We start from the raw sequence: 60,948 nt of genomic DNA, 5'->3' as shown, positions 1-60,948 counted from the left end.
AGTCTAGCTGCGTGGTATGAACAGATTCAGAATGAAGGCTAATTACCTCGGTAATCCAGTCGTGTATTTAAAGTGCAGAGGGCTGTACTCGACAAGTGTACTTGTCGAAGGTGAAAATCACGGTGTTTTCTCTCACGGAGTTTGCCATGGTGTTCTGCAGCGAAGAAATCTCGGACAACGCCGAAATCCCAACAGTACTACGTAGAAAGATGACACGACGAAGACAAAATGCTCAATTGATAACGCTTAATTCACGTGCAAAACGTCAATAAACGAGCACGAAACTCGAAAACACTGGCGTGAACACTGAACGTTCACGGAGCAAACTTCAGGAGCGTGAGACCGCTGCGACAGCTAAAGCCAGACTGCCATTAGGCCACAGAGGCTGACTGGCGTTAAGCTGGCGGTGTGCTCGCTCAAATCATCACTTGCCAAGTGTACGCTTCCTGATGCGCTACTCTACGTCTGCAGAGAGTCTGGACGTCGCATTAGCCTTTCCTGTGTGCCCGTTCATACTCAGACGTATCGAAGTCGAGGCACCTATTTTCGGCTGGCAATTCTTGTACCTGCCGTCATAGGCTATTCCCTTTCTGAACTGTAAGTCCTGCACACAAGACAGTTAAGTGACTATTCATACGGGTCATACTGTTTACCAACAAGTAATTTTAAAATAGCGTTTCCTTTCAGAGCGCCATCACGCTTTGAAACACTTCCGCAGCTAACAGGTCGATTGATAATGGCCGTCGTTTCGTTTCCGGTTGTCAGTAAGTGCTTATTTTCATATCGTCGTCGTACCTGTGATACCTGTAAGCACTCGGAAACGCCAACTTTCTCAACTATTACACCTGTATGTGGTGAGAGTGATTTTGCTCCAGTGAGTAAAACGTGTACCTATGGTGGGACTCTAACCCACAATCCCCGGTTTAGGAGACCGATGCCTTATCCATTTTTTTTATTTTTTCTTGTGTTGATTGAACCGGGGACCTCTCGATCTGCAGTCGAATGCTCTACGACCTTTTTTTTCTCGTTTAATAAAGACGTATATTTTCCACTCATAAAACTACTTTTACATTTACCTTAGAATAGTGGTTACAAGGTACAAAAATTTTTTGCTCTGCTACTTTTTTTTAATATTATTTTCCCAAAACGAGGCGTCAGGGGCAAGGCGGTCAGGCCTCGGGATTCAACCAACTAACGTGCTTCTTGTTATTTATTTATTTAATGCGTTGCAGTGCGCTGCCACTGAAGTTAGTGATGTAAAAAAAAAGGTTGCTCCTAGAAAATATAACATTTCTTCTTGAAACATTTTGTGTCCTTGACTGGCGTGGGTGCATGTCCTTTGATGTGTTGGCGCGTCGCAATTATGTAAAAGTGGTGTTCCTGGAGAGGAAGTAAGCCAATGTAGAACGTCCCTCACGTTGGAGGTACAGTGCAGATAAAGTTTTGGAACAACTGTTTATACTTAGGACGTTGTTTCAAATGATAATGTTGGTCCTGAAGATACAAAATGAAGGCGCTGAGATCTGCATGATTGGTAACAATGTAGTATGCACAATGTCAAAGGAGCCAGACGTAACTATTATTCTTCGCGGCGGGGAACAATCGCCAATCCGGATGTATCACATCTTCCACAGTGATCGTATGTTCCGACGTCCTGTTAATAATCGACAGCTTTTTCCTCGTCCAGTTCCAGATGACGACATTCTCTCTGCAAACGAAGGTGCGAGCCAGGGTATCTATAAGCTGACAACGAGTACAGTATGGTGTAGGACGCAGTTCTATTTTATGCAGCTTTTCGCCTGTGATGATCTTTTCATTGACAATATCATACCATACTGACGCTACGTCCTACGGCAGAATTGGGTTGCTGATGTTCGCCCATATACGTTGCCACGTTTTTTCCGGATGTTTTGTTTCGATCGGATGTCGGTGCTGCCGCTTCGTCAGTTGAGTGTAAAGGGTATAGGTAGTAAAATGTTGGGGCGACTGAGGCAGGTAACTGATTTCCGTGTAATAGACGCGGACGTATCCCAACTGTTCATTAATGCGCCCAACATGGATTGGCGGCCTCACATCCTGAGGTAGTAAGGAGGTGAAGATGCTCTTCGATAGTCCAGTGTGATTACTGCGAAGTAGTTTGGACGTTCTATTAATGAAGACTGCAAGACACTGTGAGCGTACATCGTTGATGCCTAAACAGCCTGCTTGGCGAGCCAGTGTTAACGTTTGAAGTGGAGTTTTGAAGATATTGCCTCTCCAGACAAACCAATAGATAGCAACAAGCAGCTTGTGAGCGATGTCATCGGGTATTGGCAACACGGCGGCGATGTGATAGATTTTACTAAGAACATACACATTGATAAACTGGGCTCGTTGGAGACGGTTCAGAGATCTAGTCTATGTTCCTGGCCCCCCTGCGGGTTCGTGGGTTAGAATAGGCCCGCGGTATTCCTGCCTGTCGTAAGAGGCGACTAAAAGGAGTCTTCAACGTTTAGGCCTTAATGTGATGGCCCCCATTAGGGTTTGACCTGCATTTTTCCAAATTCCACAGAAGTACGAGCCTTTTGGGGAAGGACACCTTACTTGGTGCACCATCAGTCCTCTGTGCCCTAAGGCCTTGGCACTCTTGATCGTCTTGGCGTCGTCACTGCACCCTCCATCCGTCATTTTGGGCATACACACCTGATGGATTGTGTATGTAACGCCCTTAGTGCGTCACCATCTGCACCCACGATCACTATGGGCTACCCATGGCACCCAAAATCCAGCACAGTAGCCAGCCCGTTGTGGTGGGGTCGTCATGTACCCTCTAGGTTGTAGCCCCCTGACAACACAGGGATCGTACTGCCAATGCCTGAGCTGACACCTCCCCACGTAAGCCGAGGAGTCGATGCTCGTCTCTCAGGGGCATCAGGACCCCCGGCAACGGCCATCCTGCCAGGTGGCCTTTGCTGTGGTTGGGTGGCGCCCGTGGGGAGAGCCCCTGGACGGAGTGGGTGGCTATGTGGCGGATGCCCCGCAATGAAGTGGGTGAAGTCTCAATCCGGTGGTCGCACGACCGCCAACGTCTCTAAGCGCGGTAAGACAGAATTTAATGCTGTGACATATAACCCCACATCGTTCCCTTCCCTAGCCACGCCATGGGAGGAACGTAGGGCTGTGTACAGACAGGAGCCACTTTCACCGTGATACCTTGTGTGCAGCAGAACCGATGGGGATTCGTTTTTGGGGACTAAGCCTCTATTCTTTGTTCACCATCTTGAAGATAAGTTTGGGGAAGTGGCATCTGTTTCCAAAACGAGGAGCGGGGCTATTTTGATACAAGCAGTTACATCTGCACAGTCACGAGCGTTACTCGCCTGTGAGAAGCTCGGTGACATCCCCGTTCATGTCACTCCCCATAAGTCCTTAAATTTGGTCCAGGGGATTATTTTTCATAAAGATCTTCTGCTACAGTGTGATGACGAGCTACGGGAGAACCTGGCACGACGAAGTGTGTACTTTGTCCGTCGTGTTTTTAGGGGGCCCAAGGATAATAGGGTCGCTACCGGTGCCTTCATCCTGGCGTTTGAGGGTGACTGCCTGCCTGAGAAGGTCAAGGTCATGATCTACCAGTGCGATGTCAAGCCCTATGTCCCACCCCGTATGCGATGCTTCCAGTGCTGGAAGTTAGGACATATGTCCTCCAGATGCACTGGCAGCCCCACGTGTCGTGATTGTGGACGATCTTCACAACCTAATGCACCATGTGCACCGCCTCCCACCTGCGTTAACTGTGAGGAGCATCATTCTCCCTGCTCGCCAGACTGTGGAGTCTACCAAAGAGAGCGGAAGATACAAGAAATTAAGACCCTGGACAGTTTAACTTACCAAGAGGCAAGGAAGAAGCTAGACCAGCTGTACCCCACTTCTATGTTGAGGAGTTATGCTGCTGCAACTCTGCCGCCACCAGTTCCTGCAAAGACTCCCTTCTCATTTGGCCCATAGAACAGTAAAGTTACGCCTGCCCCACCGCTGGTAGGGGTCACACTCTCTTCCACTGCTCCCATAACACCCGGTTTGGGGGCAGTGGACCCCGAACAAATGGGGACATCGATCCCCACCACTCAGCCGGAGAGGCGCCAGCCTCCTCTGTCTGCTCAGCCGGAGAGGCGCCAGCCTCCTCTGTCTGCTCAGCCGGAGAGGCGCCAGCCTCCTCTGTCTGCTCAGCCGGAGAGGCGCCAGCCTCCTCTGTCTGCTCAGCCGGAGAGGCGCCAGCCTCCTCTGTCTGCTCAGCCGGAGAGGCGCCAGCCTCCTCTGTCTGCTCAGCCGGAGAGGCGCCAGCCTCCTCTGTCTGCTCAGCCGGAGAGGCGCCAGCCTCCTCTGTCTGCTCAGCCGGAGAGGCGCCAGCCTCCTCTGTCTGCTCAGCCGGAGAGGCGCCAGCCTCCTCTGTCTGCTCAGCCGGAGAGGCGCCAGCCTCCTCTGTCTGCTCAGCCGGAGAGGCGCCAGCCTCCTCTGTCTGCTCAGCCGGAGAGGCGCCAGCCTCCTCTGTCTGCTCAGCCGGAGAGGCGCCAGCCTCCTCTGTCTGCTCAGCCGGAGAGGCGCCAGCCTCCTCTGTCTGCTCAGCCGGAGAGGCGCCAGCCTCCTCTGTCTGCTCAGCCGGAGAGGCGCCAGCCTCCTCTGTCTGCTCAGCCGGAGAGGCGCCAGCCTCCTCTGTCTGCTCAGCCGGAGAGGCGCCAGCCTCCTCTGTCTGCTCAGCCGGAGAGGCGCCAGCCTCCTCTGTCTGCTCAGCCGGAGAGGCGCCAGCCTCCTCTGTCTGCTCAGCCGGAGAGGCGCCAGCCTCCTCGGTCTGCTCAGCCGGAGAGGCGCCAGCCTCCTCGGTCTGCTCAGCCGGAGAGGCGCCAGCCTCCTCGGTCTGCTCAGCCGGAGAGGCGCCAGCCTCCTCGGTCTGCTCAGCCGGAGAGGCGCCAGCCTCCTCGGTCTGCTCAGCCGGAGAGGCGCCAGCCTCCTCGGTCTGCTCAGCCGGAGAGGCGCCAGCCTCCTCCGTCTGCTCAGCCGGAGAGGCGCCAGCCTCCTCCGTCTGCTCAGCCGGAGAGGCGCCAGCCTCCTCCGTCTGCTCAGCCGGAGAGGCGCCAGCCTCCTCCGTCTGCTCAGCCGGAGAGGCGCCAGCCTCCTCCGTCTGCTCAGCCGGAGAGGCGCCAGCCTCCTCCGTCTGCTCAGCCGGAGAGGCGCCAGCCTCCTCCGTCTGCTCAGCCGGAGGAGGCGCCAGCCTCCTCCGTCTGCTCAGCCGGAGGAGGCGCCAGCCTCCTCCGTCTGCTCAGCCGGAGGAGGCGCCAGCCTCCTCCGTCTGCTCAGCCGGAGGAGGCGCCAGCCTCCTCCGTCTGCTCAGCCGGAGGAGGCGCCAGCCTCCTCCGGCCCCTCAGCCGGAGGAGGCGCCAGCCTCCTCCGGCCCCTCAGCCGGAGGAGGCGCCAGCCTCCTCCGGCCCCTCAGCCGGAGGAGGCGCCAGCCTCCTCCGGCCCCTCAGCCGGAGGAGGCGCCAGCCTCCTCCGGCCCCTCAGCCGGAGGAGGCGCCAGCCTCCTCCGGCCCCTCAGCCGGAGGAGGCGCCAGCCTCCTCCGGCCCCTCAGCCGGAGGAGGCGCCAGCCTCCTCCGGCCCCTCAGCCGGAGGAGGCGCCAGCCTCCTCCGGCCCCTCAGCCGGAGGAGGCGCCAGCCTCCTCCGGCCCCTCAGCCGGAGGAGGCGCCAGCCTCCTCCGGCCCCTCAGCCGGAGGAGGCGCCAGCCTCCTCCGGCCCCTCAGCCGGAGGAGGCGCCAGCCTCCTCCGGCCCCTCAGCCGGAGGAGGCGCCAGCCTCCTCCGGCCCCTCAGCCGGAGGAGGCGCCAGCCTCCTCCGGCCCCTCAGCCGGAGGAGGCGCCAGCCTCCTCAGGCCCCTCAGCCGGAGGAGGCGCCAGCCTCCTCAGGCCCCTCAGCCGGAGGAGGCGCCAGCCTCCTCCGGCCCCAATCATTCGGTGGAGGCGCCAGCCTCCTCCGGCCCCAATCATTCGGAAAGGGTCCCCTGGGGGAGTCCCTTCCAAGGATTTTACCAGTGTCTCGCTAGACGCTAGCCAGTGGCTGAGGAAGCCACCAGCTGCTGGTCGAAGGGCTTCACACTCTTCCTCTGTTCATGATAATGCATCTGGAAAGCCCTCGCAGCATGCGAACCCTCCTCCCAAAGACAGGAGAGAGAAAAAGAAGCTGTCTAAGAAGCCTAAGGACCCAGTGGTTCCCGCGCCAACGCTTCCTGTCAGCTCAGCCTCTGAGGATGAGGTCGAGCTCTTTGCGTCCCCAGATGACCTCGATCTCGCCGTCTCGGAAACGATGGTAGTTGCGACGTCAGTCACTCCGTCGGGGGCAGCATGTGACTCTGTGAAGTAATTTGCTTTTTCAGTACCTTCATGCCCTTACAGGACACGCTTTGTACGATCCTCCAGTGGAATTGTGGCGGTTATTTTAGCTATCTCCCTGAGCTGCGACAGCTTCTAAGCATGACACCTGCTTTCTGCATCGCCCTCCAGGAAACCTGGTTCCTGGCAATGCGGACCCCTGTCCTTCGTGGAATACAGGGGTTACTGCTGCAACCGTAGCACTTACAATTGTGTGTCAGGTGGAGCCTGCGTGTATGTCCTTAACTCTGTATATAGTGCTCCTGTGCCCCTTCAAACATCTTTGGAAGCTGTGGCTGTACGCGTAAGGACTACCCAGGACATAATCGTCTGCGATGTCTATCTCCCTCCAGGTGGTACAGTCTCCCAGACCGAATTGGCTGCACTTGTCGCCCAACTCCCCACGCCTTTTCTTCTCCTGGGGGGATTTTAACGCCCACAATCCCTTGTGGGGTGGAACGAAGGTTACTGGCCGAGGAAGAGAGGTCGAGAATCTCATCTCCCAACTCGACCTCTGCCTCTTAAACACTGGCGCCGCCACACATTTCAGTGTGGGGCATGGCACGTTCTCGGCCATAGATCTGTCGTTGTGCAGCCCAGGGCTTGTACCATTGGTCCACTGGAGAGTACATGACGACTTGTGTGGTAGTGACCATTTTCCCAACTTCCTTTCACTACCCTAGCGTTGATCCCATGAACGCCTGCCTCGATGGGCATTTAGCAAGGCAAACTGGGAAACGTTCTCCTCTGCTGCCACTGTTGACTGCCTCCCCCACGGTACCATCGATGTGGCGGTTGAGACACTGACTGCAGCGGTTGTTTCCGCTGCGGAACGTACCATTCTTCGTTCGTTAGGGTGCCCCCGGCGAAAGTCAGTGCCTTGGTGGTCTCTGGCGGTCGCTGAAGCCATTAAAGAACGTCGGCGGGCTCTTCAGCGACATAAGCGGCACCCGTCTTTGGAGAACCAAATTTTTTTCAAACGTCTCCGTGCTCAGGCACGGCGGCTCCTCAAAAGGCGGAAGCAGGAGTGCTGGGAGACTTACGTTTCCACCATTGGGTCCTGTACTTCACCCTCCCAGGTGTGGATGAAGATTCGACGTATCTTTGGATTGCAGCACTCTATGGGTGTCGCAGGGCTTGTCATCAACGGGGTGGTATCCACCGATGCCGATGCAATCGCCGACCATTTCGCTTAGCACTATGTTCGGGCCTCTGCGTCGGGGAATTACCCGCCTGCGCTCCGCGCGCACAAACACCGGGAGGAAGGCAAACGGATTTCCTTTGCTTCTCGCCACTGTGAGGCGTATAACGCCCCATTTAGTTTGTGGGAACACCAGAGCGCCCTGGCACAGTGCCCCGATACAGCCTCTGGGCCAGATGGCATCCACAATCAGATGCTCAAACACCTTTCCCCGGACTGTCAGCGGTGTGTTCTTGCCATCTTCAACCGCATATGGGGCGATGGTGTCTTTCCGTCGCAGTGGCGGTAGAGTACCGTCATTCCGGTGCTGAAGCCTGGTAAGGACCCGCTTAATGTGGATAGCTATCGGCCCATCAGCTTGACAAATACTCTGTGCAAGCTATCGGAACGCATGGTGAGTCGACGGCTGTGTTGGCTGCTCGAGTCTTAGGGTCTTCTGGCTCCGTGCCAGAGCGGCTTCCGTCAGGGCCGTTCCACTGCCGATACTTTGGTCTTTCTTGAGTCTACAATCCGCACTGCTTTTTCCAGGCGCCAACACCTCGTCTCCGTCTTTTTCGACCTCTCCAGAGCATATGACACAACGTGGCGGCACCATATTCTCGCCACGTTGCACGGGTGGGGTCTCCGGGGCTCTCCCCATTTTTATTCAGAATTTGTTATTTATTCGGACATTCCGCGTTTTAATTGGCACATCCCATAGTTCACTTCATATCCAGGAGAACGGCGTTCCACAGGGCTCTGTATTGAGCGTGCCCCTTTTCCTTGTGGCCATTAATGGCCTTGCAGCAGCAGTAGGGTCGTCTGTCTCACCCACGTTATATGCTGACGATTTCTGCATCTTTTTCAGCTCCTCCACCATTAGTGTTGCAGAATGTAGGTTGCAGGGAGCCATACGCAAGGTGCAGGCGTGGGCCCTCGCCCATGGTTTTCAATTTTCTCCTGACCTGTGTTATCCACTTTTGTCGGCGTCGTACTGTCCATCCCCACCCTGAGCTCTATCTTCAGGATGCCATGCTCAGGGTTGTTGACTCTTACCGTTTTCTGGGATTGCTGTTTGATGCCCGGCTTACTGGCTTCCACATATTCGTCAGCTCAAGCATCAGTGCTGGCAGCATCTGAATGCCCTCCGCTGCCTACGCAACACAACTTGGGGTGCAGATCGTAATACGCCGCCCCCAGGGGCTCAGCATTCGTTTGCTGGGTACGGGCTTGGCGACCCCGGGGTTCCTGAGCTGGGGACTGGTAAGCGCCGCCAGTCCCCTGTCACCGTAACCTCTAAGCATACTTCAACGACCACCGTGCGGCGCGGCGGTGGAATGTTGTGTGTCTCAGGGAATGGGGATCTTGGCTTGACCGCCCGGATCGCGAGGATGGAATAAACCTCTATAAAAAACCCCTCAATCTCAAGGTGTGCTGCGCGCTGATGAGATGCCTGGCTGTTGAGGTGGAACAGTCGGTAGCGGGCAACCTCTGGGGAACCTGCCGCACCTCAGTTGTATAAGGCTTACCTAGGCACGCGGGGCTCTGTCTAGGTGGACTTCTAGTTCCCTAGCTGCTCGTGGGACCGAGATGGATCCTTCGAAATTCTCTTTTCCTCCTCCCAGCGGAAAGGGTGGGCCGCTGGAAGGTTCTAACACCCAGTCTCTTAAGAGGGCCCGTGCAGTCAGTCCCCCTGACTCCGGCGCTTCTTTAAAAAGTCCAGTCTTAGGTAACAGAATGCATTCTGGTAATCCGAATGTGTTTCTCATTGTGAAACGGAAGGAGGGTAGTTTCGAGAAGGTTTCGCCCTTCTATATACAAAAGGGATTGGAGGGAATCTGTGGCTCCTTAAAATCAGTGAAGCGCTTACGTAATGGGACCTTGCTAGTGGAAACTTCCACTTCCCAGCAAGCAACTAACCTCCAATCTGCTAAATGCCTTGGAGAGTATGCCATAGACACCGAACTGCACAGCACCTTGAACTATAGCAAAGGTGTTGTGACATGCCGGGATCTAGCTGATATTCCCAAGGAAGAACTGCAACGTGAGTGGGCTCCGGAAGGTATCGTTGATGTCCAACACATCATGAAGAGGGTTGATGGCACTCTTGTCAAATCCGACTCCTTTATTCTGACCTTCAGTAGCACAACACTTCCTGAACATGTTCAAGCTGGCTTCCTTCGCCTTAGTGTGAGGCCTTATTTCCCGGCCCCAATGCGCTGTTTCAAATGCCAGCGTTTTGGGCATACCACCTTAGGCTGTAAAGGCGAAGCGACTTGTGGAAACTGTGGTCAGGCTGCTCATGACGGAGTTGGTTGCTCGTCTCCGGCTAAATGTATTAATTGCTCTGGGAACCACCCTGTTTGGAGTAGGGACTGCCGCATATTTTTAGAGGAACGCAAGGTCCAGGAAATCAAAACAACCAAGCGTATCCCCTATGGTGAGGCCAAGAAGATTTATAAGTCGATGCAACCTCCCACATTTGCTACATCTTTTGCATCCCTGGTACAGAAGCCTACTCCAAAGGTCGATGCCTCAACGCAGACTGAGGCGGTGAGTGTTGGCACTAACACCTGTAGCTGCCAGTGCACTTGCAACGCAGCCAGTGTTCCAGAGCCAGTAGCCCCTACTCGAACGGCAGACAAAGGTACAGTGGCGGACTTGGTCCAGCCCCTCGCGCCTCCAACAGCTGAGGTTGTCCCCAAGCCCAGTGCGCCACTTACCACTCCCACATCCGCTCCCCCAAAGTCCACCAAGCCACAGAAAGCTACTGTGCAGCAGCAACAGCGGGTCAAATCCCGTGGTAAACCATCTGACCATGCGGATGTTGTTTTACGCGAGGCTTCATCTGACTCTTCCCCAGAGTTGATGGAGTATGATGTATGTGTGGGGCAATCATCTCGTCCCACGCCTGCCCCTCCACCTGCTGCGGTCTCCCCGCCCCGTCGGAGAGACAGGATGAAGGTGCTACCCCCAACATAGATGGCTCCCATACTCCAGTGGAACTTGCAAGGGTTCAGGACGCATGTGGAGGAACTTCGTCTACTTTCTCAGGGTCGACCATTGTGTCTCTGTCTCCAGGAGACGTATTTCCATCCATCATACTCCCCTGAGATACGAGGCTATACACTCCACAAAAAGGACGACCTGCGTGGAGAGAGAGCTAGAGGAGGCGTAGGTATTTTCGTCAGGACGGACTACCATTCCTCGCCTCTCTCACTTACGTCGACTCTACAGGCCGTCGCTGTGTCCGTGCACGTGCGTCATCCATTGACTGTATGTTCACTTTACTTGCCCCCACATGATGCTCTTGATGAAGCGGCCCTCACCGACCTTCTTACACAGCTCCCCCAGCCATTCATTATTTGTGGTGATTTTAATGCCCACAATGTGCTTTGGGGCTCTGCAATTACCTGCCCCAGGGGTAGAGCAATTGAGAGGCTTCTCCTGTCATCCTGTGCCTACTTGCTCAATGGAGGACAGAGTACTCATTTCTGCACGGCGACTGGGTCGTTCTCTGCCATTGATCTCTCGCTTTGCTCTCCAGCTCTTGCCGCTAGTGCTCACTGGGAAGTGGTCGCTGACTTGCACGGCAGTGATCATTTCCCAATCTGGATTCACCTGCCAGATGGCGTGGGCCCCGACAGGAGACCACCACGATGGGTGCTCAGTGGAGCTGACTGGACACTTTATAGCCAGTTGGCCCAATTCGAACACTGTGCGAATGTTGAGGTGTGGGTGGATCATATTACCAAAACGGTCCTCCATGCCGCTGCGGTATCCATTCCACAGTCCACAGGTCACCGGAAAAGGCCACCTGTGCCTTGGTGGAGTGACGAATGCCGCTCTGCAATCAGGACCAGGCGTGCGGCTCTGCGGCGGTTCAAGTGTCGGCCGACTGCTGAGAATCTTGCTGCCTTTCGGGTGGCGAGGGCGAGATGTCGCCGCATTATTCGTGAGAGCAAGAAGAGGTCGTGGCCAAAGTTCCTGAACACCGTTAATCGTTCCACCAAGAGTTCCCTTGTGTGGGAGACCATTAGGAGAATTTCTGGCAGAGGAGGGAGATGCCCCATAGCTGCTGTACTGAATAACGGCACTCTCCACACAGATCCGCGGGACATTGCCCAGACTATGGCAGCGTATTTTGCGACAGTTACTGCCACAACCAGTCAGGATCCCGGTTTCCAGCGCCATAGAGCGGTTGCTGAGAGGTGTAGTCTGAACTTCCAGCCCACCTCTCATGAAGTTTACAACTGCCCTTTTTCTATGTGGGAGCTGGATTCTGCATTGTCTGGAGCTCGTGACACTTCCCCTGGTCACGACAGGATCCATTACAGTATGCTATGGCACCTCACAATGCGCAACAAAGAAATCCTCCTCGCACTTTTTAATGCCATTTGGGCGTCGGGTCACTTTCCTGACGCGTGGCGTGAGGCAGTTTTAATCCCTTTTTTAAAACCTGGGAAAGACCGCTCGAGCCCAAGTAGCTACCGTAGTATTGCCCTCACTAGTTGCATAGGGAAGACCTTGGAGCGGATGGTCAACCGCCGCCTTGTCTGGATGTTAGAATCCCGGCAACTACTTAGTCGCTTTCAGTGTGGGTTCAGGAGGTTTCGTTCCACTTTCGATAACCTTGCCCTCCTGGAGGCGGCTATCCAACAAGCTTTCCTACGCCGTCATCACCTTATAGGTGTATTTTTCGACATCGAGAAGGCCTACGATACCACTTGGCGGCGTCTCATCCTGGAGCAGCTTCACGAATGGGGTTTTCGTGGTTGTCTTCCTCTTTTTATTCAGTCTTTCCTCTCGCCACGATATTTTAGATACCGAGTTGGTGACGTCCTGTCTGATCGCTTTGAGCAGGAGAACGGTGTCCCTCAGGGTAGCGTTTTAAGTGTGACTCTGTTTGCCATCGCTATTAATAGCATTACGTCCCTGGTGAAAAGTCCTGTCCAGTGTTCTTTGTTTGTGGATGATTTCTCTTTGTTCTGCTCTTCTTCAAGCCTTGCAACGACAACTCGTCAGTTGCAACTTACGATTAGGCGTTTGGATGACTGGGCGCTGAAGAGTGGATTTAAGTTTTCCACCGAGAAGTCTGTATGTGTTCTTTTTAACCGTTCTCGTTCGATTTTACCCTTTCCTGAGTTGCGCTTGAGGGACACTATTCTTTCTTTTAAAGACACGGTGAGATTTCTGGGTCTCATTTTTGACTCGAGGCTCACATGGTTACCTCATCTTAAAGACCTGAAACGACGGTCGCTTCAGGCTTTAAGCATTTTAAAATGTCTTAGCCACAGTACATGGGGAGCTGACAGGACTTGTCTGCTCCAGTTTTACAGGGCGTTTGTGCGATCTCGGCTCGATTATGGGTGCACGGTGTATGGGTCTGCGAGGCCTTCGTACTTAAAGATTTTGGACGTTGTCCACCATGAAGGGCTGCGGTTGGCCACTGGGGCATTCCGAACTAGCCCCATACCAAGCCTCTGTGCAGAGGCTGGTGAACCGCCACTTCATATGCGACGACGGCTACTTACGGTACGCCAGGCGTATAAAACTTTGTCCACACCGTACACACCTGCATACCATACCGTTGCTAAGCCTCCTCTGGCACGGTTATTTCATAACCGGCAACGTGCGACGCAGCCCTATGGGATTCGCGCACAGGATTGCCTCGCTGCGATGTCTGTGGCTGGTCTTCGTGTTTTACGTCGCGGTTGGAGCAGATCTCCACCTTGGCTCCTCCGGCGTCCCAAATTTATTTTAGATTTGACTCGTTTTAAGAAAGATGGCACACCAGACTTTACGTTCCAATCTCTGTTTTTTAACATTTTAGACGTGGATCACGGTTTCACTGTCGTTTATACTGATGGCTCGAAACAGGAGACTTCCCTAGGCTGTTCTGTGGTGTTCCCTGATCGTGTCACCCGGATTCGCCTCCCTGCTGAATATACCGTTTTCGCAGCGGAGCTCCACGCGATCCTGAAGGCACTGGAGCAGATGCATCGTGTTCGGGGCGATCGATTTCTTCTCTGCTCCGATTCTCTTAGTGCCTTACAATCGCTGCAGAGCCTATACCCGACTGAGGAGATGGTCCAGTTGATACATTACCAACTGTACTTGCTCCAACAGCGGGGTAAAGAGGTATCCTTCTGCTGGGTGCCTGGTCATGTCGGCATATGGGGCAATGAACAGGCTGATCGGGCTGCCAAGGAGGCCTGCAGAGAGCAGGATGTGGTCCAGTGTCCTATCCCCTTGCAGTCAGTCATCGCTGCACTCCATAGGAAGTGCATGGAGTTGTGGGAGGCCGAATGGCTGGCGGTGTCGGCCAATAAACTGCGGTCGGTAAAGTCAACCACTCGGCCGTGGCGTTCCTCCTGTCGGTTGCTCAGGCGGGAAGAGGTGGCCCTCACACGTCTGCGGATTGGGCACTGTCCTGTGACGCATAGCTATTTATTATGGCGGGAGGATCCTCCGTTTTGTGCCACTTGTGGTGTGCACATCTCTGTCCGGCACATTTTAATCGACTGTATTTTATACCGTGATGCAAGGGCAGAAGCACAGGTTGTTGGGGATCTCCCTTGTATTTTAGCTGACGATGAGACGTCTGTGGCAAGGGTTTTTAAGTTTTGTGATGTGTCTGGACTCTGGCCTAAACTTTTAGGCTGGAGGTTTTAGTGTGTTGCAGAGTGGCTGACTCCTCCCTTTTTTCCTTGTGGTCAGCCAGCCACTTCCATCTGCTCCAATGTTTTAGCTCTCTCTACCATTTTCTTCCTGTATTGTCCACGTTTTACTGCTGACGCCCTGCATCATCCCACACTTCAGTGTGGGTGAGCCCATTTTTTCGATGATTGTTCCCCGTGTTCTCTGTTCCGTTTTATGTCCCTGTTCTGAGGTTTTCTTTTTTCTTGACACCCGTCTCACTATGATGCTGCACGGGCGCTGAAGACCTTGCTGTCGTGCGCCCACAAACACCTCTACTACTACTACTACCCTTCCCCTTAGGGTTTTACCTGCTTCATGCATTTCTGTCACGCCTGTTTTTGGAATGGGGGACTGATGACCTTAGCTGTTTAGTCCCCCCTTACACATCCCAACAACCACCACCACCACCACCACCACCACCACCACCACCACCACCACCACCAAAGCTGTACCTAATTCGCAACTGGCCACAGGATTAGTAATCACATTATAACCTGGTATGCAATCAAGTCTGATCTGTTACTCCTTGTGCAAATAAAATGTCTACATCAGCTGCATATAAAAAGTCTTTTAAATGTTGTAGTTTAAGAGCGCTACGTATCTTATTAATATTGAGAGTAGCAAGTCGATAGGCCTGTGGCGGAATTGTGGTGGACTAAACAGGAGCAATGCCTAAAATGAGTGCAATATCAAACATAAATAACGCTGGAAAAACAAGTCACGTCGTAAAAGCACTTTGGAAGCAATTCCAGATAACAAAAACATGTATTGACAGTCACTTTAAAGGCAGAGTTAAAAATATTCTCCGTTTGAAAAGGGATCAGTCGTGCGTTCTTTTTTTGCGGTAGTTTCTGTCGAGGCGTTATCTTTCTCATTAACATCGTCGTCTTTGGAGACTGAAGTTACGGCTGTCACCGTTTCGGAAGTATCCATACTGTCTACTTCGGCAGTGGATTCTGTATCGTTTGCCCAATTAGTTGGCGGTGGCTGTGTCGAGGTCGTTACCGACTGTTGAGCAGGATAGAGTTTGACCATGCGGACATCACAGTCGGCTCGGAGTTGAGCTGACTGTTCGGGGTTCAGAGGTAGAGCATCTGAGACATTGTCAAGGTCTGATGGTAAATTAGCTGAGGGATGATCATGGTTTGTGCTATCAGATGCTTTTTCACTGAGTTGTTCACCTATCTGTTTAGCCTTTTCGCGCAGAACCGGTGCAATATGTTCTGCACCCTGGCGGGCAACTCTCCGTTTTTTAGTTTTTCTGGAAGATGTAAAATTTTGTGGGCTTTGATCGTAACCTGCTGGAGATTCCCCCCGTGGAGTAGCAGCGGTCGATGGGGACGCAGCCGTTTGCATGTGTGATGCCAGTTCTTCTGTGACTACGACGGACGGCGATATTTCTACGGGTTTAGGTGGGGTCTCTTCCGGCGTTGCAACAGTCTCCTTTCGCGTCACTGTCGCAGGCACTACAGTATTTTCACTGACTTCGGTGACCGTGGGTGTAGCCGAAAGCCCACGCGCTACGGCGACGTACGTCACAGGCAGTGTTGTCATTGCAGGGGGCCTGGCAGCCTCGCCGGCAAGCAGCTGCGCCACTCGCCTCTGCATGCATTCGTCACGCACGTGACCTGTCGAGTTGCATACGGCACACGTTCGAGGCTGATCATCGTACATTACTATCGCACGATACCCGCATACGTTAACATAAGACGGGATGTGCTTCTGCAGCTCGATTTTCAATTGCCGCACCCCATTAAGAACCGGGAATTTATGTGCACTAGACCAACGTTCCGCAATATTGCTTATGATTTTACCGTACGGACAAAGCACTGCGTTGATCTGTTCACTGGTTATTTCAAATGGAAGTTCAAAAATTCGAACAGTCCGTATTCCTAGGCCGGCATGCGAAACAGCAACTTCTCCATTTCCATCGCTATGATTATACTTTAGGACTCCACCACAAGATTCAACTATTTTCTCACACGTGTCTGATTTAGCTAATTTAACAAAAACGGTGCTATTGACAATCGAAAGATGTATCCCGATTATATCCTCAAGTCCTATCTTTACGTCATCTTCTAACCATTGCTCAACTTCAAAAGATTTAGGTCGGACAAAGTTCCTGTCAAAAGTAAACTTCGGTGTATCTTTCCTACTCGGTTGAGACATCACGAAATCGAGTTCATTTTCAGATCGCACCAAAACACTGGTAGACACTGAAGCAAGCGCAGCGACTCACCACACGTAAACAGCGACGGCGCGGCGCGCAGCACAGCACGTCCGACCTCGACCGCGTCCGCCGGCTGACTGTGTCCATTAGGCCACAGAGGCTGACTGGCGTTAAGCTGGCGGTGTGCTCGCTCAAATCAACACTTGCCAAGTGTACCCTTCCTGATGCGCTACTCTTCGTCTGCAGAGAGTCAGGACGTCCCATGAGCCTTTCCTGTGTGCCTCTACATACTCAGACGTATCGAAGTCCAGGGACCTACTTTCTGCTGGCAATTCTTGTACCTGCCGTCTTAGGCTATTCCCTTTCTGAACTCCAAGTCCTGCACACAAGACAGTTAAGTGACTATTCATATGGGTCATTCACAATAAAAGGATGACAGCCAAAAACAGTTGCAGGAAAAAATTTTTTATTAAAATTCTCGACCACGGTTTCGGTACATGTAAATATACCTTCATCAGAAGTAAAACTTCTAAAATTACATCATGTAATGGAGAATAATAAAACAATTATGCCAAAGGCGTCGTCAGTAATTAAGACATCTCCATTTGTACAAACATGTGTAATGGGCACAGGGTCAAAGCGAACAGTTTAGCACCATTACTTCGCCTATGAACGATCGTTTTTACATTTAACTTAGAATAGTGGTTACAAGGTACAAAAATTTTTTGATCTGATACTTTTTTTAATATTATTTTCCCAAAAGGAGGCGTCAGGGGCAAGGCGGTCAGGGGTCGAAACCCGAGGCCTGACCACGATGTCCCGTTCTCCTCCTCTAGGATTCAACCAACTAACGTGCTTCTTGTTATTTATTTATTTAATGCGTTGCAGTGCGCTGCCACTGAAGTTATTTAGTGATGTAAAAAACAAGGTTGCTCCTAGAAAATATAACATTTCTTCTTGAAACATTTTGTGTCCTTGACTGGCGTGGGTACATGTCCTTTGATGTGTTGGCGCGTCGCAATTATGTAAAAGTGGTGTTCCTGGAGAGGAAGTAAGCCAATGTAGAACGTCCCTCACGTTGGAGGTACAGTGCAGATAAAGTTTTGGAACAACTGTTTATACTTAGGACGTTGTTTCAAATGATAATGTTGGTCCTGAAGATACAAAATGAAGGCGCTGAGATCTGCATGATTGGTAACAATGTAGTATGCACAATGTCAAAGGAGCCAGACGTAACTATTATTCTTCGCGGCGGGGAACAATCGCCAATCCGGATGTATCACATCTTCCACAGTGATCGTATGTTCCGACGTCCTGTTAATAATCGACAACTTTTTCCTCGTCCAGTTCCAGATGACGACATTCTCTCTGCAAACGAAGGTGCGAGCCAGGGTATCTATAAGCTGACAACGAGTACAGTATGGTGTAGGACGCATTTTTATTTTATGCAGCTTTCCGCCTGTGATGATCTTTTCATTGACAATATCATACCATACCGACGCTACGTCCAACGGCAGAATTGGGTTGCTGATGTTCGCCCATATACGTTGCCACGTTTTTTTCCGGATGTTTTGTTTCGATCGGATGTCGGTGCTGCCGCTTCGTCAGTTGAGTGTAAAGGGTAGAGGTAGTAAAATGTTGGGGCGACTGAGGCAGGTAACTGATTTCCGTGTAATAGACGCGGACGTATCCCAACTGTTCATTAATGCGCCCAACATGGATTGGCGGCCTCACATCCTGAGGTAGTAAGGAGGTGAAGATGCTCTTCGATAGTCCAGTGTGATTACTGCGAAGTAGTTTGGACGTTCTATTAATGAAGACTGCAAGACACTGTGAGCGTACATCGTTGATGCCTAAACCGCCTGCGTGGCGAGCCAGTGTTAACGTTTGAAGTGGAGTTTTGAAGATATTGCCTCTCCAGACAAACCAATAGATGGCAACAAGCAGCTTGTGAGCGATGTCATCGGGTATTGGCAACACGGCGGGGATGTGATAGATTTTACTAAGAACATACACATAGGTAAACTGGGCTCGTAGGAGACGGTTCAGAGTTCTAGTCTTATGTTCCTGGAGCGTTGCTCGAACTGTGTTGAGTATAAGTTGCCAATTCGTCTTGGTCATCTCACGCGGGTCCGGCACCAGAGTCATTCCAAGTTGCTTAATCTTGTCAACACGTTGCAACCAAGATGATACCATACATACATCAATTGGACCGAGAGGAAGAATTTTAGATTTATGGTTATTGATCAACGCACCGGAGGAATGCGTGTACTGTGTGGTCAGGCGGCGCACCGTTTCAATATCATCCGTCGTATTTACAATGACGCTAATGTCATCATCATAAGCATGGCAAACCGTTTTGACATTAAAGACCGTGAGGCCGGCGAGTTGTTCATGCAGATTAAATAACAGCGGCTCAACCGCTATGGCAAACAACGACATCGAGAGAGGGCAACCTTGGCGAACAGATTGTTTGATGGGCACACGAGTAGTGAGTTGACCATTAACCTTTATTCGGGACGTTGTTCCAACGATGCAGTGCTGTACAAGCTGAAGGAACAGATGATTGAACCCCATTTTGTGCATTACATGTGTTAAAAACTTGTGACTAACCCTGTCAAAGGCCTTTTCAAAATCTAAAACCATAATCCCTAGTTGACATTTACAAAGCCAAGTTAAATGTAGGACGTCCCTGTAGGCACATAAAACAGTCGTCATGGACCGACCTGTGCCGACGCTCGTCTGGTACGGACCGATAACTTTCGTGAGAATGGGTTTCAGCCTATGATTTAAAAGACGAGTCAAGATTTTAAAACCAGTGTTCAACAATGTAATGGGTCGATAATCGTGCAAAGAACGGCTGTGCACTTTCTTGGGAATCAATACGACTAGGCCTTCAGTAAAGTCTATTGGAAAGGGGTCACCGTTCAGCAATTCATTGTACATAGTTGTTAATTCATCACCAATAAGGTCCCAGAAGCGGATGTAAAATTCCATAGGGAGACCGTCTAATACTGCCGCTTTGTGACGTGGTGATCATGCTATGACAACCTTGAGGTCTTAATTCGTGACATTTTCCAGAAGGTCAACATTGTCGTCAGCAGTAACTGTCGTTGCAATGGGAGATAAAAGAATTTCTTCCATTGATGAGTCGATTTCCGGCTCTGCATAAAGATTCGTATAGTATGTGACAACATGATTTTTGATGTCATTCTACGTGTTGTACTCCCGTCCTCGGTCGTCTCGAAGATTGTGGAGTAGCTTCTGCCGTCCACGTTTAGCGTCCCTGATACCACGGAAAATTGAAGGCCTTTCCTGCATAATATCAGTCCCAGTCCGCGCTCTTACTTTAGGACCGTCCAGTGACCGCCGCACCAGAGTTGTAATTTTGGCTTCAACGCGTTTGATTTGAAGGTTCTGGCTGATGATCCGTGCGGGATCACCGTACAACTCGCGCAAGCATGAGAAATGAAATTCTAATGTGCGCTTTCACCAGTATGCTGTTTCCCGTGCGTATTGGATCATACATTTCTTTAATTGCGGCTTTACGAATTCGGTCCACCAAACTACACGTCGTGTGTATCTCGCTTGATTGCGCATACACTTGTCCCAAGTGCGGACGAGGGATTGTCGCAGTTCGACGTCATCGAGGAGAGAGAGATTTAGCTGCCATACACCGCGTCCCAAAAATGTTGTTTGCTTAGTAGAGTTGACTATTATATGGAAGGCACAATGATCAGAAAAATTTACAGGCCATATCTCACAGTCAGTTACATTGTGCAGGAATCCTTTGGTGACATATATTCTGTCTAATCGACTTGCTGAACTATGGCACACGTAGGTGTACGCCTGAGCCTGTGGACGAAGATGGGTCCAGATATCTATCAGACCTTAACTATCAGTTAAAACTTTCAACTCTTCACAAAAATTAAAATTTGGGCACTGGTCCTCGCGGCGTAACACACAATTAAAATCCCCGCCTAAAATTCTATTATGTCTGACGTTAGTGAAGAGGTGTACTACGTCCTCTCTGTAAAAGTCGCGCCTGTCGCGTCGACCGTCAGACCCAGTTGGGGCATAGATATTTATTAAAAGCAACCCGTTTAGTTTTGCCGTGATCCCGCGCCCAGTTTCTAGCAAGGTGTCTAATTCACACTGAATGCCGGCTTTATACAGGATCGCTGTACCACATTCATCGCCATTGTTCACAATGGCTTCATAACTGGGAATATCTTCGACCTTAGTGGAAACAACTTCTTGTAACATAGCCATGTCGACGTCTGCTGCGTACAAGTAATCACGTAAGCACTTCCATTTAACGTCTGAGACGATTCTATTGACATTAATTGTTGCAATCTTGTACGCTTGTGTCATCCCTGAGTCTACTAGTCTCGTTCCACGTCCTCAGACCACGAAGTGGTCGTCGCAGGTATTTCTGGGGCCGTCGTTTCCATTGGTTCACCAGTACGGGCATCGACATGCATAGAACCATCATCCTCTTGCGGCTTGGATGTACCGTTCCCCTCTGTGTTGGGCAACAACACTTCAGAGGAATTCTTCTTGAGGATTTCCTGGGTTGGCAACAGCTCACTTTCCAACTCGTCTAGTTCCTCTTGACTTTGTTTCCGAGCAGCACGTTTAGATCTGGCGGCCGGTTGTTTGAAACTGGCTTTGCCAGCAGTTGTCGGGCCACCGACGGATGCGTTATCGACGCCGATGGCGGAGCCTTTCACCTTACCGGAAGGTGAACCAGATAGCACAGTCGGTGTTTTCGTGGGAGTAGGAACAACAGACGTCAACTGCTGACGACTTTGGTGCGGAGCCGACGTTTTCTCCCCTTCAAGTCGCACCTGGCTGGCAGGTGGGAGGTCAGGTATGTTATCAGTCTGACGATCGCGATGATCGGCGGCATTTTGACTATGATCGGCAGCATTTTGACTATGATCGGCAGCGGAGGCCGCAGGCTGTACCGCGGTGGCGGTGTTGGCCGGGCCAGGTTCGGACGCGGCCGCCAGTGTGGTCGGCCGCTGCAAGACAGGCGAGTCTGCCAGCGTCTCCGCGTACGTCAACTTGTCTCCCGTCTCGGCGCCCTCCGCACCAAGGAGAGGTCGAAATTCGCGGCGAGGGGACTTACTGCGTGGACATCCTGCCTGTATATGATCAGGGGACCCACAATTAACGCAAGTGCGTGGTTGTCCATCGTAAACTACTAAGGCCTTAAAGCCACGTACAGTTACAAATGACTGTATATGGCGATGCAAATCAATCTTGATATTACGGACACCATTGTCGACATTGAAATGCCTGTTCCCCTGCCACTTCTCGCCATAGATATGAATGACTTTGCCATATGGTTCAAGTGTTCGCTTGATTTGACGAATTCCATTTCGAAAGGTAGGTTAAAGACGCGGACCGTTCTCAAACCTAAGACAGAATAACTGATCCCCACTTTCAAAACTTCGCCTTTCGAGGTACGAAAATTAGAAGAACCTTATGTTGTCGTCATAATCCTATAACACACGTCGTCATTTTTAAGACCAACGTACAGAGCGTTAGCGAGAAAATCATACTGCAAACCGTTAACATCACCGTCTCGCAAACCTAATTGGTCGAAAAGCCAGTCGTCGATATCGAGTACATTAGGTCGTTCACAACCGAACGGGAACTCAACTTTAAGATTGCACTTGCGGTATCTAGCCTCCATTATAAGGTTCTTTTATCGTTAATTATAAACACTGAGAAGCTGTAAACAGCAGCAAGCACGCGCGCGGCGAGGGCTGCAACACGTACACAACACACACGTCCGACCGCTACGGCGACTCGGCCGCGACTGTCCCATTAGGCCACAGAGGCTGACTGGCGTTAAGCTGGCGGAGCTCGCTCAAATCAACACTTGCCAAGTGTACCCTTCCTGATGCGCTCCTCTACGTCTCCAGAGTGTCAGGACGTCGCATGAGCCTTTCCTGTGTGCCTGTACATACTCAGACGTATCCAAGTCCAGGCATCTACTTACTGCTGGCAATTCTTATACCTGCCGTCTTAGGCTATTCCCTTTCTGAAATGTAAGTCCTGCACACAAGACAAGTAAGTGACTATTCATATGGGTCATAGTGTTTACCTACAAGTAACTTTAAAATAGCGTTTCCTTTCACAGCGCCAATACGCTTTGAAACACTTCCGCAGCTAACAGGTCGATTGATAATGGCCGTCGTTTCGTTTCTGGTTGTCAGTAAGTGCGTATTTTCGTATCGTCGTCATACCTGTGATGCCTGTAAGCACTCAGAAACGCCAACTTTCTCAACTATTACAGCTGTATGTGGTGAGAGTGATTTTGCCCCAGTGAGTAAAACGTGTACCTCTGGTGGGACTCGAACCCACAATCCCCGGTTTAGGAGACCGATGCCTTATCCATTTTTTTTTCAATGAACACACACACATTTATGTAATACTCAGTCTGTTACACAATTCAATCTAGAACTATAAAGTGATATCGCTGGTGGGCCTCCCCCAGCAGTCTCTAAGCGATCGAGGTCTAACCTCACCGGGAAGAAATTGGATCAGAGATCGTTTCCCTCCCTAGCTACTCCATGGGAGGAACGTCTTGCTAAAGAAGGCAGTGGCGAATATTCACCCCGGTACCTTGTTTGTACGCGGGTTGATGGAGAGTCGTTCGTGTCGACCAAGCCCCAGTTTTTTGTGGAGCATTTAGAGGACAAGTTCGGGGAGGTGGAGGGCTTGTCCAAGATGCGCTCTGGTTCTGTGCTCATCAAAACGGCATCCTCTGCCCAGTCACGGAGGTTGCTCAATTGTGACAAGTTGGGGGATGTTTCAGTTACCATCACGCCGCATAAGAGTCTCAACATGGTCCAGGGTATTATATTCCACCGAGATCTTCTTCTGCAGTCCGACGATGAATTGCGCGCCAACCTCGAACGACGAGGTGTTCACTTCGTTTGGCGCGTCCATCGGGGTCCGAGGGATAATCAGGTGGCCACCGGTGCCTTCATCTTGGCCTTTGAGGGTGATGTCTTACCCGAAAAGGTTAAGGTGATGGTTTACCGTTGTGATGTGAAACCATATATCCCTCCTCCGATGCGGTGTTTTAAATGCTGGAAGTTCGGGCACATGTCATCTCGCTGTACTTCCAGCATCACGTGTCGGGATTGTGGACGTCCTTCGCATCCTGATACTCCATGTGCCCCGCCTCCTATCTGTGTTAACTGCGGAGAACACCATTCCCCCTGCTCGCCGGACTGTAGGATCTTCCAGAAAGAAAGGAAGATAATGGAATATAAGACTCTGGACCGCCTGACCTACACCGAGGCAAGGCGGAAATTTGAGCGGCTTCATCCCGTGCCCATGACATCCACCTAAGCCGCAGCTGCACAAGCGGTCCGACCATCTCCCGTGTCGTCACGTAGTGTTGCCTCTCAGCTATGTCTCAATGAACCGGCCCCCTTGGTTGTGGGGGCACTTCGCCCACTGTTGCTCCATCTACTCCAGGAGCAACACCACCCCAACCATCGGGGACATTCGTCCCCCCTTCCCAGCCGGAGAAACGTAGGGCTTCTTCGGCTACTCTAGCCAGGAAGGGGTCCGTTGGGGCCCTCCCTTCCCAGGCTTTGCCCTGTGTCAAAGCGGACACCCGCAAAGTTATGGAACAACAACCGGTCGCTGGTCATACGGCTTCACGGTCGTCGTCCGTCCCTGAGACTGACCCAGTGGGGCCCTTCCAGCCAGACCCTCCCAAGGCACAGCGTGCGAAGCAGTTGAAGAAAAAGGCTCCCAAGCATCCTGACATTGCGGTGGCACCTGTCCCACCGCAGCCTTCAAACTCTGCGTCTGAGGACGAGGTGGAGATCCTGGCGTCTGCTGAGGACCTCGATCTCGCCAGTCCCTCCGACGCCATGGAAAGCACTGGCACAGGTGCTCACTTGGAGGCAGCAGGTGACCCAGCGGCGTAATCTGCCTTCCCCAACCCGTCACGCCTTTCCCAGCCATGGACAGCACCATCCTCCAGTGGAACTGCAGCGGTTTCTTCCACCATCTAGCTGAGCTCCGCCAACTTATCAGCCTTCACCCTTTCTTCTGCATTGCTCTCCAGGAAACTTGGTTTCCAGCAATGCGAACCCCCGCCCTCCGTGGCTATCGGGGTTATTAAAAGAACCGAGCAGCTTATGAAAGGGTGTCTGGTGGCGTCTGCATATATGTCCTTCATACTCTGCACAGCGAGTCTGTCCCTCTCCAGACGCCTTTAGAGGCTGTCGCTGTACGCGTGTGGACGCCACAGGCTGTTACCGTCTGCAGTCTTTACATTCTACCGGATGGTGATGTCTCGCAGCATGTCCTGGCTGCACTGGTCGCCCAATTGCCGCCACCTTTCTTGCTATTGGGCGACTTCAACGCTCATAAACCTCTGTGGGGTGGGTCAGTGGCAACAGGTCGAGGCGCCATCGTTGAGCATTTATTGTCGCAGCTCGATCTCTCGCTGTTAAATGATGGTGCCTTCACACACTTCAGTGTGGCGCATGGCACCTACTCCGCCATTGACCTTTCCATCTGTAGCCATAGCCTCTTACCGTCTGTCCAATGGAGTGTGCATGACGACCTGTGTGGTAGTGACCGTTTTCCGATCATTTTGTCACTACCACAGCGCCACTCTTCTGGGCGCCCTAGCAGATGGGCTATGAATAAGGCTGACTGGGACTTGTTCTCCTCCACTGCCGCTTTTGAGCCTCGTTCTCATCCACTGCCGCTTTTGAGCCTCTCTCTACTGATGACATTGATGCGGTGGTTCAATCTGTCACCACCGGCATCGTTACTGCCGCCGAATCTGCCATTCCCCGTTCTTCTGGGTCCGCTCGGCGGAAGGCTGTGCCTTGGTGGTCGCCTGAGATCGCTGAAGCGATTAAAGATCGCCGGCGGGCGCTCCAGCGTCACAAGCGACATCCCTCCTTAGCCCACCTTATCACCTTCAAACGGCTGCGTGCGCGGGCCCGCCTCCTTATCCGCCAAGGCAAGAAGGAGTGCTGGGAGCGGTATGTGTCCACCATTGTCCTCCATGTCACTCCCTCGCAGGTCTGGGCCAAGATTCGACGCGTCTACGGCTATCGGACCCCTGCCAGCGTCCCTGCGCTCTCACTGAATGGAGCCGTTTGTACTGACTCCGACGTCATTGCACATCGCTTAGCAGAGCATTTTGCTATGAGTTCCGCTTCTGCGAATTACCCCCAGGCCTTCCGCTCCATTAAAGAGCGGATGGAACTTCGGAGCCTTTAGTTTCGCAGCAACCACCCGGAATCTTACAATGCTCCAGTCAGTGAGTGGGAATTTCGCAGTGCCCTAGCTGCTTGCCCTGATACCGCTCCTGGGCCAGATGGCATCCACTGTCAGATGCTGAAACACCTTTCAGTGGACTGCCAGCGGCGCCTTCTCGATCTTTACAACCGTCTTTGGGTTGAGGGGGAGTTTCCGTCGCAATGGCGGGAAGGCATTGTCATCCCCGTTTTGAAACCTGGGAAGACCCCTCTGGAGGTGGACAGCTACCGTCCCATTAGCCTCACCAACGTTCTTTGTAAGTTGCTTGAACGGATGGTGAGCCGGCGCTTGCATTGGGTACTGGAGTCTCGGGGCCTTCTGGCTCCGTCTCAGGGTGGGTTCCGTAAAGGCCGCTCCGCCGCCGACAATCTGGTGAGCCTGGAGTCGGCCATCCGTACTGCTTTTGCCCGCCGTCAGCACCTGGTCGCTGTCTTTTTCGATATGCGGAAGGCGTACGATACGACATGGCGTCATCACATTCTTTCTACGCTTCATGGATGGGGTCTTCGGGGTCCTCTGCCGATTTTTATCCGCAGTTTTCTGTCGTGTCGTACCTTCCGCGTGCAAGTCGCGGCCTCGTATAGTTCCTCCCACGTCCAGGAGAACGGTGTGCCACAGGGTTCCGTTTTAAGTGTCTGTCTGTTTTTAATAGCCATTAACGGGCTTGCTGCGGCCGTGGGAAGTTCTGTCTCCGCTTCCCTGTATGCTGACGACTTCTGCCTTTATTACAGCTCTACTGGCATTGCAGCTGTTGAACGTCAGCTACAGGGCGCTATCCGTAAGGCGCAGTCTTGGGCTGTAGCGCATGGGTTTCAGTTTTCGGCAGCCAAGACCTGCGTTATGCATTTCTGCCGGCGCCGAACAGTCCATCCTGAGCCGCGGCTTTATCTTGCCTACGAACTCCTTGCTGTGGTGGAGACCCACAGGTTTTTGGGGGTGGTTTTCGATGCCCAGTTGACTTGGCTGCCTCATATCCGGCAGCTGAAACAGACGTGTTGGCGGCATCTAAACGCTCTGAGATGCTTGAGCAACATCCACTGGGGCGCCGACCGCTCTACACTGTTGCGGCTCTACCAGGCGTTAATCCAGTCACGTCTGGATTATGGGAGCCTGGCTTATGGCTCAGCATCCCCATCTGCGTTACGGGTGCTGGACCCGATTCTCCACAGCGGGATACGCCTTGCCACTGGTGCTTTCCGCACCAGCCCTGTGGACAGCGTACTAGTGGAGGCAGGTGTACCTCCACTGCGGTTCCGACGCCAACGTTTGCTGGCCGCTTATGCTGCCCATGTTCTAAGCTCGCCCGGGCATCCAAACTATCGCCTCCTGTTCCCGCGGTCGGTCGTCCGTATGCCAGAACGTCGGCCCCGGTCTGGTGGTACAATAGCGGTCCGCGTCAAAGAGCTTCTCTCTGGGCTCCAGGGTTTCATTGTTCCACCTCCTTTCCGGGCTACTTTGCATACACCCCCATGGTGTGTTCGTCGCCCTAGCCTTCGGCTCGACTTGGCACAGGGCCCTAAGGACTCAGTCCCTCCAGAGGCCCTCCGCCGCCGCTTTTATTCCATCCTGGCCACGTATCAGGGCTCTGGTGTTGTTTACACTGACGGTTCGATGGTTGCTGGTCGTGTCGGATATGCGCTCACTCTAGGGGACCTTTCCGAACAACGTTCCTTGCCGGATGGCTGCAGCGTTTACACTGCTGAACTGGTCGCCATCTTTCGTGCCCTAGAGTATATCCGCTCCTGCTCAGGTGAGTCCTTCGTTATCTGTAGCGATTCCCTGAGCGTTTTACGAGCTCTCGACCAGTGTTTCCTTCGTTCTCGTTTGGTGATGGCTATCCACGAGTCTCTGCATACTCTCGCCTGTTGCGGCCGCTCTGTGGTCTTTGTGTGGACCCCCGGTCATGTCGGTATCCCGGGTAACGAACATGTTGACCGCCTGGCGAAAGAGGCCACCAGCAAGCCATCTCTGGACCTTGGCCTCCCAGAGATTGATTTGCGGGCAGTCTTCCGCCGCAAAATCTTCGCGCTATGGGACGATGAATGGCGCGAACTGCCACTGCGCAATAAACTCCGTGCTGTCAAGGAGACGACGGCTGTGTGGCGGTCATCCCTGCGAGCCACTCGCAGGGACTCAGTAGTTCTTTGCCGGCTCCGCATTGGCCACTCCCGGCTGACACACAGTTATTTACTGCGCCGGGAGGACCCTCCTCTATGTCGCTGTGGAGCAGCTTTGACAGTGGCCCACATTTTGCTGGCCTGCCCCCTTTTAGCTGTGGTCCGGCAGACATTTGCGCTGCCTGCTACGCTCCCTGCCCTTTTAACAGACGACTCCACTATGGCTGACTTAGTTTTACGTTTTATTCGGGCAGGGGGATTTTATCATTTACTCTGAGTGTTTCTGTTTTCTTTTATTGTTTTGTGTTGATTCTGGCCATTGGCCTATGGTTTTACACTGATTTTTTAATGTGTTTCTAAGTGGTTGGCCTTTCCTTTTTTATGTCTATGGTCGGCCAACCACCGTCACACTCTGTGTGGTTTTAGTTTGTTTTGTCTTGTCTTTGTCTCAGTATCTCTTGTTCTGTATCGTCTGTGATCTCTTCTGTTCCTTGTTCTTATTCTCTGTGGGTGTTCTTTGTCTTTGGAAAAAGGGACCGATGACCATGGCAGTCTGGTCCCTTTAATCCCCCAAACCAACCAACCAACCAACTATAAAGTGATACATAAAACTGTTGCAGGTTCACTTTCATACTGACATGACAACTAAGCAATGCCTGAAAGTGTACATACAACATTAAATAAATTATTTTAACTGTGAAATGAACTCATTACAGATGTGAACAGTAAAAGAAAAATTGCACAAAAAGGCTCATTTAATCACTAACTAGGATGAAGGTTTTGTACAAGCATCACTGAGTGTAGAAGTAATGGCCTAATACAATTTCTAACTTTGATGTTTTTTTCCAAGTGAGATTTTTTATCAGTGTCAACTATAACATAAAATTTGAAGTTGTTTCCAACTCAGTTCCAATTTACTGTTTATTCACAGACATATAAACATAGGTTATGCATCATGTTGAATACACAGATTAAGTATCACTAACTTGTTTTTTCAAACTTCTTGCTACAGAACTGTTAGGCAAACAAAATTACATCATAAGCAGCAATCATCTTGCCCTGTATAACACAAGTGTTCTTTTTCATCATTATTTGTAGTTACAACAGGTATAGCTTGAGTGTATCTATGTATACAAAGAAGACTGAAAGAACAGATGGTGAACTGTGGATTGTTCAAGTTCTATTTTAGGCCACAGGAAGACTATCACATTCATATATAGATTCAAAAAGTATCTCTTGACACATCTACATACTTGACTACGTTGATGTATAACTGTATGCTTTCCCTGTAACTACCATGTGTATTACAAAGTAAAATATTTATCAGTCTGAATTCTAGCTAAAATTTTTGGAATTGGTAGTAAAAACAGAAAGAGAGAAAATTACAATTGCTTCATATAAAAGTTAAAGACTGTAGGCATTTTGATTCAGATTAAGAATTTTGGGAAACTGATAGTACGGACAAGGATTCTTTATTGTAATTTTCACTCTGTATCTCTCTGTTGACGTAGCAGGTTGTCATAATGACAGGACATTAATAATACAAGTGATCAATGGTAAGCCTATGTTTGTGTTGTCATCTATTCAGGACAGGTGCTCTCAAACAGTTGCAGAAAGCCAATATGCTAACTAACACAAAAGAAGGAAAATCTTTTACAATGAGTATGTATAACACATTCCTCCTAAACAAGATCAGTGTAGTGTGCTCTCAGTGACAAAGGTCTTGTTTTGCCTAGCAGACAAACAAATCAAGGTGTTTAAGAACTCATTCAAATGGAAGGGAAATTACCCTCAAAGACTACAATTTAAGTATTTTCAAAATACATTGCTGTCCTTCAAGGCACACACTTCACTTTGTCAAGATACAACATTTTGAGTTGTTGTGATCTCAGGATTGTCTTCTACAAATGAACATGCTGCTGTACTATTCTCATGCACTTAGTTAGCGACTGTGCTATACCCTCTAGCATCAAAATGTGTGTCCAGCAAAAATAACACCACATATCATCTCCAACTTTAAGAACTCACCATGAAGAAAAATGAAGGGTATAATGTTTAACAGTCATTTGCAAAGCAATAAGATAGTTTTACAACACTTGTTGCTTGACACTCCATAAATATGTTAAAATACTATCTACTTAAATGTATCTCTTTAACAATTATTTCTTGTGACGCAACATGTGTCCCTCTCATCATAATGCCCTTTGGGATATGAATTACAAATTGCTATGACTTCCTGTACCCAAATGACTCACATAACAATTCAAGTTTGAGATGGATCAAAAATTCGTCCCAAAACTTGAGCAAATACGTATATGTGGTCACCTGTGTGAACTGCAAGACAATTACAGAAGTATCACACTGCTGGAAGAACCTATTATTGTCAACAGTAAGTCAGTCAGTCTATTGAGCAGTGCTATAGTGTATCTAAAATGGAATAACCTGACATCCTATGCAAAGACTTATCCTGTTTCACAGTAATGCTCAAACAAAATTATTACAAAGACAGAAACTCATACTCTCTAGTTTCACACATCATTTTCTGAATGCAAATGTACCTTCACAATCAAAAGTGCACAATAACAGTGAAAATAATAAAATCTATAAATTGGATATCTTTCAAATGGTCCTTACTAATACAATGCACAGAACATCAACATTATATTTGCCATGTATACATGCCAGCAGCTCAGTCAATCAGTTCCACGTAATTTGCCGGGAAGAGACCAAATGTTCCATCAGGTCCAAGTCCTTGCCACCAGCCTTAATCAATCTGATCAATATGTGAAATTATATCACCAGGGTCAAAAGTTATTTCTGTAGCATCGGCAGCTTGGTAATCATACAGAGCTCGAGCTCTGAGTCCAACATCATCACTCACCAAAACTTCTTGCTCTGGTTCTATATCACTGTGGTGGACGTGCCAGTTGTCTAAGTTGGGGTTTGTGCCTGCCTCCTGAGGAAGACGTTCTGTAGGAGACTCTTGCTCGAACTGCCTTGGTGGAGCTAGAACCTCTTCTTGTACAGTATCAGACTTAAACATTTCTGGAACTTTCACAGGACTCTGCTCTGGAGTTGGAACAGACTGTACTTCCTCTTGGATTCCATTCTCCATTTTTGGAGGCCACACTGGCAATGAAGCTTTCCTGCCAAGAGGACTGGAGTTTGCCAATAAGTCAGGGGGCGTTGCTGATGCACGGCGTAAATTGTGTAGCTGTCCTGCACATATAGTCTTCTCAAACACAGCTCGAGCATCAAATTTGTTTTGTGATATGAGATCCTGTGCTTCCTTGTTGCGTTCCTGTCGCAGTCTTTCACTAGCATCATCCCCCCTGCGGGTTCGGGCGTTAGAATTGGCCAGAGGTATTCCTGCCTGTCGTAAGAGGCGACTAAAAGGAGTCTCAAATGTTTCGGCCTTATGTGATGGTCCCCTCTCGGGTTTGACCTCCATCTTTCTAAATTTTTCCGAAGAGCGAGCCGATTGGGGAAGGGCGCCTTACTTGGTGCATTGTGTCCGTGTTGTGTTGAGAACTTTCGCCATCTTATTCGTCGTTGCATTGCAGTCTTGCCCGCTCTCCATCGCTTGGGCATGGATACGCTCCTGCGTGCACTTTCTGCCAAGCACTGTGCAGGGCCATTTTCTGCACTGACGACGTCCATGGACCACATGTCACATAACATCCAGCACGGTAGCCAGTCCGTTGTGGTGGGGCCGCCATGTACCCTCTTGGTTGTAGCCCCCTGACAACGCAGGGATCGCTCTACTGATGCCTGCGCCGTTCACTCCCCACGTATGCCAAGGAGTAGATGCCCATCTCCCTGGGACATCAGGACTCCCGGCAATGGCCATCCTGCCAGGTGGCTATTGCTGTGGCTGGGTGGCGCCCGTGGGGAGGGCCCTTGGTCGGAGTAGGTGGCATCAGGGCGGATGACCCGCCATGAAGCGTGGTACATCATCTCTCGCTGGCGGCCAGCCGCCAGCAGTCTCTAAGCGTTCTCGGGCTCAATTTAATGCTGAAAAGTACAATCCGAAAACGTTCCCCTCTCTGGCCACGCCGTGGGAGGAACGTAAATCTCAGGATGGCAGTAGCAATTATTCGCCCCGATTCTTAGTTCGTACGAGAGCTGATGGGGAGTCTTTCCTCCCCACAAAGCCTCAGTTCTTCGTCAAGCATTTAGAGGACAAGTTTGGGGAGGTGGAGGGCTTGTCAAAAATGCGCTCTGGATCGGTCCTGATCCAAACGGCATCCTCTGCGCAGTCACGACGGTTACTTGCTTGTGACAAGTTGGGGGATGTTGCTGTTACGATCACACCGCATAAGAGTTAAAATATGGTCCAGGGAGTTCTTTACTATAAGGACCTTATTTTGCAGTCTGATGACGAGCTGCGCGCCAACTTAGAGCGCAGAGGTGTACATTTCGTCCAGCGCGTTCATCGGTGTCCGAAGGAAAATCAGATAGCTACCGGTGATACGTTACTGGAAAAGGTCAAGGTGATGGTCTACCCCCTGCGGGTTCGGGGGTTAGAATAGGCCCGCGGTATTCCTGCCTGTCGTAAGAGGCGACTAAAAGGAGTCTCAAACGTTTTGGCCTTATGTGATGGTCCCCTCTCGGGTTTGACCTCCATCTATCTAAATTATTCCGAAGAGCGAGCCAATAGGGGAAGGGCACCTTACATGGTGCACTGTATCCTTCGTGCAATTAGACCTATAGCCGTCTTTCTCGTCGTTGCAATGGTGTCCCGCTCGTTTTCGATCTCTTGGGCGATTACCACGCTGCACTCTGCAGTGTTTCTTTTAGCTGTGAAGACGACCTTGGCCATTTTTGCACCTAAGATCCAGCACGGTAGCCAGTCCGTTGTGGTGGGGTCGCCATGTACCCTCTTGGTTGTAGCCCCCTGACAACACAGGGATCGCTCTACTGATGCCTGCGCCGTTCACTCCCCACGTATGCCAAGGAGTAGATGCCCATCTCCCTGGGGCATCAGGACTCCCGGCAATGGCCATCCTGCCAGGTGGCCTTTGCTGTGGCTGGGTGGCGCCCGTGGGGAGGGCCCTTGGTCGGAGTAGGTGGCATCAGGGCGGATGACCCGCAATGAAGCGTGGTACATCATCTGTCGCTGGCGGCCAGCCGTCAGCAGTCTCTAAGCGTTCGAGAGCCCATTTTAAAGGTAACGTTTATGACCCCAAATCGTTCCCCTCCCTCGCCACACCATGGGAGGAACGACAGGCATTGCGTGACACTGAGACGTATTCGCCCAGATATCTTGTCTGTACCAGAGCTGATAGGGAATCTTTTCTATCCGTGAAGCCTCAGTTCTTTGTAGAGCATTTAGAGGACAAGTTCGGTGAGGTGGAGGGCTTGTCCAAGATGCGGTCTGGATCGGTGTTGATAAAAACGGCATCCTCTGCCCAGTCACGGAGGTTGCTCAATTGTGACAAGTTGGGGGATGTTTCCGTTAGCATCACGCCGCATAAGAGTCTGAACATGGTCCAGGGTATTATATTCCACCGAGATCTTCTTCTGCAGTCCGACGATGAATTACGAGCCAACCTCGAACGACGAGGTGTTCACTTCGTCCGGCGCGTCCATCGGGGTCCGAGGGATAATCAGGTGGCCACCGGTGCCTTCATCTTGGTCTTCGAGGGTGATGTCTTACCCGAAAAGGTTAAGGTGCTGGTTTACCGTTGTGATGTGAAACCATATATCCCTCCTCCGATGCGGTGTTTTAAATGCTGGAAGTTCGGGCACATGTCATCTCGCTGTACTTCCAGCATGACGTGTCGGGATTGCGGACGTCCTTCGCATCCCGATACTCCATGTGCCCCGCCTCCTATCTGTGTTAACTGCGGAGAACACCATTCCCCCTGCTCGCCGGACTGTAGGATATTGCAGAAAGAACGGAAGATAATGGAATATAAGACCTTGGACCGGCTGACCTACCCCAAGGCTAGACGGAAATATGAGAGGCTCCATCCTGTGGCAATGCCGTCAACCTACGCCGCTGCTGCAACGACGGTTCTCCCGTCATCACGAATCGGCTCTAAGATCGGTCAGCATTCACCGGCCCCCTTGCTTGTGGGGGGCACTTCACACCCTGTTGCTCCTGCTCCATCTTCTCCAGGAGCAACACCCTCCCAACCTTCGGGGACATCAGCTCCCCCTTCCCATCCGGAGAAGCGTAAGACTTCTAAGGCTGCTCTCGCCAGGAAGGGATCCCTTGGGGACCTCCCTTCGCAAGTTCCGACCAGTGGACAAGCGGACGCCCGCAAGTGGTTGAAACAACCGCCAGTCCCTGGTCGTCGGGCCTCGCGGTCATCGTCTGTCCCTGAGACTGACCCAGTGAAGCCCATGCAGCCTGAACCGCCGAAGGCACAGCGTGACAAGCACAAAAAGAAGAAAGTCCCCAAGACCAACGGTAATGCGGTGGCACCGATCCCGCCACTTCCTACAAGCTCTGCCTCTGAGGACGAGGTGGAGATTCTGGCGTCCGCTGAGGACCTCGCTCTTGCCGGTCCCACGGACGCAATGGATGGCGTTTGCACGGATGCTCCATCGGAGGCAGCAGGTGACCCAGTGGCGTAATCTGCCTTCCCAGTCCCGTCACGCCTTTCCCAGCCATGGACAACACCATCCTCCAGTGGAACTGCAGCGGTTTCTTCCACCATCTAGCTGAGCTCCGCCACCTTATCAGCCTTCACCCTTTCTTCTGCATTGCTCTCCAGGAAACTTGGTTTCCAGCAATGCGAACCCCCGCCCTCCGTGGCTATCGGGGTTATTATAAGAACCGAGCAGCTTATGAAAGGGTGTCTGGTGGCGTCTGCATATATGTCCTTCACACTCTGCACAGCGAGTCTGTCCCTCTCCAGACGCCTTTAGAGGCTGTCGCTGTACGCGTGTGGACGCCACAGGCTGCACTGGTCGCCCAATTGCCGCCACCTTTCTTGCTATTGGGCGACTTCAACGCTCATAACCCTCTGTGGGGTGGGTCAGTGGCAACAGGTAGAGGCGCCATTGTTGAGCATTTATTGTCGCAGCTCGATCTCTCGCTGTTAAATGATGGTGCCTTCACACACTTCAGTGTGGCGCATGGCACCTACTCCGCCATTGACCTTTCAATCTGTAGCCATAGCCTCTTACCGTCTGTCCAATGGAGTGTGCATGACGACCTGTGTGGTAGTGACCATTTTCCGATCGTTTTGTCACTACCACAGCGCCACTCTTCTGGGCGCCCTAGCAGATGGGCTATGAATAAGGCTGACTGGGACTTGTTCTCCTCCACTGCCGCTTTTGAGCCTCTCTCTACCGATGACATTGATGCGGTGGTTCAATCGGTCACCACCGGCATCGTTACTGCCGCCGAATCTGCCATTCCCCATTCCTGTGGGTCCCCTCGGCGGAAGGCTGTGCCTTGGTGGTCGCCTGAGATCGCTGAAGCGTTTAAAGATCGCCGGCGGGCGCTCCAGCGTCACAAGCGACATCCCTCCCTCGACCACCTTATCGCCTTCAATCGGCTGCGTGCGCGGGCCCGCCTCCTTATCCGCCAAGGCAAGAAGGAGTGTTGGGAGCGGTATGTGTCCACCATTGGCCTCCATGTCACTCCATCGCAGGTCTGGGCCAGGATTCGACGCGTCTACGGCTATCGGCCACCTGTCAGCGTCCCTGCGCTCTCACTGAATGGAGCAGTTTGTACTGACTCCGACGTCATTGCCAATCGCTTAGCAGAGCATTTTGCTATGAGTTCCGCTTCTGCGAATTACCCCCAGGCCTTCCGCTCCATTAAAGAGCGGATGGAACGTCGGAGCCTTTCGTTTCGCACCAACCACCCAGAATCTTACAATGCTCCATTTAGTGAGTGGGAATTTCGCAGTGCCCTCGCTGCTTGCCCTGATACCGCTCCTGGGCCAGATGGCATCCACTGTCAGATGCTGAAACACCTTTCAGTGGACTGCCAGCGGCGCCTTCTCGATCTTTACAACCGTCTTAGGGTCGAGGGGGAGTTCCCGTCGCAATGGCGGGAAGGCATTGTCATCCCCGTTTTGAAACCTGGAAAGAACCCTCTGGAGGTGGACAGCTACCGTCCCATTAGCCTCACCAACGTTCTTTGCAAGTTGCTTGAACGGATGGTGAGCCGGCGCTTGAATTGGGTACTGGAGTCTCGGGGCCTTCTGGCTCCGTCTCAGGGTGGGTTCCGTAAAGGCCGCTCCGCCGCCGACAATCTGGTGAGCCTGGAGTCGGCCATCCGTACTGCCTTTTCCCGCCGTCAGCACCTGGTCGCTGTCTTTTTCGACATGCGGAAGGCGTACGATACGACGTGGCGTCATCACATTCTTTCTACGCTTCATGGATGGGGTCTTCTGGGTCCTCTGCCGATTTTTATCCGCAATTTTCTGTCGTGTCGTACCTTCCGCGTGCAAGTCGCGGCCTCGTATAGTTCCTCCCACGTCCAGGAGAACGGTGTGCCACAGGGTTCCGTTTTAAGTGTCTGTCTGTTTTTACTAGCCATTAACGGTCTTGCTGCGGCCGTGGGAAACTCTGTCTCCGCTTCCCTGTATGCTGACGACTTCTGCCTTTATTACAGCTCTCCCGGCATTGCAGCTGTTGAACGTCAGCTACAGGGCGCTATCCGTAGGGCGCAGTCTAGGGCTGTAGCGCATGGGTTTCAGTTTTCGGCAACCAAGACCTGCGTTATGCATTTCTGCCGGCGACGTACTGTCCACCCGGAGCCGCAGCTTTCTCTTAACGGCGAACTTCTTTCGGTGGTGGAATCGCACAGGTTTTTGGGGGTGGTTTTCGATGCCCGGTTGACTTGGCTGCCTCATATCCGGCAGCTCAAACAGACGTGTTGGCGGCATCTCAATGCACTGCGATGTTTGAGCCACACCCGCTGGGGAGCCGACCGCTCTACCCTGCTACGGCTCTACCAGGCGTTAATCCAGTCCGGTCAGGATTATGGGTGCCTGGCATATGGCTCAGCATCCCCGTCTGCGTTGCGGGTGCTGGACCCAATTCTCCACAGCGGGATACGCCTTGCCACTGGTGCTTTCCGCACCAGCCCTGTGGACAGCTTACTCGTGGAGGCAGGTGTCCCTCCACTGCGGTTCCGACGCCAACGTTTGCTAGCCGCTTATGCTGCCCATGTTCTAAGCTCGCCCGGGCATCCTAACTATCGTCTCCTGTTCCCGCCGTCAGTCGTCCATCTGCCGGAACGTCGGCCCCGGTCGGGTTGTCCGATCGCCATACGTGTCATGGAGCTTCTCTGCGGGCTTGGGTTTTTCCCTGTTCCGCCTCCTTTCCAGGCGCCTCTGCGTACACCCCCGTGGTGTGTTCCTCGCCCTTGCCTTCGGCTCGACTTGGCACAGGGCTCGAAGGACTCGGTCCCTCCAGAGGCCTTCCGCCGCCGCTTTTATTCCATCCTGGCCACGTATCAGGGCTCTGGCATTGTTTACACCGACGGCTCGATGGTTGCTGGTCGAGTCGGTTATGCGCTCACTCTAGGGGACCATTCCGAACAACGTTCCTTGCCGGCTGGCTGCAGCGTTTACACTGCTGAGCTGGTCGCGATCTTTCGAGCCCTAGAGTATATCCGCTCCTGCTCAGGTGAGTCCTTCGTCATCTGTAGCGATTCCCTGAGTAGTTTACGAGCACTTGACCAGTGTTTTCCTCGTTCCCGTCTGGTGCTGGCTATCCATGAGTCCCTGCATACTCTTGCGCGTTGCGGCCGCTCTGCGGTCTTCGTGTGGACCCCAGGCCATGTAGGGATCCCCGGCAACGAGAATGTTGACCGGCTGGCGAAAGAGGCGACTAGTGCACCATCTCTGGACGTTGGCCTCCCGGAGACTGATTTGCGGGCCGTCTTCCGCCGCAAAATCTTGGCGCTATGGGACGATGAATGGCGCGAACTGACAATGTCCAATAAACTCCGTGCTGTCAAGGAGACGACGGCTGTGTGGCTCGCAGGGACTCAGTAGTTCTTTGCCGGCTCCGAATTGGCCACTCCCGGCTGACACACAGTTATTTACTGCGCCGGGAGGACCCTCCTCTATGTCGCTGTGGGGCAGCTTTGACAGTGGCCCACATTTTGCTGGCCTGCCCCCTTTTAGCTGTGGTCAGGCGGACATTTGCGCTGCCTGCTACGCTCCCTGCCCTTTTAACAGACGACTCCACTATGGCTGACTTAGTTTTACGTTTTATTTGGGCAGGGGGATTTTATCATTTACTCTGAGTGTTTCTGTTTTATTTTATCGTTTGGTGTCGATTCTGGCCTTTGGCCTATGATTTTACACTGATTTTTTAATGTGTTTCTAAGTGGTTGGCTTTTCCTTATTTATTTCAATGGTCGGCCAACCACCGTCACACTCTGTGTGGTTTTAGTTCGTTTTGTCTTGTCCTTGTCTCAGTTTCTCTTGTTCTGTATCGTCTGTGATCTCTTCTGTTCATCGTTTTTATTCTCTGTGGGTGTTCTTTGACTTTGGAACAAGGGACCGATGACCATAGCAGTCTGGTCCCTTTAATCCCCCAAACCAACCAACCAACCAAGGTGATGGTCTACCGATGTGACGTCAGGCCCTATATTCCTCCCCCCATGCGGTGCTTCAAGTGCTGGAAGTTTGGCCATATGTCTTCCCGCTGCACTTCCAGCCTCACATGTCGAGATTGCGGACGCCCGTCTCATCCCGATACTTCATGTGCCCCGCCTCTCATCTGTGTCAACTGTGGCGAGCACCATTCACCTTGCTCGCCAGACTGCAGAATCTTCCAGAAAGAACGCAAAATCATGGAATATAAGACCCTGGACCGACTGACTTATATTGAGGCCAAACGGAAATACGACCGATTACATCCAGTGCGAATGACGTCATCCTATGCCGCCGCTACAACACCTGTGCTCGCCCCATCAGTTTCAGGACTTCCGGCCGGATCGCTGAGTGGTACAACTCCTCCTGCCCCCTTGCCAGTGGGGTGCTCTACCCACCGGGTTGCTCCTGCGCCACCTACCTCAGGGGCAACACCATCCCCCCCCCCATCAGGGACGTCCGTCCCTGCTTCTAAGCCGGAAAAGTGTCCAACTTCTTCGGCTTCTCACGCTCGCAAGGGGTCCCTCGGGTCCCTCCCTTCCCAGGTTTCCACCACTGGGAAGGCTGACGGCCGACAGTGGCGTAAGTGCCCGCAATCAGCTCGTCGACGGGCTTCACGATCCTCCTCAGTCCCGGAGACTGAATCGGTGAAGCCCTCCCAGCCAGTTAAACCCAAGGAAAAGCGTGAGAAATCAAAGAAGAGCAGCTCTAAGCCCAAGGAACTCGCGGTGGGAGCCACCCCACTGTCACCTTCCAGCTCTGCGTCTGAGGACGAGGTGGAGATCCTGGCGTCCGCTGAGGACCTAGATCTTGCAGGTCCCTCAGACGCCATGGATAGCACTAGCACGGGTGCTCAATCGGAGGCAGCAGGTGACCCAGCGGCGTAATCTGCCTTCCCCGTCCCGTCACGCCTTTCTCCGCCATGGACAATACCATCTTCCAGTGGAACTGCAGCAGTTTCTTCCACCATCTAGCTGAGCTCCGCCAGCTTATCAGCCTTCATCCTTTCCTTTGCATTGCTCTGCAGGAAACTTGGATTCCGGAAATGCGAACCCCCGCCCTCCGTGGCTATCGGGGTTATTATAAGAACCGAGCAGCTTATGAAAGGGTTTCTGGTGGCGTCTGCATATATGTCCTTCACACTCTGCACAGCGAGTCTATCCCTCTCCAGACGCCTTTAGAGGCTGTCGCTGTACGCGTGTGGACGCCACATGCTATTACCGTCTGCAGTCTTCACCTTCCACCGGATGGTGATGTCTCGCAGCATGTCCTGGCTGCACTGGTCGCCCAATTGCCGCCACCTTTCTTGCTATTGCCCCCCTGCAGGTTCGGGGGTAAGAATAGGCCCGCGGTATTCCTGCCTGTCGTAAGAGGCGACTAAAAGGAGTCTCAAACGTTTCGGCCTTCCGTGATGGTCCCCTCTTGGGTTTGACCTCCTTTTTTCTTCCAAATTTCCGTCGTCAGTGCGTGCCATTTGGGGAAGGACACCTTACGTGGTGTTTTTGTATTGGTCCATCATGCTCCACCATCTTGCATGTTACCTATTGTCGTGTGGGGGGGACTACGCCCAACATCTTCTGGGTGGTCTCCTTCTCGCCTTGTGCGCACTCTTCTTCTTAGCGCCTACGACAACTGTGGACCCTTTAAACACCTAAAATCCAGCACGGTAGCCAGTCCGTTGTGGTGGGGTCGTCATGTACCCTCTTGGTGGTAGCCCCCTGACCACGCAGGGATCGCACTACAGATGCCTGAGCTGTTTCCTCCCCATGCATGCCAAGGAGTATGTGCCCATCTTGTCTGGGGCACGGGGACTCCGGGCAACGGGATATTGGCCAGGTACCCGTTGCTTTGGCTGGGTGGCGCCCTTGGGGAGAGCCCTCGTTCGGAGTAGGTGGCATCTGGGTGGATGTGGCGCAATGAAGCGCAATAAATCACATCAAGCTGGTGGTCGCACGGCCACCAGCGTCTCTAAGCGAGGTAGAGTCGACTTCGATGCTGCGCAGTATGACCCTCAGACGTTCCCCTCGTTGGCTGCGCCATGGGAGGGACGCCGATCTAGTGCCAAGCGGGAGCCTTACGTACCGCAATACCTTGTCTGCAGCAGGACTGATGGTGACTCCTTTCTTCCGACGAAGCCTATGTTTTTTGTGGAACACCTGGAGGATAAGTTTGGGGAAGTGGCGGGGTTGTCAAAAATGAGGAATGGGTCCATCCTCCTCAAGACGTCCTCCCCAGCCCAGTCACGAGCGTTGCTCTTGTGTGATAAGCTGGGTGACGTCCCTGTTACCGTCACTCCCCACAGTAGCTTAAATATGGTCCAGGGGATTATTTACCATCGTGACCTCTTGTTGCAATCCGATGACGAGCTGAGAGCCGACTTGGAACGACGTGGTGTGCATTTTGTCCGTCGTGTCCATCGAGGACCTAAGACAAACAGGGTGGCCACCGGTGCCTTTATCTTGGCCTTTGAGGGTGATGTCTTGCCCGAGAAGGTCAAGGTGATGGTTTACCGTTGCGACGTCAAGCCATACGTGCCTCCCCCGATGCGGTGCTTCCAGTGCTGGAAGTGTGGGCATATGTCCTCCCGTTGCCCATCCAGCGCTACATGTCGAGATTGCGGACGCCCCTCTCATCCTGATTCTCCATGTGCACCTCCGCCTGTATGTGTTAACTGTGGGGAGCACCACTCTCCATGCTCGCCGGATTGCCCCGTTCTTCATAAGGAGCGGAAGATCATGGAATTTAAGACCCTGGACCGGCTTACTTATCGAGAGGCTAAACAGAAATATGAAAGGTTGTATCCTGCTTCCCTTCGAACATCTTATGCTGCAGCCACGTTATCGTCGCCCGCGCGAGCGACGGTTGTCGCTTCATCTGTGCCGCCTTCAGTGGGCCCTCGGGGCCATGTATCTCTGTCTGCCCCCCTCGTGCCTGGGGGCAAGCCTTCCTCTATTGCCCCCTTAGCAGTTGGGGGCAAACCCTCTTCTGTCGCTCCCCCCAAGCTTACTTCGGGAGAGACATCTGCTCCACAACCGGGAGGCTCGATTCCTCCCCCTCCTTCTCCGGCGGCGTTGCCTCCGCCGGTTCCTCTCTCGCGGAAGGGGTCCCTCGGGGCTCTCCCTTCCTCCGTTTCTTCTCCTTCCCAGCCAGATGTCAGCCAGTGGCTGAAGGTTCCGCCACCTGCTGATCGTAGGGCTTCTGCGTCGTCGTCAGCCTCCGACGCTCCTTCAGAGAAGCTCTCCCAGCCCTCTCACCCTAAGGGCAGACGCGAGAAGAAGGAACGGAATGTGTCCAAGAAGAAGGACGTTCCGGTGGTTTCAGCACCGCCTGCTGTACATAGTCCTGGCTCCGGGGATGAGGTGGAGATCCTCTCCTCTGCCGCGGATCTCGCCCTCACGGAACCCTTGGGGGCCTCTCCTATGGACTCAGCTGACTGTCCCCCAGTGGCGGCGGTTGGCTCTGAAGCGCTGTCTGCCTCTTAGTCGCATTCACGCCCACCCAGTCCCTTCCTGCTACCATTCTCAAATGGATCTGCGGCGGTTATTTCCGCCACCTGCCAGAGCTCCGGATGCTTCTGAGTGATTCCCCTGTTCTCTGCATTGCTCTGCAGGAAACTTGGTTTCCTGCACTGCGGACCCCCGCCCTTCGCGGTTATCGGGGATACTATAAGAACCGTGCTGCCTGTCAACGAGCGCCAGGTGGGGTTTGCCTCTTTGTTCACCACTCTGTCTGTAGCTCGCCAGTACCCCTTCAGACGCCTTTAGAGGCAGTTTCTGCCAGGGTTGAGCTCTCGCCGGCTATTACTGTTTGCTCTGTTTACATTCCTCCGGATGGGGAGCTCCCCCGCCATGTCTTGGCTGCGCTGCTGGCTCAACTCCCGCCACCATTGCTGCTTCTGGGCGATTTCAATGCCCACAACCCTCTATGGGGTGGGACTGTCTCCGATGGCCGTGGTCGGGCCGTTTAGCATGTGTTGGCTCAGCTTGACCTTAGCCTCTTGAACACCGGTGCTCCCACGCATTTCAGTGTGGCCCATGGCTCGTTCTCAGCCATCGATCTCTCTATTTGCAGCCCTGGACTTGTCCCATCCCTCCACTGGCGAGTGCATCCTGACCTGTGTGGTAGTGACCATTTTCCCATATATTTGTCACTGCCCCAGTGTCATTCTTCTGGGCGCCTGCCCCGCTGGGCTCTCCATAGGGCTGACTGGCAGGCTTTTACTTCCGCTGCAACCATTGCGTCTCCCCCACAGGGTGACATTGACGAGGTGGTCCGTGTTTTAACCACACCCATCATTTCAGCAGCCGAGGCTGCCATCCCCCGATCTTCTGGCCTCCCTCGGAGGAAGGCTGTCCCCTGGTGGTCGCCGGAGATTGCTGAGGCTATTCGCGACCGTCGGCGGGCTCTCCAGCGGCATAGGCGGCACCCGTCTCTCGAGACCCTCATCGCCTTTAAGAGGCTCCGTGCCCTGGCCCGTCGTCTTATTGCACGGCGTAAGCAGGAGTGCTGGGAGAGGTATGTCTCGTCCTTGGGCTCCCATGTCTCCCCCTCACTCGTGTGGTCCCGGATCCGGCGGATTTATGGATACCAGACCCCAATGGGTGTCCCTGGGCTCTCCTTGGACGGCGCTGTCTGCACGGACGCTGCCGCCATTGCTGAATGGCTTGCGGCGCACTTTGCTCAGAGCTCTGCGACTGCCTCCTATCCCCCCGCCTTTCGCTCTCTAAAGGAGCGAGCCGAGCGGACGCCGTTCTCATTCCACACGCGTCGTTCTGAAACATACAATGCTCCTTTCAGCGAGAGGGAATTCCTCGCCGCCCTCGCCGATTGCCCTGATACAGCACCAGGACCAGACTGCATCCACGCGCAGATGCTGAAGCATCTCTCCAGGGACTGCCAGACACACCTTCTTGCGATATTTAATCGCATTTGGAGCGAAGGCGTGTTCCCGTCGCAGTGGCGAGAGGGTGTTATTGTCCCCATCTTGAAGCCAGGTGCGGACCCACTGGTGGTGGACAGCTATCGTCCCATTACCCTCACCAACGTTTTGTGCAAATTGCTCGAACGTATGGTGGGGCGGCGTTTGTGTTGGGTCCTTGAGTCGCGCGGTCTCCTCGCTCCATCCCAGGGTGGCTTCCGTCGGGGCCGGTCTGCCACGGACAATTTGGTGCGGCTGGAATCTGCTATTCGTACGGCTTTTGCCCGACGTCAGCATCTCGTTGCTGTATTTTTCGATCTGCGGAAGGCGTATGACACCACATGGAGGCATCACATCCTCGCCACGTTGCATGAGTGGGGTCTTCGTGGTCGGCTCCCGGCTTTTCTTCAAACCTTTTTATTGCGCCGCTCTTTCCGGGTGCAAGTCGGTGCCACCTCTAGTTCATCTTATATACAGGAAAATGGGGTCCCGCAGGGCTCGGTGTTGAGTGTCTCCTTATTTCTAGTGTCCATTAATGGTCTGGCTGCAGCCGTGGGGTCGTCGGTGTCTCCTTCTTTGTATGCCGACGACTTCTGCATCTCATTTAGCTCCACGACTACGGGAGTCGCCGAACGCAGGCTGCAAGTCGGCGTTCGCAAGGCAGCATCATGGGCTCTGACTCATGGTTTTCAGTTCTCTGCTGCCAAGACTCGAGTTACGCACTTCTGCAGGCGTTGGACGGTCCACCCTCATCCTGAACTTTACCTCGACAGCCACCTGCTTGAAGTGGTGGACACTTGACGCTTCTTGGGACTCGCGTTTGATGCCCGGCTCACATGGGTTCCCTATGTTACTCAGCTGAAGCAAAAATGCTGGCGGCACCTCAACGCCCTCCGCTGCCTTAGCCACACGTCTTGGGGTGCAGATCGCTGCACACTGCTGCGATTGTACAGAGCCCTTGTGCAGTCCCATCTTGATTATGGGTGCCTGGCCTATGGGTCTGCATAACCCTCAGTGTTGAAGTTGTTAGACCCCATACACCACTGTGGGGTTCGGCTTGCAACTGGCGCTTTTCGTACCAGCCCCGTGGATAGTCTACTGGTGGAGGCCGGGTTTCCCCACCTCGGATTCGCCGCCATCGACTGCTCGCCGACTATGCTGTCCACGTGCATTGCTCGCCAGGCCATCCCAATCGTCGCATTTCCCTGCCACGGTCCTCCATCTGCCCGAACGGCGACCTAGGTCTGGGCTTTCCGTAGCTGTCCGTGTCCAGTCTCTGCTGTCGGAATTGGGTTCATTCCCTCATCTGCCTCCCTTCCGGGTCCGTACACCTACGCCTCCGTGGTGTTTGTCCCGGCCGTCCGCCCGTCTGGATTTGGCACAGGGATCTAAGGACTCGGTTCCGCCTGTGGCCCTCCGTCGCCGTTTTCTTGCGCTCCTCGAATCATTTCCGGGCTGTGAGCCTGACTACACTGATGGTTCCCTGGTTGATGGTCGCACTGCCTACGCTTTTGATCACGCTGCCCATGTTGAACAGCGCACCTTGCCGGCTGGCTGCAGTATTTTTACTGCAGAGCTGGTGGCCATATTGCGCGCTCTTGATCATATGCGTTCCTGCTCAGGTACGTCCATCGACATCTGCAGTGACTCCCTGAGCAGCCTCCAGGCCATCAACCGCTGCTATCCCTCTTCTCCTCTGGTGTCCTCTATTTGGGAGTCTGTTTCCACCATTACACGCTCTGGTCGTTTGGTGGTCTTGTTTTGGACGCCATGTCACGTTGGCATCCCGGGGAACGAACGTGTTGACAGGCTGGCCAAAGGGGCGATCGACGCCCCAGCTTTGGAGATCGGCCTTACGGCTCGCTATCAGCAGCTGGTGTTGCGCCGTAAGGTGCTTGGGATGTGGTCTGCTGAGTGGCGTGGCATGACAGCCCCGAATAAACTGCGGGCTGTCAGGGAGACGACCGATGTGTGGCGTTCCTCCCTGCGGTCTTCTCGTAGGGACTCTGTTATCCTGTGTCGGCTGCGCATCGGCCATACATACCTGACGCACGGCCATCTTTTGCGTCAGGAGGATCCCCCCCTGTGTCGGTGTGGGTCCCGGCTGACAGTCACCCACATCTTATTAGTGTGTCCCCGATTGCGCCCCCTCCGGCAGTCTTTTAATCTTCCGGGCACTTTGCCTTTGGTTTTATGTGACAATGCCTCCATGGCTGACAGTGTTTTACATTCTATCCATGCTAGTCCTTTTTATGGATCCATTTAGGGGGGTCCTGCACCTTTCCCTTTCTGTGTCTTTTGTCCTTGCGTCTCTCCATATTTGTTTCTGTTTTGGTGTGTCGTCGGCTGGTTGACTCTTTCCTTTTTTTTGTTTGTGTGGTCAGTCAACCAGTCTCCGGCTATCTTCTTTTCTTCTATTTCTTTCTGTCTGGTGTTCGTCTGTACTCTTCTTTTCTGTAGTGTTCGTTGCCTAATTTGTGTTCTTTAGCGCCTGGGGGGGGGGGGAGTCTCCTTCCCCTTGGGGTTTTATCTGCTCTGCGACTTTGTCTCGCCTGTCTTTGGGATGGGGGACTGATGACCTTAGCTGTTTAGTCCCCCTTAAACATCCCAACAACCACCACCACCAATGACTCGCACCGGCAGGCAGCCACGTGCACCAGCTGGCTCAGAGAAAAATAACATAGATCCCAACCTAGAGAAAAATTCCAGTATTCTTTACCGACATGTACCACACGATGATTCCGTTGAAGCTGGAGCTCTGCATAGTAGTAAGAGTAACGGCTTGCACCACATTTCACATGTGAAACCGTTTATTGAGAGACAATCTATTTTTTTAAATTTAGTCTTTGCCATAAAATTTTTCACTTCACATTTCTAATATGCTTTGTTAGACTTAAGAAACTGTTAACAAGCAACAATGTTTGAAGTTAACTATCCAGTCAGGAACCAAGAGAACATACTTAAACAGAAATTACGAATGTATTGTTATAGTGAACAGACGACACAGTGTTATTTCGTACATTCTTGCTTGTTAGTTGCACGATTACGTAACGACTATAAGGCTCACATACTTAGAACATTTACCAGTACTGCTAATGAGATTTTAATGCAACATTTTGGTTTACTTGAAAATACATTTTGGATTTGAGGTACTTTCTGTGAGATACCAGATGACACAGTGGTTAATTTATGTGACAGCTACACGATTTTATCACGACGCTACTAATGAGTGACAATTTACAATGTTGCTTTTGCGGTGTTTCTGTTTCATATCTGCACAGTTTTTCTGAATTATTCTGGAAAGTAAAACATGTTTTAGTAGTAACTTTTGTGGTATAGCTACAGTGAGACAGCCTTTTCCGTAGCACACCAATACGTTACAGCACAGTACTTTCTCCATCATGGCAATAAGCGTAATAACTAAGATATCTATACGCAAAGCATTTCACTTTTGTTTATCATGAGGTAAGTACATTGACTTCTGCAGAACTTAGCTTTTGGAGGACAATAACTACGACACTTCCACAGAGATTATCTTACAGCAAGACGCACATTTAGCGCTACAGGACACGTATTTGAGTGATTAATTTTGTACTTAAATCATTTATTTTTAAAGATATTTGAAGTACAATGATACAAAGGTTTTTTCCCCCTGCGGGTTCGGGGGTTAGAATAGGCCCGCGGTATTCCTGCCTGTCGTAAGAGGCGACTAAAAGGAGTCTCAAACGTTTCGGCCTTCTGTGATGGTCCCCTCTTGGGTTTGACCTCCTTTTTTCTTCCAAATTTCCGTCGTCAGTGCGTGCCATTTGGGGAAGGACACCTTACGTGGTGTTTTTGTATTGGTCCATCATGCTCCACCATCTTGCATGTTACCTATTGTCGTGGGGGGGGGGGACTACGCCCAACTTCTTCTGGGTGGTCTCCTCCTCGCCTTGTGCGCACTCTTCTTCTTAGCGCCTACGACAACTGTGGACCCTTTAAACACCTAAAATCCAGCACGGTAGCCAGTCCGTTGTGGTGGGGTCGTCATGTACCCTCTTGGTGGTAGCCCCCTGACCACGCAGGGATCGCACTACAGATGCCTGAGCTGTTTCCTCCCCATGCATGCCAAGGAGTATGTGCCCATCTTGTCTGGGGCACGGGGACTCCGGGCAACGGGATATCGGCCAGGTACCCGTTGCTTTGGCTGGGTGGCGCCCTTGGGGAGAGCCCTCGTTCGGAGTAGGTGGCATCTGGGCGGATGTGGCGCAATGAAGCGCAATAAATCACATCAAGCTGGTGGTCGCACGGCCACCAGCGTCTCTAAGCGAGGTAGAGTCGACTTCGATGCTGCGCAGTATGACCCTCAGACGTTCCCCTCGTTGGCTGCGCCATGGGAGGGACGCCGATCTAGTGCCAAGCGGGAGCCTTACGTACCGCAATACCTTGTCTGCAGCAGGACTGATGGTGACTCCTTTCTTCCGACGAAGCCTATGTTTTTTGTGGAACACCTGGAGGATAAGTTTGGGGAAGTGGCGGGGTTGTCAAAAATGAGGAATGGGTCCATCCTCCTCAAGACGTCCTCCCCAGCTCAGTCACGAGCGTTGCTCTTGTGTGATAAGCTGGGTGACGTCCCTGTTACCGTCACTCCCCACAGTAGCTTAAATATGGTCCAGGGGATTATTTACCATCGTGACCTCTTGTTGCAATCCGATGACGAGCTGAGAGCCGACTTGGCACGACGTGGTGTGCATTTTGTCCGTCGTGTCCATCGAGGACCCAAGACAAACAGGGTGGCCACCGGTGCCTTTATCTTGGCCTTTGAGGGTGATGTCTTGCCCGAGAAGGTCAAGGTGATGGTTTACCGTTGCGACGTCAAGCCATACGTGCCTCCCCCGATGCGGTGCTTCCAGTGCTGGAAGTTTGGGCATATGTCCTCCCGTTGCCCATCCAGCGCTACATGTCGAGATTGCGGACGCCCCTCTCATCCTGATTCTCCATGTGCACCTCCGCCTGTATGTGTTAACTGTGGGGAGCACCACTCTCCATGCTCGCCGGATTGCCCCGTTCTTCATAAGGAGCGGAAGATCATGGAATTTAAGACCCTGGACCGGCTTACTTATCGAGAGGCTAAACAGAAATATGAAAGGTTGTACCCTGCTTCCCTTTGAACATCTTATGCTGCAGCCACGTTATCGTCGCCCGCACGGGCGACGGTTGTCGCTTCATCTGTGCCGCCTTCAGTGGGCCCTCGGGGCCATGTATCTCTGTCTGCCCCCCTCGTGCCTGGGGGCAAGCCTTCCTCTCTTGCCCCCTTAGCAGTTGGGGGCAAACCCTCTTCTGTCGCTCCCCCCAAGCTTACTTCGGGAGTGACATCTGCTCCACAACCGGGAGGCTCGATTCCTCCCCCTCCTTCTCCGGCGGCGTTGCCTCCGCCGGTTCCTCTCTCGCGGAAGGGGTCCCTCGGGGCTCTCCCTTCCTCCGTTTCTTCTCCTTCCCAGCCGGATGTCAGCCAGTGGCTGAAGGTTCCGCCACCTGCTGGTCGTAGGGCTTCTGCGTCGTCGTCAGCCTCCGACGCTCCTTCAGAGAACCTCTCCCAGCCCTCTCACCCTAAGGGCAGACGCGAGAAGAAGGAACGGAATGTGTCCAAGAAGAAGGACGTTCCGGCGGTTTCAGCACCGCCTGCTGTACATAGTCCTGGCTCCGGGGATGAGGTGGAGATCCTCGCCTCTGCCGCGGATCTCGCCCTCACGGAACCCTTGGGGGCCTCTCCTATGGACTCAGCTGACTCTCCCCCAGTGGCGGCGGTTGGCTCTGAAGCGCTGTCTGCCTCTTAGTCGCATTCACGCCCTCCCAGTCCCTTCCTGCTTCCATTCTCCAATGAACTGCGGCGGTTATTTCCGCCACCTGCCAGAGCTCCGGATGCTTCTGAGTGATTCCCCTGTTCTCTGCATTGCTCTGCAGGAAACTTGGTTTCCTGCACTGCGGACCCCCGCCCTTCGCGGTTATCGGGGATACTATAAGAACCGTGCTGCCTGTCAACGAGCGTCAGGTGGGGTTTGCCTCTTTGTTCACCACTCTGTCTGTAGCTCGCCAGTACACCTTCAGACGCCTTTAGAGGCAGTTGCTGCCAGGGTTGAGCTCTCGCCGGCTATTACTATTTGCTCTGTTTACATTCCTCCAGATGGGGAGCTCCCCCGACATGTCTTGGCTGCGCTGCTGGCTCAACTCCCGCCACCGTTGCTGCTTCTGGGCGATTTCAATGCCCATAACCCTCTATGGGGTGGGACTGTCTCAGATGACCGCGGTCGGGCCGTGGAGCATGTGTTGGCTCAGCTCGACCTTAGCCTCTTGAACACCGGTGCTCCCACACATTTCAGTGTGGCCCATGGCTCGTTCTCGGCCATCGATCTCTCTATTTGCAGCCCTGGACTTGTCCCATCCCTCCACTGGAGGGTGCATCCTGACCTGTGTGGCAGTGACCATTTTCCCATCTATTTGTCACTGCCACAGTGTCATTCTTCTGGGCGCTTGCCCCGCTGGGCTCTCCACAGGGCTGACTGGCCAGCTATTACTTCCGCTGTAACCATTGCGTCTCCCCCACAGGGTGACATTGACGAGGTGGTCCGTGTTTTCACCACGTCCATCATTTCGGCGGCCGAGGCTGCCATCCCCCGTTCCTCTGGCCTCCCTCGGCGGAAGGCTGTCCCCTGGTGGTCGCCGGAGATTGCTGAGGCTATTCGCGACCGTAGGCGGGCTCTCCAGCGTCATAGGCGGCACCCGTCTCTGGAGACCCTCATCGCCTTTAAGAGGCTCCGTGCCTTCGCCCGTCGTCTTATTGCACGGCGTAAGCAGGAGTGCTGGGAGAGGTACGTCTCCTCCCTGGGCTCCCGTGTCTCGTCCTCGCACGTGTGGTCCCGGATCCGGCGGATTTATGGCTCCCAGACCCCTATGGGTGTCCCTGGGCTCTCCTTGGACGGCGCTGTCTGCACGGACGCTGCCGCCATTGCTGAACGGCTAGCCGCGCACTTTGCTCAGAGCTCTGCGACTGCCTCCTATCCCCCCGCCTTTCGCTCTCTAAAGGAGCGAGCCGAGCGGACGCCGTTCTCATTCCACACGCGTCGTTCTGAAACATACAATGCTCCTTTCAGCGAGAGGGAATTCCTCGCCGCCCTCGCCGATTGCCCTGATACAGCACCAGGCCCAGACAGCATCCACGCGCAGATGCTGAAGCATCTCTCCAGGGACTGCCAGAGACACATTCTCGCGATATTTAATCGCATTTGGAGCGAAGGCGTGTTCCCGTCGCAATGGCGGGAGGGCGTTATTGTCCCCATCTTGAAACCCGGTGCGGACCCACTGGCGGTGGACAGCTATCGTCCCATTACCCTCACCAACGTTTTGTGCAAATTGCTCGAACGTATGGTGGGGCGGCGTTTGTGTTGGGTCCTTGAGTCGCGCGGTCTCCTCGCTCCATCCCAGGGTGGCTTCCGTCGGGGCCGGTCTGCAGTGGACAATTTGGTGCGGCTGGAATCTGCTGTCCGTACGGCTTTTGCCCGACGTCAGCATCTTGTTGCTGTATTTTTCGATCTGCGGAAGGCGTATGACACCACATGGAGGCATCACATCCTCGCCACGTTGCATGGGTGGGGTCTTCGTGGTCGGCTCCCGGCTTTTCTTCAAAACTTTTTATTGCGCCGCTCTTTCCGGGTGCAAGTCGGTGCCACCTCTAGTTCCTCTTATATACAGGAAAATGGGGTCCCGCAGGGCTCGGTGTTGAGCGTCTCCTTATTTTTAGTGGCCATTAATGGTCTGGCAGCAGCAGTGGGGTCGTCGGTGTCTCCTTCTTTGTATGCCGACGACTTCTGCATCTCATTTAGCTCCACGACTACGGGAGTCGCCGAACGCAGGCTGCAAGTCGCCGTTCGCAAGGCAGCATCATGGGCACTGACTCATGGCTTTCAGTTCTCTGCTGCCAAGACTCGAGTAATGCACTTCTGCAGGCGTCGGACGGTCCACCCTCATCCTGCACTTTACCTCGACGGCCACCTGCTTGAAGTGGTGGACACTTGCCGCTTCTTGGGACTCGTGTTTGATGCCCGGCTCACATGGGTTCCTCATGTTACTCAGCTGAAGCAAAAATGCTGGCGGCACCTCAACGCCCTCCGCTGCCTTAGCCCCCAGGGGCTCAGCATTCGTTTGCTGGGTACGGGCTTGGCGACCCCGGGGTTCCTGAGCTGGGGACTGGTAAGCGCCGCCAGTCCCCTGTCACCGTAACCTCTAAGCATACTTCAACGACCACCGTGCGGCGCGGCGGTGGAATGTTGTGTGTCTCAGGGAATGGGGATCTTGGCTTGACCGCCCGGATCGCGAGGATGGAATAAACCTCTATTAAAACCCCTCAATCTCAAGGTGTGCTGCGCGCTGATGAGATGCATGGCTGTTGAGGTGGAACAGTCGGTAGCGGGCAACCTCTGGGGAACCTGCCGCACCTCAGTTGTATAAGGCTTACCTAGGCACGCGGGGCTCTGTCTAGGTGGACTTCTAGTTCCCTAGCTGCTCGTGGGACCGAGATGGATCCTTCGAAATTCTCTTTTCCTCCTCCCAGCGGAAAGGGTGGGCCGCTGGAAGGTTCTAACACCCAGTCTCTTAAGAGGGCCCGTGCAGTCAGTCCCCCTGACTCCGGCGCTTCTTTAAAAAGTCCAGTCTTAGGTAACAGAATGCATTCTGGTAATCCGAATGTGTTTCTCATTGTGAAACGGAAGGAGGGTAGTTTCGAGAAGGTTTCGCCCTTCTATATACAAAAGGGATTGGAGGGAATCTGTGGCTCCTTAAAATCAGTGAAGCGCTTACGTAATGGGACCTTGCTAGTGGAAACTTCCACTTCCCAGCAAGCAACTAACCTCCAATCTGCTAAATGCCTTGGAGAGTATGCCATAGACACCGAACTGCACAGCACCTTGAACTATAGCAAAGGTGTTGTGACATGCCGGGATCTAGCTGATATTCCCAAGGAAGAACTGCAACGTGAGTGGGCTCCGGAAGGTATCGTTGATGTCCAACACATCATGAAGAGGGTTGATGGCACTCTTGTCAAATCCGACTCCTTTATTCTGACCTTCAGTAGCACAACACTTCCTGAACATGTTCAAGCTGGCTTCCTTCGCCTTAGTGTGAGGCCTTATTTCCCGGCCCCAATGCGCTGTTTCAAATGCCAGCGTTTTGGGCATACCACCTTAGGCTGTAAAGGCGAAGCGACTTGTGGAAACTGTGGTCAGGCTGCTCATGACGGAGTTGGTTGCTCGTCTCCGGCTAAATGTATTAATTGCTCTGGGAACCACCCTGTTTGGAGTAGGGACTGCCGCATATTTTTAGAGGAACGCAAGGTCCAGGAAATCAAAACAACCAAGCGTATTCCCTATGGTGAGGCCAAGAAGATTTATAAGTCGATGCAACCTCCCACATTTGCTACATCTTTTGCATCCCTGGTACAGAAGCCTACTCCAAAGGTCGATGCCTCAACGCAGACTGAGGTGGTGAGTGTTGGCACTAACACCTGTAGCTGCCAGTGCACTTGCAACGCAGCCAGTGTTCCAGAGCCAGTAGCCCCTACTCGAACGGCAGACACAGGTACAGTGGCGGACTTGGTCCAGCCCCTCGCGCCTCCAACAGCTGAGGTTGTCCCCAAGCCCAGTGCGCCACTTACCACTCCCACATCCGCTCCCCCAAAGTCCACCAAGCCACAGAAAGCTACTGTGCAGCAGCAACAGCGGGTCAAATCCCGTGGTAAACCATCTGACCATGCGGATGTTGTTTTACGCGAGGCTTCATCTGACTCTTCCCCAGAGTTGATGGAGTACGATGTATGTGTGGGGCAATCATCTCGTCCCACGCCTGCCCCTCCACCTGCTGCGGTCTCCCCGCCCCGTCGGAGAGACAGGATGAAGGTGCTACCCCCAACATAGATGGCTCCCATACTCCAGTGGAACTTGCAAGGGTTCAGGACGCATGTGGAGGAACTTCGTCTACTTTCTCAGGGTCGACCATTGTGTCTCTGTCTCCAGGAGACGTATTTCCATCCATCATACTCCCCTGAGATACGAGGCTATACACTCCACAAAAAGGACGACCTGCGTGGAGAGAGAGCTAGAGGAGGCGTAGGTATTTTCGTCAGGACGGACTACCATTCCTCGCCTCTCTCACTTACGACGACTCTACAGGCCGTCGCTGTGTCCGTGCACGTGCGTCATCCATTGACTGTATGTTCACTTTACTTGCCCCCACATGATGCTCTTGATGAAGCGGCCCTCACCGACCTTCTTACACAGCTCCCCCAGCCATTCATTATTTGTGGTGATTTTAATGCCCACAATGTGCTTTGGGGCTCTGCAATTACCTGCCCCAGGGGTAGAGCAATTGAGAGGCTTCTCCTGTCATCCTGTGCCTACTTGCTCAATGGAGGACAGAGTACTCATTTCTGCACGGCGACTGGGTCGTTCTCTGCCATTGATCTCTCGCTTTGCTCTCCAGCTCTTGCCGCTAGTGCTCACTGGGAAGTGGTCGCTGACTTGCACGGCAGTGATCATTTCCCAATCTGGATTCACCTGCCAGATGGCGTGGGCCCCGACAGGAGACCACCACGATGGGTGCTCAGTGGAGCTGACTGGACACTTTATAGCCAGTTGGCCCAATTCGAACACTGTGCGAATGTTGAGGTGTGGGTGGATCATATTACCAAAACGGTCCTCCATGCCGCTGCGGTATCCATTCCACAGTCCACAGGTCACCGGAAAAGGCCACCTGTGCCTTGGTGGAGTGACGAATGCCGCTCTGCAATCAGGACCAGGCGTGCGGCTCTGCGGCGGTTCAAGTGTCGGCCGACTGCTGAGAATCTTGCTGCCTTTCGGGTGGCGAGGGCGAGATGTCGCCGCATTATTCGTGAGAGCAAGAAGAGGTCGTGGCCAAAGTTCCTGAACACCGTTAATCGTTCCACCAAGAGTTCCCTTGTGTGGGAGACCATTAGGAGAATTTCTGGCAGAGGAGGGAGATGCCCCATAGCTGCTGTACTGAATAACGGCACTCTCCACACAGATCCGCGGGACATTGCCCAGACTATGGCAGCGTATTTTGCGACAGTTACTGCCACAACCAGTCAGGATCCCGGTTTCCAGCGCCATAGAGCGGTTGCTGAGAGGTGTAGTCTGAACTTCCAGCCCACCTCTCATGAAGTTTACAACTGCCCTTTTTCTATGTGGGAGCTGGATTCTGCATTGTCTGGAGCTCGTGACACTTCCCCTGGTCACGACAGGATCCATTACAGTATGCTATGGCACCTCACAATGCGCAACAAAGAAATCCTCCTCGCACTTTTTAATGCCATTTGGGCGTCGGGTCACTTTCCTGACGCGTGGCGTGAGGCAGTTTTAATCCCTTTTTTAAAACCTGGGAAAGACCGCTCGAGCCCAAGTAGCTACCGTAGTATTGCCCTCACTAGTTGCATAGGGAAGACCTTGGAGCGGATGGTCAACCGCCGCCTTGTCTGGATGTTAGAATCCCGGCAACTACTTAGTCGCTTTCAGTGTGGGTTCAGGAGGTTTCGTTCCACTTTCGATAACCTTGCCCTCCTGGAGGCGGCTATCCAACAAGCTTTCCTACGCCGTCATCACCTTATAGGTGTATTTTTCGACATCGAGAAGGCCTACGATACCACTTGGCGGCGTCTCATCCTGGAGCAGCTTCACGAATGGGGTTTTCGTGGTTGTCTTCCTCTTTTTATTCAGTCTTTCCTCTCGCCACGATATTTTAGATACCGAGTTGGTGACGTCCTGTCTGATCGCTTTGAGCAGGAGAACGGTGTCCCTCAGGGTAGCGTTTTAAGTGTGACTCTGTTTGCCATCGCTATTAATAGCATTACGTCCCTGGTGAAAAGTCCTGTCCAGTGTTCTTTGTTTGTGGATGATTTCTCTTTGTTCTGCTCTTCTTCAAGCCTTGCAACGACAACTCGTCAGTTGCAACTTACGATTAGGCGTTTGGATGACTGGGCGCTGAAGAGTGGATTTAAGTTTTCCACCGAGAAGTCTGTATGTGTTCTTTTTAACCGTTCTCGTTCGATTTTACCCTTTCCTGAGTTGCGCTTGAGGGACACTATTCTTTCTTTTAAAGACACGGTGAGATTTCTGGGTCTCATTTTTGACTCGAGGCTCACATGGTTACCTCATCTTAAAGACCTGAAACGACGGTCGCTTCAGGCTTTAAGCATTTTAAAATGTCTTAGCCACAGTACATGGGGAGCTGACAGGACTTGTCTGCTCCAGTTTTACAGGGCGTTTGTGCGATCTCGGCTCGATTATGGGTGCACGGTGTATGGGTCTGCGAGGCCTTCGTACTTAAAGATTTTGGACGTTGTCCACCATGAAGGGCTGCGGTTGGCCACTGGGGCATTCCGAACTAGCCCCATACCAAGCCTCTGTGCAGAGGCTGGTGAACCGCCACTTCATATGCGACGACGGCTACTTACGGTACGCCAGGCGTATAAAACTTTGTCCACACCGTACACACCTGCATACCATACCGTTGCTAAGCCTCCTCTGGCACGGTTATTTCATAACCGGCAACGTGCGACGCAGCCCTATGGGATTCGCGCACAGGATTGCCTCGCTGCGATGTCTGTGGCTGGTCTTCGTGTTTTACGTCGCGGTTGGAGCAGATCTCCACCTTGGCTCCTCCGGCGTCCCAAATTTATTTTAGATTTGACTCGTTTTAAGAAAGATGGCACACCAGATTTTACGTTCCAATCTCTGTTTTTTAACATTTTAGACGTGGATCACGGTTTCACTGTCGTTTATACTGATGGCTCGAAACAGGAGACTTCCCTAGGCTGTTCTGTGGTGTTCCCTGATCGTGTCACCCGGATTCGCCTCCCTGCTGAATATACCGTTTTCGCAGCGGAGCTCCACGCGATCCTGAAGGCACTGGAGCAGATGCATCGTGTTCGGGGCGATCGATTTCTTCTCTGCTCCGATTCTCTTAGTGCCTTACAATCGCTGCAGAGCCTATACCCGACTGAGGAGATGGTCCCGTTGATACATGACCAACTGTACTTGCTCCAACAGCGGGGTAAAGAGGTATCCTTCTGCTGGGTGCCTGGTCATGTCGGCATATGGGGCAATGAACAGGCTGATCGGGCTGCCAAGGAGGCCTGCAGAGAGCAGGATGTGGTCCAGTGTCCTATCCCCTTGCAGTCAGTCATCGCTGCACTCCATAGGAAGTGCATGGAGTTGTGGGAGGCCGAATGGCTGGCGGTGTCGGCCAATAAACTGCGGTCGGTAAAGTCAACCACTCGGCCGTGGCGTTCCTCCTGTCGGTTGCTCAGGCGGGAAGAGGTGGCCCTCACACGTCTGCGGATTGGGCACTGTCCTGTGACACATAGCTATTTATTACGGCGGGAGGATCCTCCGTTTTGTGCCACTTGTGGTGTGCACATCTCTGTCCGGCACATTTTAATCGACTGTATTTTATACCGTGATGCAAGGGCAGAAGCACAGGTTGTTGGGGATCTCCCTTGTATTTTAGCTGACGATGAGACGTCTGTGGCAAGGGTTTTTAAGTTTTGTGATGTGTCTGGACTCTGGCCTAAACTTTTAGGCTGGAGGTTTTAGTGTGTTGCAGAGTGGCTGACTCCTCCCTTTTTTCCTTGTGGTCAGCCAGCCACTTCCATCTGCTCCAATGTTTTAGCTCTCTCTACCATTTTCTTCCTGTATTGTCCACGTTTTACTGCTGACGCCCTGCATCATCCCACACTTCAGTGTGGGTGAGCCCATTTTTTCGATGATTGTTCCCCGTGTTCTCTGTTCCGTTTTATGTCCCTGTTCTGAGGTTTTCTTTTTTCTTGACACCCGTCTCACTATGATGCTGCACGGGCGCTGAAGACCTTGCTGTCGTGCGCCCACAAACACCTCTACTACTACTACTACTCCGCTGCCTTAGCCACACGTCTTGGGGTGCAGATCGCTGCACGCTGCTGCGGTTGTACAGAGCCCTTGTGCAGTCCCGGCTTGATTATGGGAGCCTGGCCTATGGGTCTGCGTCCCCCTCAGTGTTAAAGTTGTTAGACCCCATACACCACTGTGGGGTTAGGCTTGCCACTGGCGCTTTTCGCACCAGCCCCGTGGATAGTCTACCGGTGGAGGCCGGGGTTCCCCCACTGCGGATTCGCCGCCATCGTCTGCTTGTCGACTATGCTGTCCACGTTCATTGCTCGCCAGATCATCCCAATCGTCGCCTGCTTTTCCCTGCTATGGTCCTCCATCTGCCCGAATGGCGCCCTAGGTCTGGGCTTTCCATAGCTGCCCGTGTCCAGTCCCTGCTGTCAGAACTGGGGTCATTCCCTCTTCTGCCTCCCTTCCGGGTCCGTACACCTACGCCTCCCTGGTGTTTGTCCCGGCCGTCCGTCCGTCTGGACTTGGCACAGGGACCCAAGGACTCGGTTCCGCCTGTGGCCCTCCGTCGCCGTTTTCTTGCTCTCCTCGCCTCATTTTCGGACTGTGAGACTGTCTACACTGATGGTTCCCTGGTTGATGGTTGCACTGCCTACTCTTTTGCTCATGCTGCTCATGTTGAGCAGCGCTCCTTGCCGGCTGGCAGCAGTATTTTTACTGCAGAGCTGGTGGCCATATTGCGCGCTCTTGACCATATGCGTTTCTGCTCGGGTAGGTCCGTCGTGATCTGCAGTGACTCCCTGAGCAGCCTTCAGGCCATCGACCTCTGCTATCCCTCCTCTCCTCTGGTGTCCTCCATTCAGGAGACTGTTTCCGACATTGCCCGTTCTGGTCGTTCGGTGGTCCTGGTTTGGACGCCCGGTCATGTTGGCATCCCAGGGAACGAACGTGTAGACAGGCTGGCCAAAGGGGCGATCGACGCCCCGGCTTTGGAGATCGGCCTTACGGCTCGCGACCAGCAGATGGTGTTGCGCCGTAAGCTGATTGGGATGTGGGCTGCTGAGTGGCGTGGCATGACAGCCCCGAATAAACTGCGGGCTGTCAAGGAGACGACCGCCGTGTGGCGTTCCTCCCTGCGGGCTTCTCGCAGGGACTCGGTAGTCCTGTGTCGGCTGCGCATCGGCCATACGTACCTGACGCACGGCCATCTCTTGCGTCAGGAGGATCCCCCCCTGTGTCAGTGTGGGTCCCGGCTGACGGTCGGCCACATTTTGCTGGAGTGTCCTCGACTGCGCACACTCCGGCAATCTTTTAATCTCCCGGGCACTTTGGCTTTGGTTTTATCTGACGATGCCTCCAGGGCTGATGACGTTTTAAATTTTATCCGTGGTAGTCCGTTTTATGGTTCGATTTAGGGAGGTCCTGCACCTTTCCCTTTCTGTGTCTTTTGTCCTTGTGTCTGTTGCTGTTCTGGTGTGCCGTGAGATGGTTGACTCTTTCCCATTTTTGTTCTCGTGGTCAGTCAACCAGTCTCCGGCCATCTTCCTTTCTTCTGTTTCTTTCTGTCTGGTGTGCCTCTGTCCTGTTCTTGTTTGTAGTGTTTGTTGCTGCATTTGTGTTCTTTTAGCGCCTGGGGGGACGTCTCCTCCCCCTTTGGTTTTTACCTTCTCCGTCGATTTTGGGCTCGCCTGATTTTGGAATGGGGGACTGATGACCTTCGCTGTTTAGTCCCCCTTAAACATCCCAACAACCACCACCACCACCTACAAAGGTTTTAGTGATACATTTCATTCCATTGCTGTAATCTGTAACACCTGAGGGTATAATTACATTAATCCTCAGGCGGGTACATGCCTACTTTGTGTACCATGTGTTTGGCAAGTACAAGGAGCCCTAGATATTATGGTATTTGCTTATACAACTTTACACATCGCTACCATATTTCTGTAACACACAAATTACACAGCTATCTGATCATTTAACTGAGAGAGAAACATTTTTTTTATTACATCAGTGACACATGTTTAAGCAATTACACAGTTGGGTAACTTCACACTTACGAAATTGTACGTATTTTGTCTGTACTTTGTGAAGTGTTCATATTTTTTCAGAACCATTGTGATACTATGAGAGCTTTGAATGATATATTTGATATGTGATCATGATTTTTATAGTACGTTTGAGGTAGATGACACTTTGTAAATGAGCAGAGAATTTTCTTTAGGTTTCGAAATTATTGCAGAAAGTTACGACGTTTTCAAGATTTGACTGAGGTGTTATGATGTTATTATTACGACGATGTGTATTATGCTGCTGAGATATGTTTATGATCCATAAGATGATGCTACCGTATATGAGGAATTTGATTAAGCTACGTATTTCTTATGATGAAATATTGAAGTGTTGACAAATATGTATATGTGTAATAAAGTAAGGAGTAATGAACAGTGGTTAGGGTCTCTGATATGTGAAGAAGGATGTTGGAAACCAAGAATTGTACTTTAGGAGTTATGAAATGTGTCTAAATGCATGGATGTATCAGAATGCTGACGAATATTTTTTGGACACTGTTATATTTATAGGATTTTGTTTCTACAGATTTGCAACGCAAATTCTCGAACCGTGAAATTTTTATATGAGACTGTCACAGTAGTGCAAACTGGTGTCGTAAATATTTCGGTAAGAAAGCCAAGTGACCTTGACGTAATGCGTCTTGAGCGGCCAGCTGTGTCAGACACCTAGAGAAAAAGCCATTAGTGTGTGCCTTTTCAGAGGCACAGGTAAAAAAAAAAGAGGGAGGCCGTTGTTCTCGCTATTGACATTCCTTTGTAGAAAGCATCGTAAATACGACACGCTCAAACTTGAAATCATGATTACGCTGTAGAGTTCTTAATTTATATTTACTGAAATGAAATGATGAGGAACATTTCATGTCTATTGTATTGCTAGTTGAAAGATTGTTTACTGCATTATGAAATACCATATGGCTAGTGAATGATGTTTCACGCCTTGCTTTGCCTATTTTGTTTAATATCTAGTTCCTAGCTGCACTGCAGCATTGGTTAAAATAAAAATTTATAGATGTACTAATATAAATATTTTATGCCTGCAGATCCAGTAAAAAATAACTTTATGATGGATGTACTCCAAAAAAAATTAGGGAGCACAAAAAGACATTTCCACTTTACAGGACTTGTATACATAATTTTTGTCAGTGACTTGGTAACTTGTCTGCTAGAGCAAGTTACAGTGGTGCATCACTCTAGTGTTAAGATGTGACATAGGTATTAGACATGGCCATCTTTACTATAATACTTTTTCTGCTTGAGCTTTTTCATGATTAGATATAAGTTATTGCATTTGCTGCTGCTGTTTGCCAGGCATAGTGCTAGTAGATTTCACTTTGTATTACTCTGTTAATCTAGTTTTACTACTGATTTATTTTTCTTGTTTGCTGCACATTGCCTTATATTAGTTGTAATATTGCATTTGCTTTGCTAATTTATGCTGCTTGCTTTGCCATTTGTATTTTTTGTCATTGCTGTTTGTGTTAATTGTTTTGTGCTGCTGCATTGCCTCGATCGTTAGTTTAGCATCTGAGCTCAGTAGATTTAAGTTAGCTTAAGATGGGGTAGGCTATATGAGAGAACG

At 52.3% G+C, this 60,948-nt stretch overlaps 2 protein-coding genes across 2 annotated transcripts; one reads left to right on the top strand and one right to left on the bottom strand.

Moving 5' to 3' along the window:
- The first annotated feature begins 1,923 nt into the window (after window positions 1-1,923).
- On the top strand, window positions 1,924-28,608 carry LOC124782335 (basic proline-rich protein-like). Its single transcript, XM_047253935.1, has 3 exons — window positions 1,924-1,995; window positions 4,144-5,985; window positions 28,603-28,608. The coding sequence occupies exons 1-3, from the start codon at window positions 1,924-1,926 to the stop codon at window positions 28,606-28,608; spliced, it is 1,920 nt and encodes a 639-aa protein (XP_047109891.1).
- A 1,967-nt stretch (window positions 28,609-30,575) lies between these two features.
- On the bottom strand, window positions 30,576-53,077 carry LOC124782175 (drebrin-like protein). The gene is made up of 2 exons (XM_047253923.1): window positions 53,067-53,077; window positions 30,576-31,218 (listed from the first exon to the last, which is right to left on the bottom strand). Exons 1-2 carry the CDS (start codon window positions 53,075-53,077, stop codon window positions 30,651-30,653), a joined length of 579 nt encoding a protein of 192 aa, XP_047109879.1. The 3' UTR covers window positions 30,576-30,650.
- Window positions 53,078-60,948: the final 7,871 nt, after the last annotated feature.

This window comes from Schistocerca piceifrons, chromosome 1, assembly GCF_021461385.2.
Source record: "Schistocerca piceifrons isolate TAMUIC-IGC-003096 chromosome 1, iqSchPice1.1, whole genome shotgun sequence".
Lineage (NCBI taxonomy): Eukaryota > Metazoa > Arthropoda > Insecta > Orthoptera > Acrididae > Schistocerca > Schistocerca piceifrons.
This window is presented reverse-complemented; position numbering and strand designations above follow the sequence as displayed.

Coding starts and splice junctions, on each gene's coding strand:
- LOC124782335 (XM_047253935.1), top strand. CDS start 1,924: ATGTCGGTGCTGCCGCTTCGTCAGTTGAGTGTAAAGGGTATAGGTAGT. Junction 1,996..4,143: donor TGTTGGGGCGACTGAGGCAG/GTAACTGATTTC, acceptor CTGTCTGCTCAG/CCGGAGAGGCGCCAGCCTCC.